Source organism: Hypomesus transpacificus, chromosome 15, assembly GCF_021917145.1.
Source record: "Hypomesus transpacificus isolate Combined female chromosome 15, fHypTra1, whole genome shotgun sequence".
In the NCBI taxonomy this organism is placed as follows: domain Eukaryota; kingdom Metazoa; phylum Chordata; class Actinopteri; order Osmeriformes; family Osmeridae; genus Hypomesus; species Hypomesus transpacificus.
Window position 1 is genome coordinate 3713490 of NC_061074.1, and position 72089 is coordinate 3785578.

Genomic DNA, 72089 nt, shown 5'->3' on the forward strand with positions numbered 1-72089 from the left:
ATATTTACACGTACGCAGCTAGTGTTCAAAATATACATATTTTGGAAAACTGAACTTCAATATTCTAATCATTACATGATAGCATTGACTCGTCACGATGTGGCTAGAGTGGCTAATGCTACACTTATGGGATTCCAGGCGTTAGGAGCTGAAGTTGCTGCAATTAGAGAATTTACTATAAATAATAGAATTGCTTTGGACGCAATCACCGCCGCTCAGGGAGGCGTTTGTGCTATTGTAGGTGACGATTCATGTTGCACATATCTTCCATCAGAATCCGAAGGTCTTGGTAATTTGTCGAAAGCTATTGACAACATTAGAGACATACAGGAGAATATTGTTAGGACCAATCGGGATGCCAGAATGTTAGGAGGATATCATAATAATCAGATCTTGGACGTCGTAGCTAACATGTTCAAGGGCAATGCTCTAGTGACATGGATTGTAGGCATCTTGGCACCAGTGTTTCTGGTAATCATGATTGCTGTAGTGATCATGGGTTGCTGCTTTCCAATATTTCGAGCACTTATGGTGAGATCTCTGGACTCCATCACTAACATGCCGGTCATAACCACAGGAAATATAGCGGTTAACATCAAATCTATTAGAGGACGTTCTGATACTTCTTCTGAAGACTCATTCTCATCAATTGACCCCATCGACAATGTTGATTAGGAAAGATAGTGTTGCATGCCATGCAATGTCTAATTATGGGTAAACTGAGTTGAACAGATGGAGAAGGAGAGGCCATACCTAAAGAGGAATTCGAGTTCGGCTGAATCTCGGATGAAGACATCTTCTTTCTTGAAACTTTTTTGTGTGTGATGTTGAATTAGATTCATAAGTTCAGAACCTTCCTCCGTTAGGAATGTAATAAGGAATCATATTAAAAATTGTATTGAGTGTTATGTATATTTAGCATGTGAATGTTGTAAACTTAGAATTGTCACACGGAGATGACGCTTGGGATTTTACTTATGATAAGAGGGGTTTTGACCAAGTGAGTGTCTGTGTGGAGTGTAGTGTAGATTAGCCGCATGATCTTTTACTCATTCTTTGCCAAGTGTGGAGTGGGGTTTTGGTTGTGCGAGTATAGAGTACAGGTGACTGATAACTTATGCATCATTGGTAATAGTGATGGGAATTCAAGTTGATTCCAGATTGATTAAAGGGGTGCAGGCTTATCAGACATTTGTTCAGTGATTTAGTGTGTTGAAAATGGTAAAACCATTTCCAAAGACAGAAGAGGGGGGGACTGATAGGCAGATTTTCTGTGCACAGAGAAGCTTGAGTCTCTTGCTGTGGTTAAGAGGTCACGCAGCAGGTCTCGGACAATACACATATAGATAGGAGAATGTTCACATTAACCTTTGGACAGAGGACATGAGTGATTGCTGCACCACCTGTGCGTTGTTCTTCCTATGCCTTAAGTTGTTGAATGTCTACCGTTTAAGGATATGTTGTGGTGGTTACTATATTTGTATGGTCCAGCTCATATATAATGTCTATCTGAGATACATGTTTGTCTGTCATGCCAACCACTTTGCCTGTCGTGGTGACCTGATCCGAGCAGCTCGATTAATAAACAAAGTCAACTCTTTTTCATTGTGGTGCGTTCCTTGGCCCATCCTCCGACAGTATATCATCATAACAATGCCATTTGCAAATTTGGATTGTAGTTGTTCACCCAGCAGTCCTTGATATCACGCTTCATTAAAATGACACTTGCGGAGGTCAACGACTCAACATACGTGTCGTACTCATCAAATGTCATATTACACTGCGTCAATAGCTGTGACATGTCTTCAACCTGTGCTTTTGGGTCGTTTAGCAAGTCCCAGACCAGTTTCAGTTTGTTCTTGGCTGCTTCTGGTGCCATTGCATGTTCTTGGGGTGGTCCTTCCTCTTATTGTGGCATAGGGTAAGTTACGCACGTTTTTTTTATAGGTGGTTTTGGAAATCCAAATCTGCATACTTTGTTTCCTTTCCTGCATGAGTTCGAATGACTTCTGCTGTGCATTTGAACGTCCGTGACATATCTGTGAAGCAAGGGTTATTTGTCTTCATCAGGCAGCTGGCATGAAATGTAGCGATCCACAAAGTCACATACCTCGTCATCCCGGTCTTCTCCGACGATAGGAGCTCCTGCTACCCAACAGAGACAATGTATGTGAGGGCTCCCTCCCGCCTCAAATTCTACCCGGTAAAAGTAATTGATAACTTCACCGATTGGCTGCGCAGGACCCAACAGCAACTGTCTCATCAGAGCATCAACCCTCTTGTCAAACATGCGCATAGTGGTTACAGGGTTACTTCTGAGAATGTCACATTTCTCAGCCCAGTCTAGCTCAGAAAAATCCACCCGTTGACCTTGTTGTGCTTTTATGGCTGTGATGTGTTATGATGTGTGATGTGATGTGTTATGGCTCTGGCCATCTGAATTCTGCAGCAGAGAAGGTCAGGAAGAAAGTTGGCTTTCCTTATTGTCTGACCATGGCGAGCAAATCTTTCAGAGTTCTATAAGTAAGCTGGAGTCCCTCTCAGTCGTTGCATGAATCTTGTAGCATCTCTGTTTCTCACCAACCTCACGTTTGTCCTGTAGCAACTTGTTGGATATTTTCCGTCCATCCTTGGTCTTGGATTTTCCTTAACTGAGTTGACATGCTGCTTTTTGCCAGGTGAGTCTCTGTGACAAACTGCGCAAAAAAACTGGTAAAAATCTGGTCTCTTGCAAAACGAGTGTCAACACAGAAAAGTTTTGCATTGAAGTACATGCTCGGGGATAGTTTGACTTGTCTTGTCTCGTCTAATGTATTCCTTCCAGTAGGGAACTGAACAGGGAAAGCCATTGCCTCAAGCCTTGGGACTTGGGTAAAGCTAACAGGCGCGTTTCCTTGTGCTGGGGCGATGCTGAAAATCCCATCCCCGTAGGTCAGTGTTTCTTCTCCAAGGTCAGGTGGCTGTAAACAACTGTCCGAGCCAACTCCAGGTCTTAGTGCAACTTTCTCAGTCTCTGCATTGGGAGGCTGTTGGTCATGGTCTTCCTGTTGCTCATAAGCAGGCTGTAAAGCTGCAGACTTTACCTCTGATAGATCAGCACTTTCTATGCGATTAAGTACCTCCATCATTTCAGTTTCATCATCGCTATCAAGGTCCATCCGATAATCATCTTCATCCGTTTTCTCATCAGCTCTGATTGTAATGTTTCTGTGGTCAGTGTGTGTGTCAATGAGCTTTGAGAGTCCCACTACTACATTTCTCATGTTTAAAGTGTGAAACAGCTGGTGGCCTTTGTAAACCAGACGTCTTTTTAGCTTCACTCTGTATAACTGGGATGAGCTGCATGGTCTTGGTAAAGTATTTACCGTTGTTTCCACCTCGGATGGCACACACACCACAGCGCCATGTATAGCTGCTTGTCCACCTTTAGGAAGTGTGACAATCTTGGCAAATGGCAGTATTTTGGCCAAAAGTTGTCTTTCCAGCACATTCAAATCACAGAGCTCTGGGGGAATGGGCTCCAGCTCCAGGTTGTTAGCCACAGCGATAGGTGATTTGTTTCCTGCCTTCAAATGGGAATGACAGCTATGACAAATCCACTCTTTTTTCCTTTCTTCTGGTACAGTGCATCGTTCAGGACCTTGACATTGATCCCTGTCAAACAGACAGCAACAACGTGTGGATTGTTCTTGTAATTGCTGCGATTGTAACACTTTACTTGGTTGGGAAAAAGGGTGCGATGGCACATTGTGCACACAAACGTTGGGCCAGCTGTAATGCATTCCTTGAAAGTGGATATAGCGGTCTGCATTAGGCTGTTGTCCACTGGTTGACTGTATTCAAGTGTAGAATGAGTCCATTGTCTGTATTTCCTACTTACTTTCAAGGCACAGCGCATCTTGTGGGCCATCTTAAAAAGTGCCTCATTGTGACACTTGCTTTTCATGTAACTGATGCATTGTTGCAAATGACGTTTTCTGAAAGCAGGATCATTGTGATACTTGTGGCGCAAAGCTTCTTTTTGCTTATTCAAGTGATGTTTTCTGAAAGCAAGATCATTGTGATACTTGTGGTGCAAATCTTCTTTTTGTTTTCTCCTGAAAGCAGAATTGTTGTGGTCCTTGTGGCGCAAAGCTTCTTTTTTGTTTTTTCCTGAAAGCATGATTGTTGTGGTACTTGTGGCGCAAAGCTTCTTTGTGCTTATTTAAGTTATGTTTTCTGAAAGCAGGATCATTGTGGTACTTGTGGCGCAAATCTTCTTTTTGTTTTCTCCTGAAAGCAGGATTGTTGTGGTACTTGTGGCGCAATGCTTCTTTTTCCTTTCTTCTGAAGGCAGGATCCTCATGATACCTGTGGCACTTTGTTTCTTTTTGCTTATCTAAGTGATGTTTTTTGAAGACAGGATCATTGTGGTACTTTAGGCGCAAAGTTTCTTTTTGCTTTTTCTGAAATCTGTTCTGTATCTGCTGGTGTTGTGTGCACCATGCATTATTTGGGTTCTTTGTCTTCTCATTTTTCTTTTTCGCTGTTCTACATTTAACTTGGGAAATGCGTTACTGTCCTTTGACATGCCTTGTGTGGATGTTGCATTGAATGACTGCAGATAATGTTTGTTGGGTAGGAATCCAGTTTGTTACATCTCACTGATGTAGGTCAGTGTCACCTTCTCCACATGCCAGTCACTTTGTGGCTTTTCAGATTGCACTGATAGGTATGGCGAACCACCGGATGTCTTGGACGTTGAAAGATGTCTTGCATGTTGAAATGCGACTGGCATGAAGTCATACTGTAGTCCATCAATAGGGCCTCTGCAATCTGTCAGTAGCAATTCATACAAAGTATGAATCCTTGCAACCAGCTCATTCAAATGTGTGAAAGTAAGCATAACCGCGTTTCTATTTCTGTCAGGTAGTCCATCTGCATTTCGACAATGAGAATCAAACAGTCCATATCTTCCAGACTTGTCTCTGAACACAGCAATGCAATATGTTGATATGATAAGGAGGGCATGAGTAACACCCGCAGAGAGACACTGAAGTCTTGTGGAGAGATCAAGAAACCAAGCCTGGTTGTCAATGTCTGCCTTGGTTCTAACGCGTCCCATCTCTACCGGAGATTTAAGAACATTGTACTCATGTTGGTCAGTGTTGATTCTGTGTGGTAGTTCCTCCATGGTCAAGTTTTGGCTTTTACATTTTTTTCCTCGCTTTAGCTGTTTTATAGTTTTGTCATACAATCTGTTGCCCGTGTGCAGTATCTTGTCAAGATCATCCTTCCTCAGGTCATCAACCTCATGGTGATATGCCAAAAATGTCAGAGCCATGCATGTACACCGCTTGTTCCTTGATTTTACAATACGACCCTGATGAGTTGACGCCTGCACTGATATCTGCCTTTGTAGGATGCATTGTTCTTGAATATTGTCATTTTCAGAAGTGGCAATCACACTTCCATTGTGCTCTTGAACAGTAAACTGAGCTGTGCATGAGGACAACACCACATGTTGACTACACACTTGTTCACAGTAACTGTCGCTTCTGTGTGGCTCTGCACTCTGTAATCGTGGGTCTGAAAGGTCCAATCTAGACCAGTGCAGCTTTACAGCCTGAGATTTCTTTCCCTTACGTGGCATGACTGTGTTGACACTGCTGAAATGGCTGAAATTCAGATTAATGTGTAATAGTAATTACAAACCTGTAAGCTTTGCAGGGATGAAAAAGTGAAGTCGAATCTGAAGATCTTACAGAGTACAGAGTAAATAAGCTAGTTTACATACCTCAAACACTGGCTACTGTAGCCTGTACTTATTACCAACCTTTAACCAGAAGCAGTCCAAACTGTAGAGAAAAGAACCTCGGAGATGTTGGCACATATCTGGAACGCCAGAAAATAAAATTTTTTTTAAACTTTTGTGTTTTGTGTTATTGGAAAGTAATTTATGACTGAATATGTGATATCTTGAAGTATATGGCATGTAAATATACTGCGTCTTATGAGGGTTGATTCAGTGGGACTTAACAGTGTTTCCACACATAACGGTAGACTAATTTGTGGCGGTGCGCCACAGAATCAACACTGGCTGCCACATATTCAATTTTTTTTGTTTTTTACAATATTTAGATTAAAGCGTATTCGTTCGACCAGAAGCACCAAGACCGCAAATCGTTTCTTTGACAACCACTTGAAATATTTACAATATAAATTCTGTGCAATCAATATTAGAATGTATGGCCGAAATAGGTCTCTGTGATATTTGATTTCCCTTTAATGTCATTTATATACACTATGTCATTGAAAATACACTTATGAGAAAAGTCAGTTAGCAGTTTATTGCACATTTCAAAACGGCCATTCTGGTGATAAACCAAGTTCAAGTTCAAGTCTTTTATTTGTCAGGTACACAGAACAACACAAGGTTAGATTGGGCACTGAAATTCTTAAGACAAGACAACGCAAGCACCTGGCATAACATAACATATAAGTACACAGAACATAATTAACATCTATGCTGAGCTTAAATAGTAAAACTTCCTAAATACACAGATAGCAATAATAATCGACTATACTAACCCTAATACTAAAACTTCCTAAATTACAGATAACAATAAGTAATACACTATACTAACCCTAAATGCACATAAAACCTGTTTCAACCCTATAACCTATTCTAACCTAACCTAACCTTTTTTCACGGTAAACTATAAATGTAGATATTGTTCTTGCATTTTAACTGTTCCTTTACTAGCTAAATATTTAAAAAGCCCAACTAGCCTGAGGTTAACTGCTGGCTCCAGATATAAGCGAACAATGCAAACTATGGCAAATTAGTTAGCTACAGCTCGCTCGCTCTAACTAGAAAAACGGCTCTGGTCTGGTTTCATTTGGTTTGCACTGTTACCGATCACAATGCTAGCTAGCGCTACCCAGTTACATTTTCCTGTCAGATTTGTTGACGCTAGAATCCATGTATTTTATCGTCTAACCTATGTGACTGAGCACTGATGATTGAAAAGCAAATACTTCGCAAAATAGGTCACTAACTAATAGGGGTGGAACGGTAAATGTATTCATACCGAACCTTACGGTACGGGCGTCACGGTTCGTGAAATTACACGGAGAATACACGGTATAAAAATTTTCTAAAACTCGCGTGCAAATTAATTGATGTAATGCGGAACTACTGTAAGATATTTGTGTTCTTTAAGGACAATCTGTAGCCCCGCTTTAGCTCTGAAACTGATTGGCGCCGCCACCTGTGTAGCCGAGCTGTGCCTGAGTGAGTCAGAGATAGCTAGCAGCAGCACTAAAGACGTAGCCTATGCAACGCTAGTGCTAAATATGAATGTTCGTAGTGTAAGAATAGCGAAAAATATCCTAAACTTTCCTAGACTTTTAGCTGCGGTACTAATGCTGAGGGCTCGCTGATATTGCTGTCTTACTAGAACGTGCATTTAGTCTAGTAGACGCTTTTATCCAGAGCGTAGTATCTATGAGTTGTTGCTAACGTGTGCTGACGTTGTACACACCCAATAAATTCCAAATTTCCAGGCCTCTCTAGTTTCTACTCTGCCACGATCTTCTGTAGCTTCTCAGCTAGGTGAGTGCTTGTGTGCTGCTCATACAGGGGCCGTGTCTGTAGAAATGACGCCTTCATTTCCCACTCAGTCAATAAAATGAACAGTCACCGTGAGGTAGCTTTCGGTAGCACGAGAAGTCCAACCATCAGTCGTTAGTGAAACGGAGGGTGCAGCTGACAACTCGCGCTCCATCAACGTCCGTGTTTTGTTGTATATGTAAAGGACCAGGGCCGGCGTTGCTGTTACTGTATCCCTGCCTGTGTTTGCGCTGTTGCTCAGCTAGTAGCCTATAGTGTCGTGGTGTAGGAGGACTGATCGACAAGCGCATCATACATTTAGCTAAGACTTGCATGTACAGTAGTTAGTCTGGAGCCCTGCCTCTGCATTTTTGTTTGGCTTTTCCCCCCATTGTACCGAACTCGTACCGAACCGTGATGTCTGAACCGCGGTAGGAACTGAACCGTGACTTCAGTGTACCGTTCCACCCCTACTAACTAACTATATCAGTAGCAACAATGCTAGCTAGCATTACTGTACCCAGTTACATTTTCCTGTCAAATCTTTTGACGCTAGAATTAAGGATGGGACGTATGGCACTGACGCATCGATGCTTGTGTCGCAAAACCAATACGCACAGTTTCGAAAAAGTGTTTTGGAGCTTGTATCAAATTACGAAACCACCTGACAGATGACGTTCAATGCTTAAACGTCACGAACTGGTTCGAAGTTCTGCCGCTCTTCTGAACCAGAGCCATGGAAGGAACGAAGCCACCGCTTCTTGTTACAGACAAATCTCACATTGTCAGAGAAGCAGCACCAGGCATCGCTAGAGTTTTTTCCAACAGTCATTATTATTTAGCCAAATCCGTATAGTAATAATTATAAATCCGTGCATTTGTGTTGTGTTATTTTATTGAAATGAAACGTAACATGATAGGACTAGGTAGGTCTATACAGTGCCCAGAAAACAAATGTTGATGATTCGTCAACATTGTCAACAGTAATAATAATTTGTAAAAATAAAGTTCCCCCAGTTCACAATAGACCTACATATCACAAATGTTAAGAAAAAATCGGTGTTATCTAGTTTAATTGATATAAAGACCATATCGTATAAAGTCCGTCCACCCGCATTAACATGTAACGATTTTTTCGGTGGTGTAGTTGATTAAAGCGTTGTACGACAACATATTGTTAATGCGAATCTGGGATCCCGAGTTCGCGCCCCAGTGCAGGGACCCTCGTACGATATTCTTTAACTTTTACTGTGAGAAAATGACATAATTCTAAAGGCCTACGGATGTATCACAACATTTTAATGTGTGAGCACTAATATCAGATCAAAATGAACACATGTAGCCTTAATTAAATATTGAATAACGTAGGGTAGTCTACCGTCTGAGACAACCACTACGCCTCATTCAGCCAGTTTAAACGGCTGCTAGATGACGCTGTTCATTTTCAATGCGCCGATAGTTCGGCTCTTTGGGCCGGCACAATCTAGCCTGACGTTGTCATACTCATAATTCTAGTCAGAATATGAGTCTGAGAACTCTCCGTTGGGCTTTGACTACAGGGCGTGTTTCAAACGAGCCTGGAAAACAAATGCCTCTTCGCTCAATTGGATAGATCTACAACCAATCAGAGCAACAGAGTATGTGACGTATGTTAAGCACCACATAGTTGTTGTCAACAGAACTAAACTACAAGCAGACTTGAAGTATGCTTGAAGAATGAATACAAAAGATTTTTGCCGGTGTTGTAAAATTAATTTAAGGGTAGGGAGAGTACTTGTTCACACGGTCAACCTTTTTGAGCGAAACAATAAAGGGCAATGCATATACGAAGTTCTCCGTTTAGGATTACAACTCCATCGGGGCCAGCTGATAAATTAAACTTTTACCGAATCCCGTAGGAAGGACGGCAAAAACATATTTTCCATCGACAAATGCCTTGATTGCGTCTCTCTGTTCCTCTTTCAAAATCAATGCGCTGTCGATGTCTTCTAAAACAGACTCGATGGCAGAATCACAACATCCCAGATCTCCAGCGGTAGCCATGTTTGTTCAAAACGAATTCAACTTAAGCGCTCTTTTGTGACGTGGGTGATTACTTTACTGTTGATCATCTGTCCATCATCGTATAAAGCCCGCCCTGGCAATTTCATTGGTTCGCCCAGATTCTGGTTTTCTGTAGTTGGTCCCCAATACGAGACCCTCCAGACCCAATTTCCCGAACAAATTTCTTTTGGGCGGGGAGAAGTTGGGCTGGCAGCCAGGCTAGGCACAATCCGGAAGAAACCACCAAAGCTTCACGAGGCATCGTTCGCCCATCCCTAGCTAGAATATATAGAGCTATATTTTTATGTCTTACCTCTGTGAGTGACGATTGAAAAGCAAATAGTTGGCAAAATATCAGTAGCACTGAAGATCAGGAACGTGAAGATAAAAGCGTTGGGGAAATCTCAATTGACCAGCTGTTTGATTTCGTCAAGGTTTGCAATGCAGGTAGCGTAGCTCGAAGCCAAGTGACCGGATTGCTTGTAATACCTCAGTATATACCATGGTCATGGTGAATACTCGATTCTTATTGGCTGCAGGGGTGTCCGTATAATCAGGTGATAATGAACACCGACTAAGTAGTTCCAGTCATAGACATAATAAAGTATTTATTATGCCTATGGTTCCAGTAACACTGTCTGTTCACCGTTCTAAATTATCTACTGGACAAGCTCGCAATGTAGCCTACAATGTACATGATGCTGCTTTTAATTACACAATGTAAAGATGGTACAACATGGAAGGTGAAAGAAATACGCTGCTCCATCTCTATAATTTAGTTCAGTTTAAGTACACTGAGAGCAATTAAACCCAGAAAAAAATCATTGTATGTGGAAATGTAATTGGCCAATAAAGATGATTCTGATTCTGATTATTTACTAGTTTAGTTAGTGTACTTCAGGTACAAGTATTATCACTTAAAAGGCAGAGTGACGGTTTACCAAACATAGAGCGGCGATTCTGGGTGAGACCTGAGGGCTATTGCACAAAACCAGCATAAGGGATTAAGTTGGGATATTCAAGTTATCCTGGATGAATTTAGCTTTGAGTTGGTTGCACGAAAGCAGGTTGAATTAAACCCAGCCAAGTAACCATGGAGATTTATTCTTTGTAGCTAGCCTGCTCCCGAGCAGGCTAACAGCCAGGCTAAGATTAATTCTGGAGTCTCGTGTTATATCAGCTGCCGCTCTGATCCGAAATACTTTTTTTTAACAGGTATTCCGCTGTCGTCTGAATGTGTTCTTATGTATTTTTTATTAACATGCATTACTTGTCACTATTGCTGTCACGAGTTTAATTTAAACCCTACTATTGCAGTTGTTTAGAAATGGTTGATGTAGTTGCAACTGTGATTTCAATGAAGTAAGTAATGACGGCGATATAGCCTACACTGCTCAAAAAAATAAAGGGAAGACTAAATAAACACATCCTAGATCTGAATGAATAAAATCTCATTGAATACTTTTTCTTTGATTCCATTGATAATTTTTGTGTGATTTTGTTGTCAGCACATTCAATTATGCAAAGAAAAAAGTAGCCTTTTTAATGAGATTATTTCATTCATTCAGATTTAGGATGTGTTAGTGTTCCCTTTATTTTTTTGAGCAGTGTATAAAGTCCCATTCACCTGTGTTTCTTACTGCACCATGGCATGCCCATTTCTGAACTAAGTTTTGGATGACGAAGCATTGATATTGAGACGTGCTTTCAGACGTGAGAGGTTAATACATTGTTTTACAGATATGCTTAAGTGTGGATTGAAGTCACATATTTTTCTAGTTTCTTTATCTCCAGATATAGTTTCCTCAGTGTTTTCTTCTTGATTTCAATACCAAGGTCTAGTTCCTGGAGACTTTTACTGACAGCAATCTGTGCATCTGCCAGCTCAATTTGCTTTTTCAGATGTTGAGTAGAGACATCTGACAGTTTGTGAATTCTGTAAACCACCCATTGATTAGCGCAGAAGGAATTGTGCATGATTTAGATTTCCTTTAGCCCATACTTACTATGTTGCCAGGCTGGCTGTCAGGCTGTAGCCTACTGCGTCTGGATCCTGTTACAAATATATATTATCAGTGCTATATAACTGACTTTTATTGTGTTAATTGTTGTGTGGTTTGAGTTGTATATTCTCATGTGATGCCTTCTTGCTGCATAAAAATTGCCCTTCTGGAGCAAAGAATTAACTGATCTGAAATGACTTCTCATCCAATATGGGCAAAATATGCATTTCCATACGATTTACATGATACCTCAGGCCTTCTGGAGTCAGCTGCAGAAGCCCCTTCCCATACTGCAGAAGTTCCTTCCCCCTGCCATATTGAATATAATTTTTGTTGACAGGATGTGCCAAGCCATGTGCTTTTAATGAATAATACTCAGTGGATCTTTGTCTGGTGGCAGGAGAGTAACTGTGTCGCTGTTTTAAACCAAGGAAGTGATGGAAGGGATTCAGGGTGGGACAGCTACTGACCACCAGCCAAAACTGCCCTTTTCATTCAAGGTACTTGCAGGCCTTGTGTGTCCAGCGACACAGTTAATCTCCTGCCACCAGACTGTTGCAGAATATGTAGCAGGCATCTTGTAAGTAATTTCTATATACCATTTACAAACTGTTAAGGCACTTACCAGCCTGCAAAATGTTTTTATATTTTTATCTTGACTTGTTGCCAGGATATTTTTTGTCCAGTCATGTTTGTTCTGTATGAACATTAATTGTAGAAATATATTTAGAATCAGGCACCGCTTATAGAGATTTGTGCATATGGTTGTAAAACATATTCTACATTGTGAATAAGGGTTTGAAATTAGGCCTAGTTTTTTTGGGTAAATTTCCCAAGGAAAATTAATTCCTTCTGTTCACTTTTAAGGCAAAGTAGGATAAATAATAATAAATGTAATTTACATAGTGCTTTACATGGTAGGCTACTAAAGACACTTGTAAAACCAGCACATTTAGCACACAAACACAGATACAGCAATACAACCAATAGGGCATACTTAAAACAAGCATATTAAAAGCAATTACAGTGTACAACTTTCTTAGTAAGTAGATATTTTTCAAACATTACGCTTTCAGTTGGTCCGCGATTGTCTGCCAGGCTTTTCTCTCTGTTTAATAACAACAGCCGTAGCCTATTTCCTTTTTTACATTTTATATGCTTCACTATGCTTCAATTTCCGTAATTAGTTGCTGCTTAGCGGGTGAAAAATATGCTGCACGCGTCTTCTCCATTTCTGCATCAGTCAATCTGTGATCGATACTATGGTCTATTTAAGAAAGCCGTGAAGCTGCACTTATCCCAACTATGTACATCTGGATTGACATAGCTTCACCTTCTCATCCTGGTTTGGCAAACGTGCAACCGAATAAGCCGCGAATCACAGTAAGTCCAGCTGCGCTTTTTCAGTTATCCTGGATTTCTTTATTCTACTTTTGTGCAATAGCCCCCTGGCTGAACTCAGCTAGCTGGTAGGACAATTTTACAACACCAAATAGTATTGTCCGACGAGTATGTAAGCTAAACAGAGCAGCGTGGAGGGAGGGCAGGAGTAAGTAAGTAAGACTTTATTTATATAGCACTTTTCATACAAGACATGCAGTTCAAAGTGCTTTACATAAAATCAACAAAAACAATAATACAAGTGTTGATCTAACTAGCCGCACTATCTGCGGTCTCTCGGATCCGTCTTAGATCCGAGCTGCCACTTGCAGTTTCTAATACACAAACATGACAAGGGGGTAGACAGGACGGGAAGAAATGTCAGCATAACATGAGAAGAGACAGGAGAAAAAAAGGCAACCCCCAGACTATGCTCCTAGAGGAGTACAGTGTGGAAACAGGCAAAAAACACCTCAGCACATTATCACATACATTGTACAACATTACAGAACCACATGACTTGCAACGGGGAGGGGGGGAGGGGTATGGACAAGCAGCATCTGGACCTGCAGCCATACTAGGCGCTGGTCACAGACCCGCCAGCCACACCGGGGGAACAAGCAGGCGAAGGCGTTGGATGGGGGAAGGGGCGTGTATGAGTGTGCCTGGGTTGGCGCCTTCGCCTAGGCCACAATCAGTCAGATTCTCAGTTCGCAGATAGTATTGCCATGGAGACATCCTTGGTCATGACCCAAGACAGAGACGCAATCCACAAGTGAAAGTTAGTGTATGAGTAGGCCTGGGTTGTCACCATCTCCTAAACCACAATTAGACAGTTCTCAGTTCGTATTGCCATGGAGACAGCCTTAATCAGGTCCCAGACAGAGACAACAATCCTCAGGTGTCTGTTGGAAGGGGGTAGGGAATGCAAGAGAAGTCTCGCTGCAGCGCTCCTCAGTGGAGTTGTTGTTCCAGCAACGGCCTTGGCCAAGACCTGTGCTGGTTAGGGTGCCGAAAGCAGATAAGATTGGGGTTGTTTGGGTGAGTAGCCGCATTCCAATTTGCACGTCTACTCCATTTTCCACCGGTCTCCGTCGGTCCAATCATGTCGGCCAGCCTTAGGGGGCTTTTTTACAGCTGTAGCCATTTCCTTAATTTTTCGATATGCCAGGGCAGCGCCTAATCCAATCAGCAAAAGCCTGTAATCGTGGTTCCAAATAGGTAGATGTACGGAAAGCGCCGCTGGACACCCGACGCGTCCATCGAGTAGCCAGCTGCGAACGTCCCGTCAGGACAGTCAGGTTCCCCCGAACCCAAGATGGTGTCAATTGCATTAAGAGACCATCTGATCAAATCCATGATTTTTAGTTCGGAGAGCGGTGCGGAGAGAGTCTCTCAGTATAAGACACAAGACACAGGACTAGACAATATGATAGAAGCCAAGCAGGGACGGTCAGGGGAGGAGAGGGAGAAAATGCGACCGCCTTCGTCGAGAGCCAAGAGAAAGGAGTGGCGTAACCATGACAATGATTGTCATGTACCCGTGTTAGTGTGGACGAAAAAAATTTGGAAAACGATATGAAAACGCTAGAGTGGACGGAGATCGTTTTCAATTCGAAAACGCCTATTTGTATTAACCCCGGGCTACTGTGGACAGGGCCTAAGCGGTGGAACGCAAAACTGACATTTGGTCTGTCCACCCTACCGAAAGTAGATCTAATATCAGCGTACACATTTCACAATTGTGTTTCATGTTTACTTGTTATGTAATGTCAAAATAAATCGAAAAACAAACATTTATTTGTGAGGAATGTTTATTTAATAGACTGTTGTAGTAGCTATGTGTTACCCGAGCAACAGAGGCTAATGTCATGATGCTAATGCTTCAGTGAAATAGTAGACTACCGTTTCCGAAAGTATATGTGGTCCTACTTTCTTAATAATTGCTAATATTGTACATTACATTTCACAATGTGTTTCACATCACAAAGTAAAATTAGTAAATAGTTATCACCCAGGAGTCTTTGCTTGTGGCGTTTCTGCAGCTCCCTTGCAGTAAAGCAGTTAGCCTAGCTATCTCCCAGAAGTTAACGAGCTGCTAAACTAATGTTCTGCTAGAGGCAGTCACGCGATATTTCGTGACGTTAGTGACGTCAGTAGCGTCAGTGTCAGTGACTGTGGCTAGCAAGATAGTCACCGTTAGCTTCACTTTTGCCACAAAAACGTAATTAAAACCTAAACCGTGCAACGGAACATAAATCCCAATAGAACCAACGCAATCATGACCAAGACGAACCTTTTGACATCGACGTTGTCTATGTAGTCCAAATATTGACTGAGCCTTAGGGGCGCGAAAATAAACAATAATAAATAATAATAAATATACATGTGAGATAACAATGGTTTGTGCTCTTGCCGAAGGCAAGCACACCCTAACTATGAGATGAACTAATTATATTTAGAATTCAGACAGTACTTTTCTTTTTGATGTAGATACAAAGGGAGACAGACGAGGAAGAAAGGAGAGATCTTCTGAGGGCTCCCCTGGATCCTTTTTTAAAAAACTCATCATTTCCTTATGTTAAGGTCCTCTGTCTTTGAGGAACACATGAATGGGAAAATACTTTTAGATGCTTGAGAAAACCAGTAGAATCTTGTTCTCTTGCTCAACACACAACTTTTTAATCCCTGTCTCTTCCAAGCTCAGTCGAGGGATTCCTGGAGCTGTTTGGTTGTGGTTGTATTGTGTATCCATCCATGTGTCAGGTTATCTGTTTTATAGACCATAGCCATATCCTTTGGTCTACCAGGCCTTGAGAGATTAATTCACATTCTTATCCTGGTATAGTTCACACTGGCAAACTGTGCATGTGTGGGGAAGAGATTTGTTCCTTATGCTCACAGGCTTACAATATAATTTGTTTCACTTCGCATAAGCACCAAGATAATGAAACCCTCACCTTCCTCTCTCCATCCATATCCCACTCCAACCAGAACTTGGCCACATCACAAATCCTGTGCTGGCCTTTTGTTTCCCTCTCGCAACGGGGTTGGAATTCTATCAAAAGCTTAGTTTGTCCCTGAAACATGATAAACACAGCAACATAAACCAGATCTAGTCCTACTATGCTTGGCCCTAGGCATACCTTTCAGATCATAAACCTGGACAGGCTCGGTTCTAGCCCACTTTAGTTTGGGGGGCAATGAGACATTTTGGGGGGTTCCCCTGGATCATTAAAAAAAAAAACATTTTTGCAGTTTAAAGCTTCAATTTGGTGCTTGCAATCTGAGATAAACTTTGATTCGCTAAAACCAGTGAGGTGAAGCTAGCAAACCTGACACGAGTGCTGCTATGCTGCAGCTGTGTGCTTTAGCCAGATTTGATACGCAAGCAAATTGCTCCTCACATGTAACAGCCTACAATCCAACAACACTAACGCCCCTCTCCAAAAAAGCAAAGCAAAAAAAAAAAAATGTGGGAATACAAATGGATATTAAACCTACGTACCTAAATCTATTTTCTCTTTGTTTTTCTCAAAGATTAAAAACACAATTTAGCTAGCTAACCAACAGATGTGATAAGAGGCTGTCAACTGTCCAGAAACTTCACAGTGCACCTCTCTCACTGCTGTCCTCGACTTTTATACCACCCAATTAACCAATCAGCATTTGGTAAAAGGTTTTATGACATGTATGACGTAATATGAGTCAGATGGCTGAGCGGTGAGGGAGTCGGGCTAGTAATCGGAAGGTTGCCGGATCGATTCCCCGCCCCGCCAAATGACGTTGTGTCCTTGGGCAAGGCACTTCACCCTACTTGCCTCGGGGGGAATGTCCCTGTACTTACTGTAAGTCGCTCTGGATAAGAGCGTCTGCTAAATGACTAAATGTAAATATGATTTTATGATTGGCTGAGCAGAAATAGACAAAATACAGTGGGGAAAAAAAACAAACTAAGGAAACAAAATCGTCTTTTTTCCTTTATTTTGGTAGGGGGGGCACAGGGAACATCTCCCCCGTAGCCACCCCCCCCCTCCCCCTTTTAGGAGCAGAACTAGCATGATGAGAACTGATTGTTTCCCTCTGAAGAACTATGATTGAAAAAGTGTGCGGGTATGTATCCGTGCAGGATTGATAACTTTCTCTCGAATAAGAAAGAATATAATTCCACCTGTTATTAGTCCACCCAAACGTGGATTGCTTTTACATCCAAGAAAAGAGTTATCACACTCGGGTTCATGTGCAGGTGTTTTTGTGTGTATTTTACAATGACAAACATTGTTGACAATTCTTACATGTCCATCTATAGCCTGGCTGCCAGCCCAACTTCTCCCCGCCCACCAAAAAATTTGGTCGGGGGGTCTCGTATTGGGGACAACTACAGAAAACCAGAATCGGGACGGACCAATGAAATTGCCAGGGCGGGCTTTATACGATGATGGACAGATGATCAACAGTAACGTAATCAACAACGTCACGAAAGAGCGCTTGGGTTGAATTCGTTTTCAACAAACAACATATTACTTTGCTCTGATTGGTTGTAGGTCTATCCAATGGAGCGAAGAGGCATTTGTTTTACGAGTTCGGTTGAAACACGCACCGTAGTCAGAGCCCAACGGAGAGTTTTCAGACTCATATTCTGACTAGAATTATGAGTATGACAACGTCAGGCTTGTCCATCTATAACCTCTGGAAACTTTTTCATAATACTGGAATTTGAACAAAAACCCACATGGAGATGGAAACACGTGAAATTGACCATTTAAAAACCTAAACATTCACTCAAATCAACCTCTTTTTAATTGTTGATATTTTTTGGGAGGTTTTGGTGATAAATCTTCACCATTCTCATGAACCAGCTGACTTGTGATAAGCTGTGTCTGCTGCTGTGTAGAATAGTGGTACTCCATTCCCTCTGTCCAGACAGCAGGGAAAGTTCATCAAACCTCACACACCATTTGCTCCGTGTCCTTGGCTGGGCGTATTATGGGATGTGAGGATGTGTCTAAGCAGCCATAGAAGCTTTGCGATGTCACCGTTTCTCTGTGACCAGAAGGGCAGCCTGGCAGTTTAAGGAGGAGGTCAGAGACATTAGAATACTTGTGTTTTGCTTGGTGAATTTGCTTCTTTGTGATTTGAATGGAATTCAGTTCACCTTCTGAATGGACTGGACTCCAATGAGATTTGGAGAGAGAGGTAGAAAGAAAGAGATGGAAATGGATGACGAGAGAAAGACGTGGAGAGCGATAGAGAGAGATGGGTAGAGAGATATATGTAGTTTCCCAGGCTCAGGTCCCAGCTGTTTGTTTCTCAACCTGACGTCCTCCTCCTCCTCCAGAGAGCAGCACACTTGCCTACACTGTTTATTTGCATCATACCTCCTTCTCCCTCTTTCCTATCTCTCCCTATCCCCTTCTATCTTCTCTTTCTTTTCTCCCTGGCCCACCTACATAGCTGACTCACAAGGATGTTAGTTGGGAGTTAGTTGTGCCTTAGCAGTATTCCTTGGACCATCCAAAGTGTGCTGCACACTATTATGCTGCTGTCGGCTATAAATCGACAGCAGCCCAGTGTTGCCAGCTATGGCTCAACCTAGTGGCTCTGCATCCATCCATGTCACATCTGTTAACTGTAAAAAGCTGTCCACTCAAACATCTAGTCCAGAACATTGACTAGCCCTTCTACCATGAGGCTGACATCAACCTTTTAACTGCCACTTTGGTGTGATGTTTGAAATAAACGTCTGGTCGGATCACGGTCAAGGGCTCTAAAAGAAGCCGTATCAACAGTTACTGCCTCATCACCCTCTGGCCTCCAGGCCCTGACTGCCTGTGTGTGTGGGTGTGTCGTTCTTCGAAATGGAACTCATCTCCAGGCAGCTGTGTAAACATGGGGCGTTGGACTTGTGTTATGTGGTGTTGGTGCACCCAACCCCTCCTCCATCTCACTGACACCTACCAACGTCTCTCTGCAATGGGAGGTGCCTCACTCAGTTTTTATCTCTCTTACCCTTCATCGTTCTCTTAGATACTTCCAGCACTACATCTCTCCCTCTCCTTTCTGGTGCAAATTTTTAAATTTAATTTAATTTTTTTATCTGGGGGATGGTTTCACAGTCTCTAAAGCTGTTAGATTGGAGGACACCATTGAAAATGACCAATGACCAAACTCTTGGAACTTTCTCTACTGTGAATGTGTTATCTAGGGGAGCATGTTGCACCAAGAAAAATCACATTCTTCGTTGAAGTATTAAGGCATTTTTTGTTAAACTTTCTGTGTGCGGGTAGAGCAGATTGAAGTTATGTAATATTTTCTAATGCTAGATTGACTTATTAACCATTCATTTGCTTTAGAGTTTTTTATATATTTGTTAGGAATATAAGTCTAAACAAATCTCAATATCCTAATCATTTGGATGCAATCATAGATTACACACATGTATGTAATGTCCTTGCTTCTATGGTACAGACTAGGGAATGCAGAAATACTGTACTTTCTTCTGAATTATATAATGCTTATATATCATATCTGTATGCGTATCATGTATGCACTAATTAGACTGACAACAACTTCAATTACAGTTTCAAAGGACTAAGAATACATTTTATGAGTGCAAAATGGATTTAATATGAATTGTAATCTCATCCAACCACATCAGTTGAACACAGTCGTTTTTCACACCCTCCAGTATGCTTATCACATCACCAAATGGCCATATAAAAAGACAATAGAGTGGGGTACTTTGCTAATCTGCATGTGACTCTACATTTACATATAGTCATTTAGCAGACGCTCTTATCCAGAGCGACTTACAGTAAGTACAGGGACATTCCCCCCGAGGCAAGTAGGGTGAAGTGCCTTGCCCAAGGACACAACGTAATTTGGCACGGCGGGGGGTCGATCCAGCAACCTTCTGATTACTAGCCCGACTCCCTCACCGCTCAGCCATCTGACTAATCTCTCTGAAGGAGCTTCAAAGGGCTTGCTCTGGACAAACTATCTCCAGTTGTTCTCTCAGTTTGTGGTGTGAATTCAAACAAAGAAACATACCTTGCCAGGACTATAAGACTTAAATAACCTAAGACTTCACCTTTACCATAAGGGTAGAAGGTGGATAATTATGACAGGATGTGATTTTTGCCACTTAATTTTCATGTTGTGTTTACTTGAATGGTGATTTAAGTAACTACTCCTGAAAGATAACCAAGTCATCCATGGTATTTCGAGGAACCGAGTTCATCGGGCCAATAAAAAACGATTGACATGATCGCTGATCGCTGACTGATTGGAACACCTGGGGGTGAAGGAGCTGGGGACGAGCTGGGGACGAGCTGGGGACGAGCTGGGGACGAGCAGTGAACGGCGGAGAGGACTGCATCTCTGGGGACTACGCTGGATTTTAGTATGTACTCCAATTGAGACACTGCTCCAGACTCACACTTCACTTCTCTGTCTCCCGCTCACCACTTAAGTGGTCACCACATTCCTCCTCCTCCTAACTCTGATGCTTGGGGTTGGTTTTATGGAAGAAGGGGTGCTTTGTTTGGCTGGATGGTTTAATATGGGCAGCAACTATCTTTTGTAAGTTAATAAAGCCATATTTTGGGAATTTGGAGTCTGCCTTGTTCAATAGGTGCCAAGGAAAGGAGGGGGAGATGGGACAACCCAGCTTCCCTTTTGAACAATCACCTTCTGACCTCAGAGACAGACTACTCCTGCACTCTGAACTCTATAAAAACTTCAAGATTACAATCAATCTTTGAATCCAGTGATAGCCACAACGTAAAAGCAGAGTCCAGAAACACCAACGATGGTGTGGTAAATGCCGTAAACGAACACACCCCACTCCAGAATAGTGTGTCTTACAATTTGAAAGAACCAGAGCAATCATAAAACTTGCAATGTTAATGCATTATCACTATTAATCTTTGTGAATAGACCTTGCATTAAAAGTTTAATCACTTGAATTTACTGTTTGCCATGTTACCAAAAGCCATAGCTATTTATTGCCATGAGCTGGACCCGTCTGTTCTCCTGGTTCACCAGCTATTGTTTGTGTGACGGGGAATTTCACTGGTAGACAAAAGGATTCCCATGTCCCCAAGTCAAAAAACACTCTAGTGTTAAATGCCAGGGAGATCACGTTATTTGTGATGAACCTATGAATTCCCTGATAATTCTGGCAAATAAATCTAATCTATGGGTACGTCAGACTAGCCAGTCCGACTGGCTCATGTACAGTGAAATAAAAAAACTGTTGAATGAGTCTTCACCCAGGCCTTGTTGCAGATGATGGATTCCTTAGTCATGGATGTGATTTGTGTAATGACGGTCTAACAGCAGGACTGGCAGAGTGGGTACAGGATGTAAAACACACAGCTCTTAACCACACATACCCCCTTTCCACCAAAGTGAACCGGGAGCTAGTTCGGAGCTGGTGCTAGAGCCAGTTCGGAGCTGGTTCAAGAACGGAGCTTACTAAGAAGCGGTTTGCTTTTCCACGGGCGAGAGCCACCACAGAGCCACGTCATTACGTCACTGTATACGTCTCATATTTTTCAGCAACGCTAACGCGGTAGCGCCAAACACAACATCAACAATGGAGGACGTTTCGTTGCTTTTGTTTCTCATGGTTTTGCGAACCTACATCGGCATCCAAACACGGCGCATCCGACGTGTTTGTTCAACTCGCCATTTGTATAGACCAATTATCACCCTACGTCACACAACTGTTAAGCAGTCTCAACTGCGCATTTCGGTTGTAAAAGACGAACTTCTCCCCGGTCTATTACACTTGGAGCGTCGACCAAGTGATCAGCCAAAACTAGCCTGGCTAACGGAGGTCGCTTTCTCAGGCAAATGACGAATTAAACAGGCTTGGTTAAAGAAATCCGAGATGCTATGGAGTTAGATTAGTTTCATAATTCAAACAAACAAACGCAACACGATTCAAACAAATTTAACACGATCCAAACAAACGTAACACGATTCATACAAACATAACACGATTCAAACAAACAAACGTAACACGATTCAAACAAACGTAACACGATTCACAAATGTATTTCGTGATTCACAATTGTAACGCGATTCACAAATAAATGACCCTATTACATTCGTTTGCAACCTGACAAACACAAGTTACAAATCCCTGCATTCGTTGGTGTGAATCCTTGCATTCGTTCGTGTGGATTTTTGGAACTTTCCTGACGCGCTTTGATCCACAAATGCATTTTTTCTAAAAGATATCCTCAGCAGCCTATCAGATCGTCTCTTCCAATTTTAGCCAATCATATTAACGTGTCTATGTGGACTTCAACAACCTGCCATAATGACGGACATCGTCTCCTTCAGATAATGAGCAATGTCGTCTGGTAGCATGTAGGTGAAATATTGCTTGTTAATCTTATTAAACCGATGATCATACCTGATTAAATATTGTTGAGAATGGCAGGATTCATGTTTAGTCATTTTCCGTGTTTCCTAGGCTAACGCAGAGCCCGTCTACCCATATTAGACATTCTCCGGTGATTGGCTAAAATTGGAAGAGACGATCTGATAGGCTGCTGAGGATATCTTTTAGAAAAAATGCATTTGTGGATCAAAGCGCGTCAGGAAAGTTCCAAAAATCCACACGAACGAATGCAAGGATTCACACCAACGAATGCAGGGATTTGTAACTTGTGTTTGTCAGGTTGCAAACAAATGTAATAGGGTCATTTATTTGTGAATCGCGTTACAATTGTGAATCACGAAATACATTTGTGAATCGTGTTACGTTTGTTTGAATCGTGTTACGTTTGTTTGTTTGAATCGTGTTATGTTTGTATGAATCGTGTTACGTTTGTTTGGATCGTGTTAAATTTGTTTGAATCGTGTTGAGTTTGTTTGTTTGAATTATGAAACTAATCTAACTCCATAAGATGCTGGCTATCTTCATCAGGCTCGTATCTACTTTAGGCAGTCCTCCCTGACGTTTCTGGTGTAAAATTGAGTGAATCACAACATTGTGCACACTACCAGTGAGCGAGTCTGACTGAGGCTAACGTCAAAACAGTGTAACGGGGACGCAGTCTTACTCATGGCCAGTTTGAACAAATCAGAAAAACTATCGGACCAGCTGGCTAAAAGTAGAATTCCCACATCTCTTGAAAGCTGTCCATCTCGACTTTTAAAATGTTAAATTGACTGTTAAACTGTAAAATTATGAACTGTTAAATTATGAACTTAGTGACATGACGAAGACATGGTTGCCACTCGACTATGCGGTCTGTACCGGGCAACATCCTCACTCAAATTTCAAGACTTTCGTGACCCAAATCAAAATTCTGATGCGACAGATCAATGGGTAATCGCTTTCTCTTTTAAAGGCTGTCCTCCTCAACCTTTTTGGTATTTTTAAATTTAACTATTTGTATTATCCGTGTGGTCCTTTTGCCATTAAAAATTCTATCCTTTCCCGGTTTTCTGCAGACACATTGCGCGCGCATCCCGAATGTTTACATTACAATCGAGAATAATAAAAGTCGGAGCAAATTTACAAATTAGCAGTTTCATCAATAAAATAAGCACATTTTCAGCAACTACACTGCCCACTTCTCGATACATTTTCATTCAGATTCTGATTTACAAGTACCGCTTAGCTGAAATATGAATTGTAAAAACTTTGCAATGGCGGCCAAAGCGTTTTGTTGGTCACGGTAACCCCGCCCCAAGCGGTTCTTTGTTGGTTCGTAAACTAGACCAGCTCCGAAGTGGTGCTCGTTGCGAACCACGTACGAACCACTTTTCCGGTTCCCAGTCTGTCGAAAGAGGAAGAACTGGTTCGCGATAAGGCACCGGCTCCGAACCGGCTCCCAAAATGCGTTGGTGGAAAAGGGGTAACTGGAAAGTATGTCCAAGTCATGTTTAAACCTAAGATGAAACTTACCCACAGTCATAGATTACACACACACACACACACACACACACACACACACACACACACACACACACACACACACACACACACACACACACACACACACACACACACACACACACACACACACACACACACACACACACACACACAGGGGCTTGTGAATGCAAGCTCACTGATAGGAGCACCCCTTATCCCCTGCTGAGGGCAGTGTAACGGCAAGAACACACTGGCTGCAAAGGTGCCGACAAATCCGGATGACATTGCGTCGCCTTAAAACAATTGTTTTCATGTGGGCTTGTTTACTGGAATATGTCAATCAACTTGGTGATACCAGAGTGAAAATATTCACATTTTAATGTTTGTGTTACTCAGGTTTTGCTACTTCACCTCATTTCTAAATAGTGTTCGAAATAAGAGCTTGAACTTGCAATAGGACATGCAGTGACGTGCAGTCAGGGTAGGCAAGGTAGGCACTGCCTACCCTGCCAAAATTCAAACGTAAAAATGTTTTTTAAATAATTGTATTTAATAAACTTGTATTTTTACTGATTATTCTTGTGATTTATGTATGCAATATGTGTGTTATTCCAATTGTTTAGACGTTACGATGACAAATGTAGCAGTTACGCATAATCAAATGCAACAAAATGGTAGAATAAGCAGTGCTTTTACTGTCCATTCATTGCGGACGACAACGAAAAACTCATGTTGCGCATGCGCACTTCGATCCTGTATTCTTTAACATGTACGTCGAAAAGCACAACTCTGCTGTGCCTTTGCACGTAAATATGTTATGCCAGTAATCAACGCTACGTTACGTATCAAACATGGACCAATTAAAATCGAGATATTACTGGAAATTTGCGCAGCTAACGTCATTACACTGGCTACGTTGTAAGCGTAATCCCCGCAAAATTCAAGTCAAAATGACAGCAGCGGTGTCTGCCGATATTGCCGAGTTGAGGAATTTCTCCAAGCTCGATTCTATTAAAAAAATGAGTTAATAGCAAGAGGGAGGTCTACGCCAGACTTAGATGGACTACTGCAGCAAAAGGGACAACATGTTTTCAATCTTTTCAAACAGACTGGTATGAAAAGATTGGCTATGTGGCTGTGCTAACATTCAGCGGCTGTAAACTACTGCCTACTGTTTACTGCATTTACTGTTTTGACATATTAGCCTAACATTAAATGAGGTAATCTGGCTTTCATAACTCAGTGCCTACCCTCTTACTGACATCACCGCACGTCACTGGGGACATGTGAATTCTTAATGGCATATTGAAAGTCCATAAAAAAAAGTTGCCTTCTACAGACTGGGTTGGACAAGAAGGGCATGATTGAAGATTGGTATTAGGTAATCTGTCATAGGTGGATTCAATAATAATACTTTAGCAATATTTTTCTCGCTTACTTGTTATAGTAAATTAAAAACCATTTGGAAACAAAAAGGGAAAAGCAGCGTGGGATACTAAACATTTTATTCATCACATAAATGGTGTATGCACGATCTCATTGATAGGTGCCCAGTGACAGATTGTTGCTAACAATGTGTTTAGATTACATTTTGTTATCTGCATTGTTGATAAATGTATTTCCTTTACAACTGGTATTACAACCAAATTGGTGATGAAGCAGTGTGTTTTTGTTCCCTGCCGATGCTGCTGCTGCTGCCAGTTTGGTCCTATTCTGATGTCATTAACAGAGTTGACTAAACAGGAAACTGACATAGGGGTGCATGGTAAAGATATGGGTGCATGGTGAAGATATGGGTGCTGACCAATTAGTACAAATAAGTGACCAGACTGATTCTTCTCAAATTTTTTCAGTTCTGTCTACACAGCAAATACATCAGACCATCGCAACCTATGTTGACTAATTTGCATAACTAATCAGTCATAAAACATTTCTATAACATAGAGCTGCAAATATTGATTGAACAGTCAATCGTTTGACAGTTCCATAAAAAGGTTGAACAAACAACGTTTTGGGATTATACCAACTACACAATTACATTAACATTTCACAGAGAGATGTGTATGAGTATTTTCACTAATTGCACTTAAGGAGAGAAAATCACTTTGCCAGTCAGTTTTTTTTACAGGTTTTTGGCATAGATATTCGGGATATTTCTGGGACGGTTTTACCCTACACATAATTACCATGACTGTACAAATAAAATTAAAATTTCTCTTGTCATCAACATATAAATAAGGAATTGTGGATACAACTTTATAATACATTATAACACTAAAACGAGATTTATATATTTAACTCATTGATAAAAAGGTGATAAATGGCATTTGGTCTTTCTAAAACAATTTCCACTTTTCCCCTGAAAGGATATTTTTCATGATAAAAATTCTGTGTTTTTCTCCATTCATTTGCAAAAATCCAGTCACTAGTTAATTCTACCTCTTACTGTTAGTTACATGGTGTAAGTACCATAATTACCTCTTAAAGAAAATGTTGACATTCCTTAATCTTCAGTCTGAGGCAATGCCTTTTTGCCTCGGCTTCCATTAAAGGCCTTCTAAGGTGACAAAGGGCATAAAGAGTGGGATGGGGTGGTCAGGGGATAACAAAATCAGCAGACTGCACACACTGCTAAATGCTGTTTGGCCAGTGTGGGAAATATAAAACCAAGTAGGCTTATTAATTCAAAGAGAAGGTGCGGTAAGGACAATATTAAGAAACTCAGAAGAATTTGTCATCAATGCGAAAGTGAGGCCGGGTGACATCATCAGGATTAATGAAGACAGAGATGGATTTCCCAGGGTTTTCTGTTACCAGCTGTTGCAACTTCTTAGCTAGCCGATCATCTGGCTGGTGTTCCCCACCTGCGTCCGATTGGGGAGAGGGAAGGTTTGAGGCACTACTGCGCCACTGCAAGTCCAGGGTCAGACAGTTGGCAGCTTTGGCATGCTCAATGGTGGTACGCAGGTGTTCTGCAGGGTCAGAGCGCACAGAAGAGATCTTACGGGCATGCAGCGTCGCTGTCTCATCCGACAAGTGCTCCAACATATTACACTGTGGGATAAAGTAATTGGGGCACATCTTGTTAACCAAGCAGTGCTGTAGGTCATCAATAAGGCCAAGCAGGAAGTGAGCTGAGAAGTCATCCTGGGCAAGGTAGTTGGCTGGGAGTCGGTCACAGGCCCATAGCATTATGCTGCGCAGGTGGTAGGGATTAATGGCCTTTGGCCTGGACAGGAGCTTAATGATGATGGCCTTGCAGGCCTGGTAGGCTTGCATCAGACTGGCAGAGATGCATTTCTTCAATTGCACCTCACTGCGGGCAAAAGAGAGGCGCCACTCATTTTCCTTACGGCCTTTGAAGGAGCAGGCAGGCACTAGGTAGAAGCCACTAATGACCTCCTCCTCTGTGATCTTTCCATCCCAGAAATGGTTCTCCATCAGCCAGCTCTGTGCCACGGCTGGCCAGCCCTTAAAAGACACCACGGGCACAATGTCATACAGCATGCGACTGCTGCCCACACCAAGAATGACTGATATGATGGTGCCATTCCTCTCCACCTTCTCCACTTTTGGCATACCACGCTGGGGCTTCTTCTGGATCTCCACCAGAACCATACTGATGGACTCATAGAACCAGTCTGCTACCAGCGTAGGTGAAAAGAAGTAATTTGTGGCTCCATTGATGTGGTCCACAATGGTGCAACACTCCTTCCACTTGTTGATGGTTCCCTCATCAAAGAGGCGCAGACTGAGCCAGGAATGGCATAGTGCAGAATGGCGCATATCCAGAGTAACAGGCTGATTGCGGTCATGAAGTTTGAGTGCAGGTACCAGCAGGGTGAAGTCCATGTCGTAGTCTGTTCCACGGGCATAGACACTCAAGTCATCGAGGTCCATGTCTACCACTCCCTCCCGTACCCCACCAGACAACAGAAGGTACTCGTTAGCAACAGGGAGCTTCTGGTCCAGTTTTTGCACCATACCTGATTGAAAGGGGCAAATGATTAGCATACTAATAGATACCACAGTATTGTCACATTTCTGCCGAACAAGTATTTTGTTATCACAAAAAAAACACATACAAATACAAATAACAAACAATTTACAAATATTATATATATCAGTGTGATCAATGTTGCAAAAGTAACAGACACCATAAATATGAATACATTCTCATATTTTTTTAATCCATAGTTTTTTCATTAAAATGTGATTATGCAGACACATACTGTCTTTCTCATTTTGGAAAAAACAATTCACCATGAGTGGCTTCTTGATGAGGAAAGTGTGTGTCTAAGAGAGATAGTGTGTGTAAAAGGTTGAGTTTGTCAGAGAGTGAGTGTGAAAATATATCACTGCAGAAACAATATTTCCATAGTCCATGGCCTGTTGTTAATGCTATTTGATGTAGCAAAGCCTGTTTACTTGTATTTCACGTCTGTATTTATTTTGCACATGCTGTAATAGCATACATTTAAGCAGGGGTCGACATAAGCGATGGCCCGGGGCCAGTAAAAAGTAACGTTGGGACTGTTAAATAGCAACTGGCCCGATTGGGCCACTACAAATTATTGATTGAAAAAAAAAAATCAGCTTCGTAAAAGTTAACATCCTTCATATTTTGCTATCTGCTAAATGCATAAATAACATTGCAGCTCGTGGGGCGCACATTTGGCAAATCAAGAGTTGAGTGAGTGACGAGAGGTTGTCAAATTGTAATTCTCTAATCTCGATACATTTTTTAACAACTGGCGCGAGACAAAAGTGAAGATGAAAGCAAAGTAGCGCTTTGAGTTCAAACGGAAGCAACTTTTTTTATGGAGCTAAAATGCACTGTGTCGTCTGTCGTATGTTCCCGTCTAAAGCAGACAAAAGTGGATCTTTTTTACACAGGCACCGACAATTTTCGAAAACAATCCCTGACCAGCCATGCTAGCAGACAGCACCTGGTTTGCATGACAGTTAAGCGGATGGTTGACAATCCATCTTCCAGGCCGTTGACCATGCTGGTTAGGAATTTAAATGCAGATGCCCATCATGTTATTGCACGACTTATAACAACGGCATGTCACGCCATTAAGACGGACAGACGTTCGCCTTGATCCCCCGGGCTACTGAACTGCCGCAGAAGAATGGTGTCGACTTGGGTACTTAGTATCATACTGATGAAATGCAATGGAAGCTTTTATAAATTAGCATTGAGGGACCAGAGGTTTCAGTTTCAGCCAGACAGTCATGCAGAGATGGCTGTCAGCAGGGAAGAGAGCAAGTTTTTTAGGTTAAAATTCAATTGTTTTGCTGACTATTACCTTATTATTTTTTATTTCATTTTTGTTCTTTTTATATCCTGGATGTGTTTAATAAATGGTTAAACATGTTATGTTTATATTGTATTTTATATTGTAATTTGTCAACTTATATTTTATGCCCACTTTTATTCTATTTTAGTGTATTCCACTTATTACTGCTAGTTTTAGTATAGTTAGACCACATATTTAAATTTAAGATTCCTATATGTAAGGAATTGTGCATTATTGTGCATACAATAATGTATGCACCTTCCTGCCAAAGCAAATTCCTTGTCAGTGCAAACTTTCATGGCGAATGAATCCCATTCTGATTCTGATTAACAGAATAACATAACTTATAAGTCTTTGGTTTTGTTGTAACAATGATAAATTACAACTGTTAGAGGGGGGGGGGCAGTAAAAATGGCCCTGGGGCCAGTAAGTTTCAAACCCACTGGCTCGTGGGGCCAGTCGTTTTTTTCCTCTAGATTTATCAATAAATCTGAGAAATTGTTTACAGATGCTTAGACAGTGTTAATTTCGTCGACGAAAACTATGACGAAAAATGTTTGTTAACGACCTTTTTCCCATGACTAAAACGAGACTAAGACGTGACGAAAACGGATCTTTGAAAATAAAAACTATGACTAAATATATTATAACTTTCGTTAACGAGACGAGACGACACGAAAATGTTGGTGGTTGACGAAATCACAATACTTTTTTTTCCCAATAATTTTATATTTAGATAGATTCCTCCTCTCTGTTTACTAAGCGCGCTCTCATCTCTACTGCTTTAAGTGGCCGATTCTCGTCAAGTCTCTAGGCCAAGTTTCGCACGAGTTAGAGGCGTGTTCGGGCGAGTGTTATCAACCCATGCAATTGGCAAGATATGTCGTGCTGGTGCTGCTATAACGTACACAGGCAGCACGGCTAATTTAGGTTGTCATCTGAAGAGGCTACATGGTATTTGTGTGGAGACGTCTGCCTCCCCCTCGGATTCAGCTATGGCTAGTCAGTGGCTAGCTCCACCGGTACCTCTAGCAAGAATAGGAATTCTATATTCTCAGAGAAACAAATCCCTGTTGTGTACGACAAAGTAAGACGGGAGATAGCTGAGTCATTGAGAAAAACCTTAAAGTAGGACATGAGTTCAATTTAGTGTGTGGTGTTAAATGAGTGTTTACAGCAACTTGTGACTGCCAGTAGCCTAATATAGTTTACCATTTTTTACTTTCAGAGAACACATAGCCTACAACAGGAAAAAAGGACTAGTTTAAGGCAAGGTTCAGGCCTGATGTTATGTCTTCAGAGACTTTGTTTAATATGTGAAGTAAAACTTTCACTTATTAATTGATTATTTGCTGTCTGACAGAGAAATACATCATTATGTAGGCTACCATATTAAATTGCATCGCATCATCATATTCTTTTGCATCGCATCTGATTGAATCACATCTTGTCAAATCGCACTGCATCGCAATAGGGGTGAATCGTATCGCATTAGTAGTTGCTTTTATGTATCTTTAATGTATCGGATCGTTGGCAGTGCATCGAGATGTGCATTTCATCGTCCTCAGTGATGGAGATGCACATCTCTACTGAGAAGGGAAAAAAGGAGTCTAATATGGCTATTAAATGTGACTAAAACTAGACTAAAACTAGACTAAAAATGTAATTAGTTTTCGTCGACTAAAACTAGACTAAAACTAAGAAGGATTAAAATGACTAAATGTGACTAAAACTAATAAGCATTTTTGTCTAAAGACTAAGACTAAATCAAAAATAGCTGCCAAAATTAACACTGCGCTTAGATGAAAGTAGTTAGTTGCAGCCCTGAATTATAGGTAGCTACATATGATAGCTTGGAACGTCAGACAAAATAAAAGACGGGTGGAGACACAGAAACATAGATGCCATTGGTTGTGACGATGGCATGAAATTGCATTGAATATAATTTGCTTCTATTTATTGGTTTTCCCATTGAAAATTAAAATGGTGTGGAGGAACATATAACCTATGTTTGTGTTGAAGGAAAATATAATCAATGCTTCAGATATATCAAAATGCCTAATGATAATGTTGAACATGTGTTCCAAATACAATCAATGTTTCAGATCAAAATGTGAAATGATAATGATGAATATATATTCCAAACATATCATTATGATTAAGCACCAGGACGTCAAATGTCATTGTCTAAGACAGTGATTTTCAACCACTGTGCACACTAGTGTGATGTGAAAGATCGTCAGGTGTGCCATGATAAATTATCCAATTTCACTTAGTCTTACAAAATAAACATTTATTAATTATTATCTGCAAATAATGTGCCATTGTCAGGTGTCTGTAATATAGTGACTGGCAGAGTAATGTAATATTCGTCCAGGAAGCAGCAGGTAGCTAATTGATAGAGAAGTTTTAAAAAAGGAAGAAAGTAAACACACAGCAGAAGTCTAGTTAGTTAACGTCACTGTGTCCAATCCCAACGGTTTTTAGCTAACATTCTGATAAAACGCCACTTCAAATATTGAGAAAAATGATTGTATCACGTTTTCAGCTCATTTACTGAATTTACGTTAAGCTTTAACTTCTTACCTTTCGAGCTAAATATTGTAAACAAAATTAGAGTTGGCTTATCCTTTACTAGAGCCGGTAAAAAGACCCTGGCGCCGGTAAATTAGCCGTGCGCTACCCTTGTCCAAACCCGACCGCACTTATACTCGTAGTAAACACTCGCTGCTGCTGTTTTTTGGGGATATTAACTTGATCCAGGGTCACCAAACTGACCATAATGCTGTCAATATATACGGGGACAATAAGGTATCACGCTTCAACATCTCCAAACTATGCGATACAATCTGAATTTGACTGTTTACCACCACCTGCTGGATGTTTTGTTGAACTCTTCTCGTCAGAGTAAAAAGCGTTGCCCGAGTGTCACCCGAGTGGTCTTTCGGCTTTCTCTCATCAATGTAACTTTCCTAAATTCATTTAGACATGTAAACGTCCATATATGTTTATGAAATTTGACACGTAGATTGTTTGGTATGCCTAAAATAATATTACTTACACTTTGCTAGCGATTGCAAAATAAAATGGTGGCAAAAAGACCGGAAACTGGGTGTCCACCGTTCGGGTTTGGACAATAGTAGTTTACAGCGGTCGGGTTTGGACACAGTGACGCTAGCTCTTCATTTTACCGGGGCTCGGTCTGAATCTAGGAGCTAAATGGAACCTACCAGCTGTAGGTATATGCAGGTAACAACGCTAGTGCTAAATAAGTATTTAGTTGGATGGCTCGATGACGGCGGGGGAGTAGGGCTTGTGAGACTGCTCACCAAAAGAACAAAGGGGAACCAAGTAGCCTCAACTTTCCTAGACTTTTAGCTACGGTACTAATGCTGAGGGCTCGCTGATATCGGTCTGTCTTACTAGGACGTCGTATCTATGAGTCGTTGCTAACGTGTTGTGACGTTAGTAGTATGGTGTTCATTTTAGGAAATCCTCAGATCTCTGACTCAAGTGTCAGACTCAAACGAAAAGGCGTCAAGTCCAGACCAAAAGTCGTCAGACTCAGGCGAAACGGCTTCAGTCTCAGAAAAACCTCTGTCATTCTCAAACCAAACGTTCTCAAACCAAACGCCATCATTCTCAGACAAAACGCTCTCAAACTAAACGGCGTCATTCTCAGACAAAACGCTCTCAAACTAAACAGCGTCATTCTCAGACAAAACGCTCTCAAACCAAACGCCATCATTCTCAGAAAAAACGCTCTCAAACTAAACTGCGTCATTCTCAGACAAAACCCCCTCAAACTAAACTTTTTCAATTTTTTTTTGTCAAAGCTAGCTAGATGAGGAAGCTGTTGACTAGCTTTCAACCAACAACCAACTGACCAATTGAACATATGACCAACTACCTCCACCTGATATAAAAACAACCAAAAGTGCTCTTTCTGCCCTCCTTACAGGAGACAAACTGTTCAGCAATCTTTTTTTCTGTTTACCCAGTCCAGCTTGTCTTTATGTACATTGCACACAGCAACACTGTTGAGGCAGCTTTGGGTCATGGTGCTGCGAAGCCATGTTTTCAGCCTCTGGAGGCTGCTGAAACTCCTTTCTGACTCTGCTAATGACACAGGCACAACTAGGAGGAGTCGGGTCACTGTTTCGACTTGGTCAAAGAGACCACGGACCTCTGGGGTCATCCCTTGAAGAACAGCAACAATTTCAGTACTAGACTGGAAGCTGTACTTCATTCTGAAGAATGCAAGCTGAACTTTGAGGATGTCTGGGTTGATTTCTGGGTACTGTTGGACAACACCATGTTTCTTTCCAGTTATGAGAACTTGTTCCAGGTGCCATAACATTTGCATTCCATCCTGCTCAAATCTTTCTCCAAACTGCATGTCAGCAACATCCAGAACTTTGTAGAATTCAGTCCTGTAGTTGTCAGAAAGGGACACGTACATGTGCAGGAGCATTGCCTGTGAAGCGCTGAGGTGGGATACGGACACGAGGATAGGTAATAGAACACCAAAAAAGAACAACAGAGGATGTACTTCCTACGGCAGCTGAAGAAATTCAACCTGCTAAAGACAATGATGGTGCACTTCTACACAGCCATCATTGAGTCCATCCTCACTTCTTCTATCACCATCTGGTACGCTGCTGCCACTGCCAAGGACAAGAGCAGACTGCAGCGGACCATCCGCACTGCTGAGAAGGTGATTGGCTGCAATCTGCCTTCCCTCGAGGATCTGCACACCTCGAGGTCCCTGACGCGAGCGAGGAAGATTGTGGCCGACCCCTCCCACCCTGGACACTCCCTGTTCCAGCGACTCCCCTCCGGCAGAAGGCTGCGGTCCATCAAGACCAAAACCTCACGCCACAAGAACAGTTTTTTCCCATCTGCTGTTGGCCTCTTTAACAAGGCCAAGGACTCACACTGACTTTAAATCACAATCTGCACAAAGACACCCTGCACATTGCAATTTGCACTATTGTATCGTTTGCACTATCTGTATTTTTAGGTGAGATTGTAAATTAGGGCTACTTATGTTATATTTTGTATTCCCCTTAGTATAAGCTAGACCCCCCTTAGTGTTAGGTAGACTTTGCACCTTTTGTATAGTTAGTCCACATATTTAAGTTTCAATATTCCTATATGTTTAATGTATGCACCTCCCTGCCAAAGTAAATTCCTTGTTTGTGCAAACATTCATGGCGAATAAAATCCCTTCTGATTCTGAGATGGAGTGTCTCACACATCCTTGTTGCTTTTGTGTAAAGAACCTGAAAACTCTCTGTGTTTCTCTTTTTTCTGAAACTTTCCTTAACACAACAGCTGAAAGCATACCATCTGTTCTGTTCTGGAGGGACATATTTAAAACCTCCAACTCCCCTGTGATCTCCAAAGGACATACAAGACCAAGGACAACCTTTCCCTGCTGAAATGTATCAAACAGCCACTGTGCCTTACTAGCCGCATTAGACTCACTCACTGCCATCTCAGCTAAAGTCTTCATTAAGCACTGGTTTAGCACAGTGCGGCTGGCACTAGTGCAGACTGTCCACCTTGTTGGACACAGAGGTCTTAAAGGTCACATGACATGAAAACTTCACTTTAGGAGGTTATTTAACATTAATATGAGTTCCCCTAGCCTGCCTTTGGTCCCCCAGTGGCTAGAATTTTCGATAGGTGTAAACCAAGCTGGTTACCTAGCTTGCTACCCTTAGAATGTGGCGGTAACATTAGCTCTGCAGCTAACAGCTGAGTTACTGTTGCTAATGTCCAAGTAGATGGCATCAAGTGTGTGTGTGAATACAAACGCTGTAACGCAAGTGTTGTACACTTCTTTGTTGTTTGGATAACCGTTATGCTGTTGGTGTTATGGCGCGCACAATATCATTGAAATGACTATGAGTGTGCACCTCTGCAAACCAGGGTGATTGGGAGAATGGGCATCAGATGAGAACGAGCCATTGCGATACATCCACTGTAACCATGGTGTCGCCTCTCTCCTCCTCATTAGCATTTAAAGCAACAGACACAGAAACAGCACGTCCTGAGGAAAGCTCATTGTGGCTGTGATTCTGCACCAAGCCTGAATTTCGGGAAATAGACTTAAGATACAGTATTAGGGGACCACTAAGGCCTATATAAAAGCCTCCAAAAACAGCATGTCATGGGACCTTTAATGCGGTTCCGTTATGTAATTAGCCTGACATGACGCAAAGCATACAGTAAACACATGAACTACCACACATTTTGGCAATAATTACACAATTATGACTGTTAAGCAGTGTTGGGGGAAGTTACTCAAAAAAGTAATATATTAGTTATTACAAATTATTGTTCAGTAAGAGTAGTGCGTCAGTAAGTAAGAGTAGTACATGATTACTTTCTGTACAAAGTAATATTATTACTTATTATATTACTTTTACTATTATTTTTAAAGGGGTCATTGTCTGTTTTTTGGGAATATTTCACACTGTTCCTTAAGGTCTCCGAATAGGGTATGTAACTCCCGAATAGGGTATGTAACTCCCGAATAAGGGAGTCAGATGGCTGAGCGGTGAGGGAGTCGGGATAGTAATCAGAAGGGTTGCCGGATCGATTCCCCGCCGTGCCAAATTATGTTGTGTCCTTGGGCAAGGCACTTCACCCTACTTTCCTCAGGGGGAATGTCCCTGTACTTAATGTAAGTCCCTCTGGATAAGAGCGTCTGCTAAATGACTAAATGTAAATGTAACATTGGTTGGGCTGAAAATGGCCCGGGTGCTGTTCTTTGAGCCCTGATGCATCCTGTGAAATAGCCCTGGGAAAAATTTAGGTTTTCTCCTTTTATGGTATGCTCATGAATATATAGGTGAGCTGCACGCTGATTGGTTGGTTTACAACAAGTGGAACTGCGGAGCAAAGACACAACACAGCCGACAGCACTCACTTAAACATTGAAGGTGGAGACTTGAAATAAAAACGTACAACAAAATCTATTGTGTCTACACAACACTGTTTTCAATTGACAAGATAGACTGTTGACGATTGACTAGATATAATTTGAAATGATAACGTTAGTTGTTTCCACTTCTGTTGTTGAAGCAAACGGGATCGACTTAGGTGGGTAACGTTAGCACTACAGCTTAGCAAAACAAACTATTGTGATTCAACTCAGCTTCAGTTAGCTCTAGCTTTCTTGCTGAAAAATAGATCTGGGCAAACATGCATTGAATTGTAGATTTACATGACAACACAGGTTATTTATTTGAATGAAACAGTCAGGAACATGAAATAACGTTAGCCCCATTGTCACTAAACTAAATCATCACACACTACCAATGCTAGATACAGGCAGAATACGTTAGCATTGCTAATAACTGCTAGCAACAACATCATACTACAGCTTGCGGTTGTGATGAATTTAAGGTCGGAATGCCACCTCTTTTCAGAAACAGCTTCATAACAAATCCTGGTTTACTAGTCCCAGGTTTTCAAAACTGTCCTCGGTGAAATGGTTTGAGCAAATGTGTAATTGAGGGTCGAACTGCACAGGGATCTTCTCATAGACAAACATCACAGCCAGGGCCGGACTTTCCATTGGGCTTGACTGGGCTACAGCCCATGGGCCCCGCCCGTATATGTGCAGCGGAGGACTGAGCTATTAGTAGGGCTGTCCCCAGTCGACTAGTCAATTTTTTGGTCGATATGCTCTTGGTCGACTTAGATTTTTTTAGTCAAGCTGCCATATGGCAGTGTGAGATCTGATTCCCGCTTGTGAATTAACTAAATGTTCAACAGAAATTGTAGATTATATTATTTGAGACAAATAAATCAACTAAAAAAATATATAATTTAAAAGAAAAGGTGTTACTGTTTTCCCTTTCATTAATCTGCGCTTTGTTTTGGTTCGGTATTTTGCACACGACACAAGCACAATTGGCTGCAGAACTACAAACTCTGCCATAGCCTACTTTGTCGGTGTTATTAGTCAAAATGGCAAAGAAATGTGTGGAATGGCAGCATTTCATTAAAGTACATTTACAAAGTACCGGGTGACTCGAAAAACTTTGAATGCAAACTCTGCCAACAACGCTTTATTTTTCATAGTTCGACGTTGAATATGATGTAGCCTACCACCTGAAAAACGTAAGTTGGTCTAGCCGTACTTCGTTCATGCTAACGCGCTGGGTTGAAAAAATCTATATGCCTATTATAAGAATCACATCCAAATCGAATGACATTATCTTCTCCGGCAAAGACAACATCTTTCTCTGTTGCAAAGTTCCCCACTCAGCTTCTACGCAAGTTTGCATGCTGCAAGTTTTCAGGCAGTGATAAGCTCTAATGATTTGCATGTTAAACAAACAATATTTTACATTTGTAGTACATTGTAAGAGATACTAAATACCATCGTCATTCGGTTACAACAAGACTGGTGATACGAGTTTTATTATTAGTAGGCTATTAGCGGCTGAATCTGCTATGTCCAGCAGCCATTGAGTGAGATCGCGAAAATGTTTGTACGTTTTTTTTGGCGTTTGAAAGTTCGATTAGTCGTTTTTTAGACGTTTTAGTAGAGTCTTGGTCCACCAAAGAAAATCTTAGTCGGGGACAGCCCTGGCTATTAGCCAGAAAGCTAAGTTATGCTAGCAAGATTCATAGACAAAAACAGTGTGTACGGTTGACTAACAGTAAATATAATTTGACAATATGTTTGACAAGAAGACTGGCTAGCTAACAAGCCATGTCATTGTCCCCAAATCAATATCAAGATTTTCACTAACAAGGTATCGGCCATATACTACGGTACGGCCGCAGCATGTGTAGCGAGTTGAATAGCAAATGGATGTGAGATGATCGCATCAAAGTTGACATATTTTCCGAACAGTAATTATAATTTGACAGTATGTTTAACATCAAGACTAGCCAGCTATCTAGCCATATCATTGTCCCTCAATAATTTTGAATGGTTAACAGTTTTGCTGGAACTACTTGGAATCGAGTATTCACCCAGACCATGGTATAATTCAGATTAATTAAACGTTTTAAATAGACTTCAGCAATTAACAAAAATTATATTATTGTTTGTTCAAAATCGTTATCTCTATTTTATTCTTAATTTATCCAGAATCGTGCAGCTCTAAATACTAGGGCTGTCTCAACTTCGTCGACTAGTCGATTTTCTGGTCGATATGCTCTTGGTCGACCAAGATTTTTTTTAGTCGAGCTGCCGTATGGCAGTGTGAGATCTGATTCCCGCTTGTGTCAACATTGCTGAATTTACGAAATGTTCAACAGAAATTGAAGATTCCGTCCGTCCGTCATCTGCCGCTTGTCCGGGGATCGGGTCGCGGGGGCAGCGACCTAAGCAGGGAGGCCCAGACTTCCCTCCCCCCGGCCACTTCCACCAGCTCTTCCTGGGGGACCCCAAGGCGTTCCCAGGCCAGCCGAGAGACATAGTCCCTCCAGCGTGTCCTGGGTCTTCCCCGGGGCCTCTTCCCAGTGGGACGTGCCCGGAACACCTCACCAGGGAGGCGTCCAGGAGGCATCCTAATCAGATGCCCGAGCCACCTCAGCTGGCCCCTCTCGACACGGAGGAGCAGCGGTTCTACTCTGAGCCCCTCCCGGATGACCGAGCTTCTCACCCTATCTCTAAGGGAGAGCCCGGACACCCTGCGGAGAAAGCTCATTTCGGCCGCTTGTATTCGCGATCTCGTTCTTTCGGTCACTACCCATAGTTTGTGACCATAGGTGAGGGTAGGAACGTAGATCGACTGGTAAATAGAGAGCTTCGCCTTTCGACTCAGCTCCTTCTTCACCACGACGGACCGATGCAGAGCCCGCATCACTGCGGACGCCGCACCGATCCGCCTGTCGACCTCACGCTCCATTCTTCCCTCACTCGTGAACAAGACCCCGAGATACTTGAACTCCTCCGCTTGGTTCAGGATCTCCTCCCCGACCCGGAAATGGCACTCCACCCTTTACCGGTCGATTACCATGGCCTCAGATTTGGAGGTGCCTCGCATCCCAGCCGCTTCACATTCGGTTGCGAACCGCTACAGTGAGAGCTGAAGGTCACGGCCCGATGAAGCCAACAGGACCACATCATCCGCAAAAAGCAGCGACCCGATCCTGTGGTCACCAAACCGGACCCCCTCAACACCCTGGCTGCGCCTAGAAATTCTGTCCATATAGGTAATGAACAGAATCGGTGACATAGGGCAGAGTCCAACCCTCACCGGAAACAAGTTCGACTTACTACCGGCAATGCGGACCAAACTCTGGCACCGGTCGTACAGGGACCGGACAGCCCCGATCAGGAAATCAGGTACCCTGTACTCTCGGAGCACCCCCCACATGAGCCCCTGAGGGACACGTTCGAACGCCTTTTCCAAATCCACAAAACATGTGTAGACTGGTTGGGCGAACTCCCATGTACCCTCCAGGACTCCGCGGAGGGTATAAAGCTGGTCCACTGTTCCACGGCCAGGACGAAAACCACATTGCTCCTCCTGAATCCGAGTTTCGACAATCCGACGGACCCTCCTCTCCAGGACCCCTGAATAGACTTTCCCAGGGAGGCTGAGGAGTGTGATCCCCCTAAAGTTATCCCCCCTTTTTAAAGAGGGGAATCACCACCCCGGTCTGCCAGTCCAGAGGCACTGTCCCCGATGTCCACGCGATGTTGCAGAGCAAATTGTAGATTATATTATTTAAGACAAATAAACCAACTCAAAAAATATATAATTTAAAAGAAAAGGTGTTACTGTTTTCCCTTTCGTTAATCTGCGCTTTTTTTTTGTTTTGGTATTTTGCACACGGCACGAGCACAATTGGCTGCAGAACTACAAACTCTGCCATAGCCTACTTTGTCGGTGTTATTAGTCAAAATGGCAAATAAATCTGTGTTATGGCAGTATTTCCTTAAAGTACATTTACAAAGTACTTGGTGACTCGAAAAACGTTGAATGCAAACTCTGCCATCAACGGTTTATTTTTCATAGTTCGACGTAGGGCTGCACGATTAATCGAATTTTAATCACGATCACGATTTCGGCTTCCCACGATCAAATTCCTGTGATCGAGCGATATTTAAAATGCGTCATTCCGTTAATAGAACGCTCCGTATCAAAGTTATTTTTCCAAAGCCAATCTAGCGCTCTGTAAACCAATAGGTGCGTTCGACATCAGCTGCATGAAACGACCAGCGAGAGTTGCCACTTGCAATCGGGGAGGAGTTATAAACGGCTCTGTAGAGTCGGAAATGTTTTCATTTTATGGCTATGGTTATGATAAACTCTTTTTCCAGTCTGCAAACTCTTTTTCCAGTCTGCAGGAATACACGTACCTAATGTCTGATCACGAGATGTTCCCTGCACCACGCAGCTTAGTTTCTAGATGTAGACGGTTAAGGCCGATTTATACTTCTGCGTTTTTACGCACACGCACAACGCCCTCTCCGTCAAGAAACGCCCTCTGCAGAGCTCTGCGTGCGCCTCCTGACTTTCCTGACTATCCGTCTGTCCGTGCGTCTTTTTACGGATACCCCTTGGCTGTGATTGGTCCGTATTAAGAACCGCTTGCGTCAGGGGTGGGGGCGGGGTTGCCGTGACCAACAAGAGAATAGAATCCTTTGACCGCCATTGTTTTAAGTTTTTACAATTCATATTTCAGCTAAACAGCACATGTAAATCAGCATCTGAATTCAAATGTAACGAGAAATGGGCAGTGTAGTTGCTGAAAATGTGCTTATTTTATTGATGAAACGGCTCATTTGTAAATTTGCTCCGACTTTTTGATAACCTAGCTAGCATTGCAGTGCAGCGCCATCTACTGTTCTGGCAGTGAATTGCTTTCAGCACGCAGAGCCGTCGGAGTAGTAAAAATTCAACCAGTCCGTCCGACTCCGTCCGACTCCGTGCGTGCGTCTGTACGTTAACGGAGACGCAGAAGTATAAATCGGCCTTTACAGAGGACAGAGGCCCCGTCCACACCAGCCCGAGTAAATTTAAAAACGCATACATATGTACTCTGAGCTTTTCGAATACGCTCCCCTAGCCAGAGACATTTTAAAACGCCGGGTTCGCGTAGTAGTGTGGACGGGGTCCGGAGCTTTTCAGATACGATGACGTTCAGTAGCCATGGCATTGGGGGTAGCTTTCGCTCGCTATAATGTCAAGATGAACATGGAAGGTGAAAGAAATATGCTGCTCCATCTCTATAATTTATTTACCAGTTTAGTTAGTGTACTTCAGGTACAAGTATTATCACTTAATAGGCTAGATACGCATTACTCCTACGCAGAAGGCGAGCGTTGTACTCTTTGTGCCTGAACGATATGGGGACAAGGCAGAGAAGATGGTTTAAACCAAACAGAGCGGCGATTTTGGGTGAGACCTAGCTGGACAGCTAGCTGGTGAAAACATTTTTAAACACCAAATAGTATTGCCAGAGGAGTATGTAAACAAGGCACCGTGGCGGAAGGGAGGGGCAGGAGTGAAGTGACCATGACAACGATTGTCATGTACCCGTGTTAGTGTGGACCATAGATATATATATAAACACAACATTTGTTTATATATATCTATGGTGTGGACGGTGTTTTGGAAGTTTTTGAGAGAATCGATTGTTCAAGCTGAAGTCGGGTGAAGTATAGAGTTAATGTTTATTTGAAGTAGGTCTAAACATAATAACGTTACCAACATAACATCATCAGCACACAAACATAAGACAATAACACAAAGACAATTCCATACAGCATTCCGGGAATGCATTCCGGGAATGCTAGATGGAACCAGCTTCCTGGAACCGGGAGAATCCAGCCCACCAGCATTACTCAGCTGATGGCCCTGAACCCCCCAGAACCTTGAATGGTCATTACCCAGCTTCCACAGAGCTTGATAACGACCCATTCATTTGAAACAGGTGTGCTGGAGCAAGGAAACATCTAAAACATGCAGGACAGTGGCCCTCGAGGACCAGGATTGGACACCCCTGGCTTAGGCAGAGCAGTGTGAGAGAAATGTTTGCGGCCAGGGTGCACGTACCTGGGGTCAAGTAACTTAAGCTTTTTAAAACCTTGCTTTTTATCAATAGCCTACTTATCAATACTTTGGCGCAAACTCACACTTTCTGTATGTTCCAACGAGTGATTTAGCTTCAGGTGGTAGAAACAGGTTTAATATATATTAGTATCATAATTGGACCAAAACGCTGTTCTTATATGTCCAGAGACGTTATAAGAAATCCGCAAAACCGTTTGCAGACCTCTGGAGAGGTCTACTAGATTTACGGACCTAGCAAGCGGTTGCCTTGGAGATGTTGACAACATGGCGTCCACTCCAGATTCGTTGTGTTTGATTTGGGATTTTCCTACGTGTTGTTATATTATATAAACAAACGAATATGGACTTTCGACAGATCTAACAACACCTTTGTAAGCAGAGATTTGTTAAAACGTTTGTTAACCGAGACCGTAGGTCGAGGTCAACAAGAAGTCCACATTTGCAGTTTGTCGTATTACCAGACTTGGTAACCACCTGTTTGTTTACAACACCAATTTGCACCGAACATTGCCCTCTTTCAAAAAGCCAAACAACTTCCAAATAACTGAAGAAGACTAACCCTTTTTATCAATAATTTCTTCATTGAAAGTTGCTCCCTCGCCATGGCTATCGCTGCCACTGTTTTTGGCAATAAGACTAATTTTCCGCGGTTAACGATAGCTACTCCACTCGACGTGCTCAGTATATTTTAGTGAGCGTAGGCTACCATTTCTCCGCAACTTCCTGCTGCATCACAGAAATTAAATGGACTGCTGTTCCTAATTATTCTCTATCGACATTATCGATATTATTGGAAATAAATTAATGTTAGGATATCTTTATCGAGGGAAGTCATTACTTCGATAGTTATTTTTATCGATTTATCACCCAGCCCTGATACAAAACATCAAAAATCAAAATTTTGAAACAAAACGATTTTCGATCTTTTATGGCCTAGGCTATAGCCAACAATGAGCGGCTGCGACATCCACGGGTTTCCGCAGGCCGCCACACATATTTAAACAATAAAAGTTTATAGCCTGTTGTCCTATTCTAAAATGGCCGCGGGGCTGTTAGGCTACATGACAGTAAACAAAAGCTGCAAGACACCCAATGCAACTGCCACGAGACACTTACGTACCACTATCAACAGAATAGTAACTGTCATGAACCAGTGGAGGTGCTGTCACGTACCACTAGTTACTGTCATTTAGCAGCGGAGACACTGGCATGTACCACTAGCTACTGTCACATGCCACTAGCTCAACTGGCATGTACCACTAGGTGCCAGTAGTAGAGACACTGGGACGTACCACTAGCCACAGTCACGTGCCAGTGGAGGCACTGGCATGTACCACTAGCCACTGTCACGTACCACTCGCTCCACTGGCACATACCACTAGCTACAGTACAGTACAATTTCGGTTCTAACTGCCTCTCGAAGAACGTTTATTCCGAACAATCTTAAACTTCAAAAAGGCTTATAAATTCAAAAATAATAATATATTTGTGTGAGTTTTTCTGTGATTTTTTGCTAGCTTCCAGCTTTGTTTCTCTGTGGACACTTTTGAGGTGTTTTTTTAAGTTTGAGGTGCTGTAGATAGTATTTTGGGGGGCGCAGTTTGCAGATCACTTTAATGTTTTTTCCTATATCTTCAATGAAAGTGAAATAGTGTGAATATTTCCACCCTGAAAACGTAACACGTTCTGCGGCCATGATTGTCTTTGATTCAGGCTGCAGGCAAACAGCAAACAGTAGGCTACTGCGCCCAGGAAGTGTCGTGTAGGCAACAATCTGTATTTAGAAGGCTATTTTAGTCTTTTGTTGAATTAATGCAATAACCTGGACAATTAACGCAAGATACTTAAATAAGTAACTTTAATCATATTACTCAATGTCAAAAACTAACGTGTTATATTATTTTGTTACTCACTAATAATATTATGTAACAACACTGCTGTAAGCTATTTGATTAAATAAGGGTTAAATAAAGAAAACAAATGAAAGAAATGTATTAACATGATAAAAAGACAATGAACTTGAAAAAAATACATTGGACGAAATTAAACACATTTGTTTATCCTTGATAAAAACGACACACATGGAGAAATATTGCATATTAACTTGGATATTAACTTGGAACCGGAATCCTATAGGATACGGTGCGCCACCACACAATACAAAAATAAATATCTGATTAAGCTACATGGCTACTGGTTAAAACAATTATAAGCCACAGCTGCATTAGCCCCTAGCATTTTTATTCAGGAAAATTAACATATAAACATTCTCAGGGGAGAGGCGAATACGGAGTCAATTTACTAGCAGGCCGGCGTAGAAAAGACTCTCTGCAGGAACTGAGGTTGCTGCGAGGTACTGCTTAGCCAGGACACTATGCTTCTTGTAGCGCCAAATGAAATGAAAGGAACTCGCAGCAGAACGCAAGGTCACGTAGCCTACCTTTTTTGATGATGCTTTCATCATTTCTAACGTCAAATCTATTAGAATTTACAACACAACGGTTTTTCATTAAAACATTTGATTTGATTAAACTACGCTCATAAGTATTCGAAAAAAGTGAATACTAACTTACTTTAGAATATCCGGTAGCCTGGCTGCCAGCCCAACTTAGCCCCGCCCACAAAAAAAACGGTCGGGAAGTTGGGTCTGGAGTAGCTCGGTTGCGGAAAAACTATACCCGAACAGGAGCTGTTCGGACCAATTAAATTGTCGGGGCGGGCTTTATACGATGATGGACAGATGATCAACAGTAACGTAATCAACCACGTCACCAAAGAGCGCTTGGGTTGAATTTGTTTCCAACAAACAACATATTACGTTGCTCTGATTGGTTGTAGGTCTATCCATTTGAGCGAATAGGCATTTGTTTTACGAGTTCGGTTGAAACACGCCCCACACTCACAGCCCAACGGAAAGTTATCAGACTCATATTCTGACTAGAATTATAAGTATGACAACGTCAGGCTAGATATCCGGATATTCTATTAACCATGCCCAATTTAACCTTGCATTCTTCTCCACCCAATTAGAACCTGACAATGGACCTTGCGTCCGAAATTGCAAGTAAATACTGTCTTTCAATGCAGAGGTGTGCACAGTTGTGCAGACAGTAGGAACAATGTCAAGAAACATCCCCACGGATAATTATCGCCAGAGCAGGGGTAATGTTAGCATATACAGCATGGTAATGCTTTAAATGTTTGTCCCACCAATGTTTAAACCAAACCTACGCCCTTGACTTCAAAAGTGAGGCAAAAAAGTGCATTGACAAACACTGGGACACTGCCCACCTCTCTCTCCCATGGATGACTGTATTGCTGCCATACTAGCAGTGTTGGAACAAAGTAACGCATTACTGTAATTCCACTACTTTTAGCGGTAACAACCATTTAACAAAGTATTTTTTTAAATCAATTAACGCAGTTACAATTACTGAAATTTAAATGAGTTTCTTACTCAAGTTACTCTCTTTTGTGAAAAATGAACACTTGGAGACAAGAAGACAAGTTAGGCCTACATCGCAGGACCTTGGTGGCGTAATTATACACCAATCGAATCAATCAATGAGCATTAAACCACATCATGGCCGACAGTGCGGATAGAATGAGCTTTTCCTCCTGGAAGTATGGACATTACTTTTCGCTCGTCGAAATTAAAGACAAAAATGTAGTGGTGAGTTGTAAATTATGTGCAGGTGCAAAGAAACTATCCACATCTAGGAGTAGCAATTCCAATCTTCTGAAGCACCTGTTGAAACAACACGCTTCGACAAAGCTGGTAGCGAAAGACCCCAGCCCTACGGATGCTGAAGGCGCCACTCCATGCAAACAACCAAGGCTAGACTTTACACGGACTGCAGTGCAGCCGATAAGCCAGGCAGAGCTGAATAAATTGATTGCTAGGTATATTGTTGATGACATGCACCCCCTCTCAACTGTCGAGTCAGTTGCCTTCAGGCAACTAATAAGCAAAATTCCAGTGATAAATGGAGGCTCGGGGCAAATGTGCAGGAAGACGTTTTCCAGCTATTTAGACAGAGAATATGCGAAAATGCAGGTCGAGCTAAAAAAAACATTTGAGAGTTTACAACATGTCTCTACCACAGCAGACATCTGGACAACTTACAATAAAAGATTTCTAGGTGTAACTGCACACTGGATTAATCCGAACAACATGCTACGTCGGAAATCAGCCCTGGCATGCCAGAGATTCAAGGGCCGATATACCTATGACATTATTGCAACCGAAAAAGACAACATCCACTCATCCTATGACCTATCTTTCAAAGTGACAGCAACTGTTACTGACTACGCCTCTTATTTTGTCAAGTTAAATATTAAAAGGAACTTTTTTGAGGTCAAACAATCAAACGACGCGCATGCCCAATTCAGTCCTTCCCCCAAAAGCATTCAACGCGGCGAGAGGGAGTTCAATCTTTAACATGCATGTGGCATCAGGAAGTATATGCCATTGGCAGGAGGCGGGACATGCCAGTGAGAGCCGCCAATCAGCAGCATCGACCGTTGACAGCCAATTGCACAAACGAAGACAGAGCAAGTTCGTTGTTAAAATGTAATTTATCTACAAGCTAATAAAAGTTGTAGTAGACCTACCGTGTGGAACAGACGCGTTATTAATATAATATGAAGATATCAAGTGTTTAAAGACCTTGTGACAGACTTACCATGTGTTGAATATTAAAGTTTCAGTAACGTTACAGTTTGATGGTCAATTCATTCGTCAGTATGCGTTTGTGATTTAGCTGTCAACGGTTGATGCTGCTGATTGGCGGCTCACTGGCATGTCCCGCCTCCTGCCAGTGGCAGGTACTTCATCCTCATGCCACATGTCAATTAAAGATCAAACACCTACTGAACGCGGCCCAGGGAGGATGAGCCCAGGGAGGAGGCATCCGTAATTTCCCCAAACTGCGTTTTGGCCCCAATCATGTGAAACGTGGATGAAGACATTCATCAGAACCTGGTGAGCGAATCTTCTCCTCCCTCTTGTCCTGCTGGATTGCTTTATGTTCCTTCAGGGATAAGGGACCGACTACTGGCCTGGGCGCATACTACACCGATGTCCGGACACCCTGGAATCGCAGGAACGTTACATGCTCCTCAACCCAAGTACTGGTGGCAGATAATGGCGGAGGACGTTCGTACGTATGTCCTCCTGTTCGATCTGCGCACAAAGCAAGAGTCCTCGCCATCTGCCATACGGTAAGCTACACCCTTTACCTGTGCCGCAACGATCCTGGACACACATAGGAGTAGACTTTGTTACAGACTTACCGCTCTCACATGGCTGTACCACCATAATGGTCATAGTTGACCGGTTTTTGAAGGCTTGTAAATTCCTGTCTCTACCTTAACGAATCGGGAGTTGGGATGATTCCTGAGAAGCTACTGCGTGGACCGGCCAGAAGAGTGGGCAGACGTCATCCCCTCGGCAGAGTATGCCCAGAATTCCTTACGTCATGCCTCTACGGGATTGACGTCTTTTCAAAGTGTCCTAGACTACCAACCTACTTTGGCTCCCTGGCATCCTAGCCAGACCAGTATACCAGCAGTAGACGATTGGTTTAGACGGGCGGATACTGTCTGGAATGCTGGGCATGTTCGCATACAACGAGCGGTCCATCGTTCCCGAGTACAGGCAGATCGAAGACGCAGTGAGGCTCCGATACTGCATACGGGTGACCGAGTATGGTTGGCCACTAAGAATACCCCACAACGGGGTGCCTGCCGCAAGCTGACATCACGGTTCACAGGACCATGAGATTCAGCGACAAATAACCGATGTAACGTACAGGCTTGTCATGCCCATTCAGTACCGTGGGTCTCTCTTCTCAGGTCGGTGGTAGCGGGTACTCTTGTTGAGGGTGTGCCTGGCAACGCTCCGCCCCCTCTGCCTCTAGATCTCGATGGGGACCTGGCTTACGCAGTGAGCTCGTTGCTGGATTCGAAACGAAGTGGGGGTCGACTGCTGTACCTCGTGGATTGGGAGGGGTACGGTCCAGAAGAGAGGTCCTGGGTGCCATACGGCGACATCTTGGTTCCCTCTCTCCTCCTGAATTTCCATCGTCGGTACCCACAGAAGCCCGCGCCACGAGGTAGGGGTCGTCCTTCATCTTGCAGTGTCGGATCTTCGGGAGCCGCCCCTGAGGGAGGGGGTACTGTTATGCCTACTCGGAGATCCGGGCCTCGACGCTCCCTCTCTCCTGAATATTAGGGATGCGTAATGACGCGCACCTGTGTACCCGTTTGTCCTCGGCTGTAGCCAATTATGTTTATGTATTTAAGGAGTGAGTTTGTGTTTGTCATTTGTCGGTTATTGTCACGTTTTATGTTCAGAGAGCATGTTAGACATCTCTTGAGAGCTCTGCTGGATAAGCTTTGTTTTTGTTGTTCTGTACGACAAATAGGCTACCTAAGTTGAGTGCTGTTTTGTTTAGCCGATGGACATTCCATTAAACTACAACCTCCTGTTTGTTTCGTTCGACTCAACTACACGGTGACCAAGGGCGTAGGTTTGGTCTCAGCTTTGGTAGGGACACTGCCTGGCGGCACCCCACCCCCAATAATAAAAAACAAAAAACCACCTACAAGTATAAGTGTGAATGATAACATTCATGAGTAACATTGTCTAAACATCCCTTAAAAAACTGCAATATAATGCAATCTTTACCAAAATGGACAATTCGACTTCTCACCTGAACCCCTGACGCTGATTCATCACCAACCTGCTCTACATCTGTAGCTTCAGAGTGCTGTTTTTCCTGCACAGTAATTCATCAATTTACAGACACTAACCATGCTTAGCTGACTGCTGACATTGGTTGAGATTACAGGGATAGCCATATTACTATCCAAGGGATCATATAGGCCTACTTATTACCAGTTAATTTCACTTTTGAGTTGCTAAACTGCTGGTTCTAGGCTACACTAGCACGTTCCATGTGGGTAGGTTAGCTTTATCCTTCTGGCTTCAACAAGACCAGCTGCTGCTAACACACTGGTCGAAAGATTGGAGACGCTAGGGATAGATTTAATACAAGCAAAAGTTACATGCTCTACTATAACAACTTTCAAAACATGTTTCCTTTGTAGAATGGGTGGCAATGCAAGGCTAGAAGGTTTGCACTGTGTGGGTAGTTTTCCTACTAGCTAACTAACGACCTTCTTGATAGCTACTTATACTCTCTGGGTGGTGAACAAACTTCTGATACATCTCTTCTTTTTGGGTGACATTTTCCTATCTACAAAGCACAAAAGGGTAAAAATATCAATGCTGAGACCAAACAAAATACTAATATGAGGCTTTATTATTTCCTGGCGTATTTAGTAGTTTACAGTGTCAGACTACTGACAGCTCTCTCTCCAAGTCAAGATTCACAAAGTGTTTCTGACTCTGCCACTTCAGCCTATTCAATGACATCAATCTTGTCTCGCAGGCTCGAGGGCACATTGGTTAACTTGGAAATGTATTTTCACTTTTCTGGTTGACAAATAATAATACAAATTAGTTTTTCAAACATATTGTGCAAAATATTTTTTTCGAATCGATCCAAATTGCAGCACAAGGAAGCAGCAAGGAGTTCGCTGACAAATTTGTGGGGACAATTTTGTCATCTTAAAATATTGGTGGGGTATCTTAAAGTACTAGTGTACCTAGCGTCCCCCCCTAAACCTACACCCATGACGGTGACAGTTGGCAGGCAATTCAATTGAATTCAGTAATTTTAAAATGGTTAGCCAGTTTTGGGAAACATTTGGGCCATGATGATTTTCTGTAATATTCTCCTCTGCATTGTGATTAGAGAGATACAGATTTTTAATTCACTGTGAGGAAACATAAGGCATAAGGAAAGACATAAGCCCCCGCCCCCCCCAATCGTTTAAGGACATCTATATTACATTTATTATAGTTTTTCAGTTTGTTTTCAAGTTAAAGTATTTTATGTGTCACATAGAACACATGTAGTGAAATGTGAGAGTCTACACTCCACCCTGTGCAAAAATTGAATTTAAATTACATTTAAATAAATTATTATTTTTTAAGTTGCTGAATAAAAAAATTGGAGATCAAGTGTCTCACTGTCTGTGGGTAAAACTCCTCCTTAGTTTCTCAGTCCTTGAATTCAGACTGCTACCCGACGGCAACAGGGTGAAGAGGCTGGCATTGGGGTGTGTGTCATCCCTTATGATGTTTCTTGCCCTAGACTCCACCCTCTTGTGGTAAATATCATTCACGTTGATATTTGTCAACGTAAAAGTGATAGTCCGCTTGGCTGAGTACACTACCCTCTGAAGGTTGGCCTGATCTTGGCCGGTACGCAGAGTTTCACCACATTCTGCACTTTTAAAATATATAGCTAGGCCTTTGTAAAGTTATCCTCACCTCCACCCTTAAACAAAGGTTTTTTTTGTCGTATTTCAACCATAACTTTGATTCATTCTTTGCTTTCGTGTCCAATCCACCCCCAGCTCCCTCACATTTGATCCCAATTACATTTGATTCCCAGAGGTGTCAAGTAACGTAGTACAAATACTTTGTTACCTTACTTAAGTAGACATTTTGGGTATCTATACTTTACTGAAGTAATTATTTTTCAGCCAACTTTCTACGTCTACTCCTTAAATTTTCATCTGTACTTTCTACTCCTTACATTTTAAAAATAGCCTTGTTACTCCAATTTCACTTCGGCTTGTTTTCATTCCGGCTTGTCATCTTTCAAAAACACACATAAAGAAAAACTATCCAGAAAAATTGCGCCATCCGGATAGTTAATTTGATTGTGGTTGGATGAGAAGTATGAACGTATACCATTCCGACACCCTATTGGTTTATACGTGATCCATCACCTGCACATGACACAAATCACGTCAAACTCCAGCAAGGACATAGAAGATGTATGTAGCGTATGAAGATAACTAAAGAAGCGGCAGAGACTCAAGATAACTCAAGCAAAATGTCCAAACCAAGCACCAGCGAGGAGGTTGGTAGCTAGGAAGATTAGCCAACCCTTCTACATCCCTGGCCGTACCTAGAATAATTTTTCGACATGTTGGATGCAAAAACAACTCCTTTCGAATGCGTTGCAAGCTCTGCGCACCAAAGTAGGCTACCACGGGCTAATGGCTTTCACAAGCTCGCCGTCTAATTTGAATAAAGTCTATTGCTAACATGCCTCTGAAGTTTGACTTTTTGCACCATTACAATACTTATAGGCAACTAGTTAGTCATCATATCTTCCACTCCATGAAACACGTGTTAATGCTAAGTAGTAGGCTACACATATGGTATAGGCTACTAAAATGCGTTCATTTTCAATGGGCATAAACAGGTGCAGCCCACATTTTTCAACATTAACATTTCAATAAAACAAGTCATTATGGCCTTTGGAAAAATGTTTTTTGGGGGGGAGGTGGGGTCGTGCATTATACACCCCTGTGCCAAAGCTTTTGTCCTTAATGGCATTTTTTCCCCTTACATTACTACTTTTACTTTTATACTTTAAGTAGTTTTGAGACCAGTACTTTTATAATTTTACTTGGGTAAAAAGCTTGAATTGATACTTCAACTTCTACATAAGTATTTTTAAACCCTAGTATCTATACTTCTATTTGAGTAATACATTTGAATACTTTTGACACCTCTGTTGATTCCCCTACCGATTGCAGCATCAATGTTCTATTTTTGGGGGCAAAAACTCAAACAAACTCATCCATGTCCAAAACATTTTTTATCATCTTCTCGAGAGCCAAAATAATCTAATGATGTTTTCTGACATGTAGTGCGGCGAAATGATGTCAAGACACGGGAGAGAGTAGAGAAGGAACTTTCACAAGATGCTGATGATACACCAATAATCTGTGCTGTGATGTATAGTGTAAGCAGCTCAGAAAATGCTTCTTTGTAGTCACTGAGCACATATTAACGAGGTCCACCTGTGCACCACCTGTGAATTTCTTGCCTAACATAGACCTGGCCACAAGAATTTAATTCCTTCAGCATCACATTTTGCACCTGCAAGCTGCTCCAGAGGGCTCAGAACTGTCAAATCGGCGCTGAAAAAAAGAATGCAGTGCTCCTGACAACTCAAAAAAGGTATTAGCACGTGACTCGGCTTGCATTGCATGCACCACAGCCAGGTGCAGCTGATGATTGTAACAGTGAATGTAGGGTACATCCTTGCTAATCTTTTTTTGCAACAAAGCTTGCACTCCCCCTCTCACACCAGTCATTACAGGGGCACTGTCATAGCACTGACTAATTATGTGGTCAGTACTATAACCACAATCAGAAAGGTGTTTCAACATCTGGGTTGTGAGTCAGGTCCATCAAACCAATTAGATGTTAGATCATTTCAAGTGAGTGGCAAGAGTTTCGAGGTTGATTTCAATTTTACTGGTAAACGTAGAGGCGGAGCTCTAACCTACGTTGCCCATTATCAACCAGCCAATCACTGGGGAATCATAAAAAAAATGCATATCACTGAAAGCCTTAACAGACTTTTTCATACCTTCAACGTGTATTTTTTTGGCTGAAGTCAGAAGGTGCTGGGGGGGCGCGGTAGAGCACCCCCCTGGATCCGGCCCCGTTGTGCCTCGCCATTTAGCAAGCACACCCAATAATAATAAATATATATGAGACACAATGTATAGGCTGCGCCTTGACAGAGGCAAGCACACCCAATTACAAAAAAAGTATAGAGCACCGTACGTCACACAAGAAGAGCAATAATTAACTCTAAACAAATACGAAGAGTTTCACAGCATAATTCAAGCGAAAAGCCACACTGTTGCTGCTTTCAATAAAAGAAAGGAATGTTGGGAGAAAATTGCAGACTACATAAGTTAATGGCCTTCTCAATATCACTTATAATGGCAGTAGTAGATTTGACTCTAAATACAATCGTTTTTTCATCCAATTAGATCCACAAGATCTTTGACAAATACTAATGCCATTTTCCAAGCCAATTTTGGTTGGTCAGTAGGCGGTGCTTTTATACATGTTGATACGTTATCTCGAACAAACTGCTGTTAAGTGTGCAGCATGATTTACAATGGTGAGACGTGAACCACCGTCATGGGGGGGGGGGGGGTAGTTTGTGCGATAGACTAATGTGTCCTGCAGAGAAGGGAGACTGACGTTGGAGAAAACAGGACAACGGCGGCTATCGCTATAAAAAATTTGAATATGTTGGGTTTTTTACGACGTCGTTAAGGCGGCAGGCGTGTGTTGCTTAGGTGGCCACCATAACTAAAAAGTGCTGCGGGAAACCCTGACATGATATAAGGTGTGTTCTAGGGCTGCAACAACGAATCAATTAAAATCGATTATTAAAAGCGTTGGCAACGAATTACATTATCGATTTGTTGTGTCACGACTATTACGCCACTTAATAAGTTGCAGAGATGTTTGAGTAAAAAAATTAAGTTTAGTTGAGCGCGGAGCAAAGCGGAGGTAGAGGAAGGACCATCAGAGAGACGTTGTGTAACGTTGTTCTGAAACACACGGCGGAGGCAGAGAAATCGGTACGACCATCCAGTCATCCAAGGTGTGGGAGAATTTCACACTAAATACATCGAAAAAGTGTGTTAATTGACCAACGTGAAGTTAGTTTCATATTCGACATTAGTCTCACATTCGGAAGACGCTACTTTGCAGCGTCGCGTTAGGGACCAGGTGAAAACTCCCCATACCATTTGGAAAAATGTTGACTTATCATATTTTTATGAATATTAAACAAACAGGTACCAGAGTATCTTAACAATGTCTGGTATACTTCCCCATCCTTTAAATTTTCAATAAAGTTTCAAATAAAATGATAGAAAATCACTGATCTTTGAAAATAGCTTAATCCTCGTGAATCTTAACTTTTTTCAAAATGATGTCCAAAAATCTTAAATATACACCAGATTATTCTAATAAACTATGGCCTACTTCCACAACCTTTACATTTTCAGTAAAGTTTTAAACAAAACTCTAATAAATTGCTCATCACTGAAAATATAATTAAATCCACGCTAATATTAATAGCTTTTTCAAAATTGTTTGCCTGTTTGTTAGGGTCAGATTTTTTGCACTGTGAATTTGCACCGTCAGTTGTGTTCTTGAATAAAGGGTTGGAAATTAAAGCTTTTAAAAAAATATATATATAAAAAAATCTGATTAATCGAATAATCAAAAAAAGAATAGACAGATTAATCGATTATTAAAATAATCGTTAGTTGCAACCCTAGTGTGTTCGACTTCATGCAGTGCCGGCATGAGTTTCCGCTTGCAGTCGGGGAGGAGTTAAAAACAGCTCCGTAAAGTCGGACATTCCAGCTTCTCGTGGTTTGCTGCGTTGACGTCAATCGGCTGCAGGCGGCTGACTTGAAACAGTGAATTCTGGTTAGACTTTTTGTCCGACTTGAGACGGCGCCAAGGATACGTCATTGTGACGTCGCCATCAAAGTACCGTGAGATCGATTCGAGAACGGCCGGATGTGTAGCAAGCCCCCACCCCTCGCCCCTCGGCTTGAAGCAACGGCCCCGGTGGATGTAGGTGGTATTGCATGTACGGTTAGGTTTCCGACTCTTCCGGTCGTTTTTATTCTATTAACTCCATTCAACATTTACAAAACTATCTCCTCCAATAATTTTTGTTTGATTCTCGAACATGGCTCATACTACTAGCGTTTTCATAGAATAATTTTTCCCGATTTTTTCTAAGTTTGAAACCAATCCGAAATGGGTAAACTAGCAACCCATTTATTTGCTTAGTCAATGAAAGTTGCCTGCAAATGTGCTGGCGGATACTAACAGGGCACGAGCACAAAAGTTCACATTGGCCGATAGCCAATTAACATGAGCTCTCGGAGCTAGGGGAAAAAAAGAGCCACTGTTTAAAGCTAGACAGGAAGACACGGAAGTGGAAAGATGGCCGCGTCCAGTCTCGCGCTCTCGCTTGCCTCACTGCGCCACTGAGCACTTTTCATGGAAATGAATGGGGACGCCATCTTGGAAGACAAAAGTAGCTTACTCTAGTTATATTAACTCTATGATGTGTAGCCGAGCGCATTTTCACAAGAGCAACTGCAGTTTATTAACTGCAGTTTTTATTAAATTCAACAGTTGAATTTAATTAAAAAATTATGGAAGAAAGGGTTTTACTCCGCCTCTTCACTAACGGAGAGACTATGTTTAATTATAAATAGAGTAAAGTGAGCAAACCGCGCTTAATCAGCCATGACTGACGTCAACGCAGCAAACCACGAGAAGCTGAAATGTCCGTCTTCACAGAGCCGTTTTCAACTCCTCCCCGACTGCAAGCGGCCACTCTCGCCGGTCGTTTCATGCAGCCGCAGTCGATGTCGAACGCACCTACTATCACGGTTCACGTGATCTAGGCACAAACTAAACTAAAACGTCAGTCTTCTGACGCATGTTGATGTAAAGTGGACCTATTGTCTAAACTCCAAAGTAGCCTAAAAATGTCTGCATGGTCAGTTGAACAACTGATAACACTGTAATCGAATATAAAGAGGAATGTTGCACTAAGAAACAAACCTAACTTATTGGGCCACAAGCGATTGTAATGCAGCGGTGCCTGCCTATCTGTCCATTCTGGTCATATGTATACATTGTTAGCATAAAAACCCCCACTGGCGTTTCTTTATTTAAATGATCGCTTAGAAGGTTCTTTATTTAAATTATTGCTTAAAAGGTTATTCCTTACCGAGCATGGAAAAAATGAAATCCTTGGCGGTATGGATCTCCAGAGCTCGCTGGTCGTCATATTCACGCTGATCGTGTTTACTAAATTCCTGAATCAATTTGTTTAAATCCTCGATAGTGGCCCCGGATCTAAAATCGAGTTCAGGGTAGGTTGGAGTTGTTTTGTTAGTATTATTGATGGAAGGCGTTGCAGTAGGGCTGCTTCCCAGGCTGTTCACGGATCCCGCCCGGCTGGTCAGAGCAGGCGCCGCCATCATTACAAGAAAAAGACAGCGGTTTAAACGCATGCGCGCTACTATGGGTTTAGACACAGCACCACCACGAAGCACCAAGGCCGATGCTAACAAAAGAAATAAAAAAATTCATTGGTTTTGCATCCGATCATGAAGGATTTAAATTTACTGTGTCTAATCCAATATGTAATGATGGTAATCAATGACACAAATATGTGTTCTAGAAAGAGTGGTCTGGAGTCGCAGAGGTCCGACAATATCAGCTTTATTGCAGCAGTTGGAAATCAACAAGTTCAGAGCTCTGGGGTTGTCTACGTTTCCCTACCCGCAACAGAGTTTGGGCTGGTTCACGAAGTCCAACTGGCTATCTGTCCCTGCCCCAGCATATATTATACAGTGCAATTAAAACAGAAATATCAAAAAATGGTTGAGCTTGTTCTCTCGTGTATCAGGGAGTTTGTTCTTCCCCACGCATCCCACCTGCTCGGGTGCTGTCTCAGCCCGGATTCAAGGTTGCTTCTCAAGTGGAGAGATAACAACACAACATAAAGCCTGTTTCCCACACCCTGTGTGAGACACAATGTTTTAAGCCTGAGCACAGTTCTAAGTTCATAAGACATACATTTAATAAGCACAATACATAACTTTAATACATGCATCCTTTATAAAGTCTTACGAGCATTGTTCCCGTTGCTATATAGTGCAAAGTGCCTGTGATGCATTTGGTGATTAAGTTGCCACAAATATTAATAACTGGAATTATAGATAGTGCCATGCCCGTGATACAGCTAATGATTATAGTTCTAGAATTGTACTGTAATGTATTATAAATTCTTTAATCACTATATCCGATCCGATCACTCAATATTGCAATCGTGTTTTTTGTTGTTGAGTAGCCTACTGGGGCCTACTTTAATAAAAACAACTACAAAAATGTGGGTTTATGGAAATTCTCACAAAAAAGGAAATTCAAGTGACCACACAACCCAAACTCAACTGATGCACAAACAAGGTTTGTCATGATACGATGTTTTGTTTATTATACGATGTTTGAAGTACAGTACACAAACCATAACTCAGTAGATCTCTCTCTCTCTCTCTCTCTCTCTCTCTCTCTCTCTCTCTCTCTCTCTCTCTCTCTCTCTCTCTCTCTCTCTCTCTCTCTCTCTCTCTCTCTCTCTCTCTCTCTCTCTCTCTCTCTCTCTCTCTCTCTCTCTCTCTCTCTCCTGAACAAACACCAAATTCTTTCATGTGATATTGGTAAAGTGGGACAGCATTACTGTCTATTTAAGTATTCAATTAAAGTATTTATAAAATAACACGTAATTTATTTACTCTGAATAAAAAATCAGAGGCTACTTTAATGCACTTTACTTATTCAACATTCTCTTGCTCCCTACCCGTATCTTATTTTTTCTTGTTCCTCATCTTCCTCCCTGTCTGTTTAACCGTTCTATCTATTTTTTACTGTTTTACATTATACTAAAAATAAGTCAATTATAGCCTATCCCAAAGTAGTTACTATTAATAAATGCAATCACTGTGTACATGTAAATTCATAATAAACACAACAAAAGGAGACATAAACCCCCTTTAAATGACTTGAGTGGCTGTATCAGTTTACCAGTAACACCCTGTTCCACTTTACATATAGGTTACTGGTAAACTGAGACAAAGACAAAAGGGCTGTCAATAGGAACATATACAATTATTTTAAATACATTTCAAGATTTCCTGCAAATTTTTACTTCTTACCAAAATATATGTTGTAACTACAAACCCTAAACCAAGTTAAACTTATTTAATAACTTTGCTATTTGCTTCATAATGCAATGTAATTTCACTTGTCATTTATTTTCGAGATCCTGGTGTCGAAAAGAAGCATGCCACTCCCCCAAAACTGACATCACAAACATAGAACCCCACCAGTTTAGCCCTTTACCCTCCAATGAAGATTTCTGAAGGATTCTTTTGATCATTTAAGTATTTACACATGAAGACATAGAAGATCATGCTTTAGTGTCCCACTTTAGCCCTTGTCCCACTTTACCTGTATTCAATATATATATATACTTTATTAGGATTCCTCTGTCAGGAATTATGTTTGTTCGTATTCCTATTATTATTAGGGTTCCTCCGGTAGGTATTATTATGTTTGTTATTATGGCAGTCAATGGCAGCACCAAGACCAGTAATGTAAAAAGTTGTGAAATTTGGAATGTTGAAACTGCAGTGCATTAGTAACTACCATACCAAACATGGCCCATGTGAGACACTGGCGCTACAGGCCACGCCCCAATTTGTTAATTTTCAAAGTGATGCCATTTGCACGCCAAAGTCCAAAAATCCAAAAATTCATTACAAATGCCTTATTTTTTCATGAGGAATAAAAACGCCTCAAGAACCTATAACGGCCGTCATATTGTATTTTTCTGTAGCCTACAAATGAAGATTTATCCAAAACTATAAAAATCTACTCCTCATGAACCATGGCTAATTGACTTGGATGTGTGTGTAGGATACATGTCTTTCAATCTGATATTTACTAGTCAGTAATATCATGTTTACTTCAGTGCCACACATTACATGATAGTGCTTATATTTCAGCCTAAAACAGGTCAAACTGACTCAAATACATTTTATTTCATCCTATCCACATACTTTGAACAGACTGTGACACACCAAAATGGCCGCTACCAAGTTGAGTTACCGTAGCGACCTGACAAACCGACTCACCCAGACAACTTCAGAGTGGCTAAAGGACGGTGTACTCAAGGTACATATGTCATACAGGATTATCTGCAGCAAGGCATCTGTGAGGATATACCTGAGAACGTGTTAGCGGCAGAGCAACCAGAGGCTGTGAAATACTACATACCACATCATGCTGTCCTTCGAGAAGAGAAGTGTAGGGGTACACCCAGAGTGTGGACATCTTTCTGTATACAGCCCCTGCGATTACGTTGGGACGTCAATCATAAGTTCCACACCCTATAGCACCACAGAACTTGGCCATAGGTCCAGTCAATCAGTACCTGGGAAGGTGGTGCACTGGCGAATGGAGAGAACGGAGTGGGCGGGACAAGCGGCAGACAGAGAATGACGAGAGAGAAGATGGCAGCGCCCGGAGAGCTCCCACATTATTGGGAATGAATGACTGAAGGATAAGTCAGTTAATTATAAGTTTAGCTTCAAGTTTATGAAGTTTTTTAGTGTCCGTGTCACGGAAGCATTACGGTTGGAGAGGCCGTGTGGAGGAAGCAAGAGTCTGCATCACCAGCTCTGAAGATCACCCGGTGTCACTGCTAAGAAATAGCCTACAGCATGTTGTAGTGTGAGGCGGAATATCCTTGCTAGTTAGTGAAGTGTGGTTAAACATTGAAAAACTAGCTCGTCGCCGATGTTGGAGATTTCACCACGCCAGCGAACAAGAACAGTCAGCCGTCTCGTCACTACAGCCCTTGATGTTCCCGCAGCTCTCTTGCACTCTCTCCTTCCCTTTCCCACGCCATTGACAGGTGGTGTGGTTCGTGAGTATTAGATACCCTGCCACATGTGACTCCACAACAGTCAATGAACAGCAAAATGTTGGATCGTGATACGACCATTTTGAACGAACGTGCAAAACAGCAAGCATGGACCTGAATGTGTGAAATATGTTTATTGTGCAAAACGATCTTTTGTTATGGGTTTGAATGGTGTAACTGAATGTCTCTACGTTTAATTAGTAGTAAGAGTGTTAAACTTGACTTTGAGTTTATTGCATTTATATACATATGTTACTAGGGTCATTAACACACTGTGGATTCAGTGTATTTTGGTACGGGGTATTGATATTTTGTGTTCTGGTTAATGTGCCCTTACCAGTTAGATAGGTGTCTCAGTTAAGGGTAACACTCATGAGAAGTGAGAAGGGTTTCTATGTGAAGCAATGGTTCCAAATCTTAATTGAATAATACTTTAAACACAACCTTTTCTGAATCAAGTATTATGGTTAGTTCCACCTGTTACAGAAGGTATCAACCAAACTGAGATTAGTTTTATAGTTTTCGTGACTCTTTACGGCCTGCCTGCTGACAGATACATCCATACACAAAACATCAAAACATTAAGAGAGATTTTAACATCAAAAACTTGAAGCCATTCTTGGATGAAAACAACCTTGTCAGTGTAGGAGGCAGGTTACAGCACTCAGATTTTAGTTACAGGGAACAACACTGATATGTGCTACCTACAAATCACAGATACTCTGAGCTACTAGTTCAGCAATGCCATGAGAGAGTGATGCATTCTGGGGTAAGAGATACTCTAGTTCAAATGAGGGAGACATACTGGGTTTTAAAGGGGAGACAGCTAGTCAGCGGGTGGTGTCACATTGTTACATCTGTAGGAAGTTAAAGATGAAACCAGCTCAGCAATTAACCAGAGACAGTCGCAGAATCCTCGCCTTTTGAAGTTGCCGGGATAGATTTTGCAGGTCCCCTGTATGTAAAGTGTAGTGCAGTGGTTCTCAAACTATGGTACGCGCACCACTGGTGCTATCTAACGGCAGACATCCCAACCTGCAGAGACGCATTTCAGGGAGATGGCTTCTCTCCTCCCCCCCCCCCCTGCTGGAGTTGAGTGGCATGCTATGTGTGAGGGAGATGCAACACAAAGTACTCTCAAACGAACCCTAAACAGTCGGCTATATTGGTGACAGCGGTGGGATAGATTACATTTTTTTATTTTTTTATCGTTAGGGCCTGGCATGGTTCTGCTAGCTACGTCGATGGGCTTGTCGGGTGCAGTCTGTTGGTAGCGTCAGCGGTTGCTAACTCCGCGCTGGTTTAGTTGTTTTTCACAGTTATGGTAGAATGTTGATTCCTTCTCATTTTAGTTCAAGTTAGAGAGGAAATAAGGAGAAACGACGCGGTATCCAAATCGAAGGAGAGCCAGAAGCATGTGGAGGAGGGCAAGATAGACGGCCCCACGCGGAGGGTGTCAGCGAGCGCTGCTCCATCAACTCCTTCGCCACGCGGGCTAAGCTCCAACACTTCCAGCGGTCCTGCCGAGCCGAGATGCAGCGCCACTGCCAGCTGCAGTATAGGTTCTTTCCGGAGATCAATGGGAAGCTGGAGGATGCCCTGCGGTTGTGCAACGACGCATGGGAACGCCTCGAGCCTCCACGCGTCGGCCCTGGGTCTGGTGTACCTGCCCCTGTCGGTGGCCGAGCGCCTCCTCCGTTCCTGCCTCTTCAACTGAGGCGTCTGCTTCGCCTACAAGACATCTGCCTCACCTGCGTTCACCAGAATTTGTGTTTACTGTGTCCATTTCATTTTTGTTCTCATGTCCTCTCTGATACATGTGTCAGTCATGTCCGGTATATTTGGGGGAGTATGTGTGTTTTCTGTTTGTGGGTCACTTGCTCTCTGATACATGTATTAGTCTGTGTAGTATATTTGGGGGAGTATGTGTGTTTTCTGTTAGTGGGCCTCTTGCTCTCTGATACAAGTCAGTCAATCTGATATATTTGGGGGAGTATGTGTGTTTTCTGTTTGTGGGCCGCCTACTCTCTGATACATGTGTCAGTCATATCTGGTATATTTGGGGAAGTATGTGTGATTTCTGTTTGTGGGTCACTTGCTCTCTGAATCTTGTATTAGTCTGTATAGTATATTTGGGGGAGCATGGGTTGTCCTTTGTGTGCATTGGGGTGGCATTGGTCTGGTTTGGTTAAAGTCGAAGGTTCTCAGCATGGTGTTGCCTATGTTCCTGGGCTTTGTGCCGTGTATGTCTGTCTTTTCAAAACGAGTATGTTTCTTTTTGGAGGAAGGTAAAGAATTTATAATACATTACAGTATAATTCTAGTGCTATAATTATTAGCTGTATCATGGGCATGGCACTATCTATAATTCCAGTTATTAATATTTGTGGCAACTTAATCACCAAATGCATCACGGGCACTGTGCACTATATAGCAACGGGAACAATGCTCGTAAGACTTTATACAGGATACATGTATTAAAGTTATGTTTTGTGCTTATTAAATGTATATCTTATGAACTTAGAACTGTGCTCAGGCTTAAAACATTGTGTCTCACACAGGGTGTGGGAAAGAGGCTGTATTTTGTGTTGTTATCTCTCCATTTCAGAAGCAACCTTGAATCCAGGCTGAGACAGCACCCGAGCAGAAGGGATGCGTGGGGAAGAACAAACTCCCTGATACACGAGAGAACAAGCTCAACCCTTTTTTGATATTTCTGTTTCAATTGCACTGTATAATATATGCTGGGGCAGGGACAGATAGCCAGTTGGACTTTGTGAACCAGCCCAAACTCTGTTGCGGGTAGGGAAACGTAGACAATCCCAGAGCTCTGTACTTGTTGATTTCCAACTGCTGCATTAAAGCTGATATTATCGGACCTCTGCGACTCCAGACCACTCTTTCTAGAACACATATTTGTGTCATTGATTACCATCATTACATATTGGATTAGACACAAAGATTTTCAGTCCTTCAAGGGGAGGTATGTAAGGTATTTTCTTGTGGGCTTTTATTGTGATAGGGGGGGTTTTGGTTCTGACGTTGGAAGAAAGTGAGTTGAGTGGAATGCTATGTTGAGGGAGATACAGTAAAGATGTACTAGGTGTGCCCGAAGACCGTGTCCGTCTCTAATGATTGATGCAACATAAAGTAAACTCAAACGAACCCAAACAGTCGGCTACATTAGCGATCATTGTCAGTAACAAGGCAAAATGCGATATAGCCCTGTGCGGAGAAGCTGCCCCAGTAAATTGTACTACTACTACTAGACTGTTCGTCTTGGTAGCGATTGCGTTGGTTGAATTCGATTTAACGTTACTTCCGTTGTACGGTCTAGGCTGAAATGAATTATTTTTTTTAGGCTGTGGCAATGGAGTTCAGGTTAGTAGTCACTAGTCAGATAATTTCACCTATTGAAAGACTTTTGATTTAAGTAAGGGTAGTGCCGAACATGTGCCGCCATTTGACATCCTACTAGTACTGTAAACAGCTGTGGAGATGTTTTTCTTAGCCTAGCTACTAGACTAAGCTACAGCGTTGCAGTGAGCTACACTGGTTTGAAACCATAGGTAATGATAATTTCACCCACAAATTGTTTACTTGTAATCTAATGTCATAATAAATCCTACAACTGTGGTAGGGCCGACTTGCAGCGCATTGGACATGCCCTCTTAGGGGTGGGGTGTATATATACGCCGTTTCCCCCCGACTGAGTAAATAGTTTGAATTGTTTTGCGCGTGATGCCCGTGGTTGTCTGTCGCTGGACGAACACAGGTAGGTTTCATTTATCTGTTTTGTTATCAGGGGGATTACCATACAGATCACTTGTATCAATGTGTTAGCTGTGGTGTAACGCTTACAAAAGCGCTGTGTTAACGCAAACATTTAAATAATCTGTCACTGCAGCGACATAGGAAGACCTGATTGCAGACTACGTGTCGTGTTTGTGCTGGTGCATTGGCCGTTCTGTAATTCGTAAGCATAGTTTCTGACCACTGTTTTAACCATGAAAAGTTGTCATTGTGAATATTATGTGCAAGTATTCATGTCTTGTGTTTTATCCAGGAAATAGGGTGACCACTGTTTTCCCTTACCTTTATTTGTTTGTAATTGTAGGTTGTGAGAGCCACCAACACATTTCTTTTGGGTCGTTGTTTCCTTTTGTTTGTATGAATGTGTGTTATTTTTAGTTAACTGCCATCTGGGTGCTACCAACCTTCTGGATGTATTAGGCCTAGTGTAACCTTTGTGATTGCCTCCGACATCTTGCTGTGTGCTCAGATCCCCAAACACATTTGTGTGGAGTGTGTCTAAATTTGTTTTATCACGTTGTTCTGGATTCTGTGTTAGCCTACTTGCATTGACTGATTTGTGATTTGCAGTGTTATAATCCAGATCGTGTTGATTGTGTGGAAGAAATTGCGATCTCCTGTGTGCTTACATTATTCACTAATCAATAAAAGTAGTCATTGGATACTAGTTAGTATGTTCTCAGGTAAGCGTTGCTATTAATAAGAGTAGATTGTGTGGGTTAATAGATGTTCGGGATCAGGAGAAAGTACTGGCTAAATGTTCCTTGTCATGACTACAAGGAGAGTTCCAACTATGAACTCTCTAGTCTGAGTGGTCATGTGTGGGGAGCTGTGAATCTCTTTCTCTGAGACTGTTGTAACATCATTACTGCCTGACTGTCACTATCTATGTTTACGTTCTTGTGCCCTATAAAAGATGGTCCTACGGCCTTCAGAGCCGAGAGACATGATTGAGACCTAAGTCTAGTGTTTTGTTGTCATTTTATTGTTAGAGGTCTGGTTTTCTCTCCCAATCTGCAGATTGATAATACCAGAACTCAACTGAATTTAGTCACTCGGGAGACAGACAAAACACTTTCTTCATCAATTGTTATTGGGGATTGGTTTGGTCAGACTGTGGGGTTACTGGTTACTCGTAGCCTGTTTAACGCAGTGGGGAACTGTTTTGATGGCAGGGTGTGCATCATTGTTTTGAAACCTCATTCATCAGTGACCAGATATTTTATTTAAAAAACGTACTGTATTTTGCAACCCAGTCTCATCCCAACTCGTCAAATATTGACGCTTGGGCAGAGCCCTTTGGCGTCACTATACCGACGCCGGGGGACGCCTTTTTCGTTGTTTTTTGACGCCTAGGGACGCCCATTGACTTCCACGTTAATATATTCGGCTTTTCCCGTAGAAAATTGTGAACTATGGCGTCGTATTTTGACGCATTAGTTCTCCCATAGATTTTGATGAGCGGCTTTCGGATTTTTAAGAAACGTCACCATAATAAGTCGGGTGATTTCGTAAAAATCCGGCCGATGTGCTTTCAACATGATTTTTTTTGTTATATCCAAGACATAAACGTTATAAATGACATAAACCTTATTTAAGGACATAAAAGTTATTATCCATCGGGGGAGGAATATCATTTTATTTTAAGCTCATGGAAGCAATCATGTCAAATGCACTGACAGCAAAACCTATAAATTATCCAACATTATAGTAATTTTATTATTACACACAAGTCGCCTAAAAGTTTGACGCTCAATATCTGGCTGGAACTACTTCTTGTCACCCAAACCTCCGCTCTCTTGTACTGAAAAGGTAAGCTATTATCGATGAGGTAAACATATATTTAAGATACTATCCTACTATACATTTTTTTTGTTTTGTTTTTAGGTTGGTTTAAGGTTATTATGTTTGACGTACATTGCCCGGTGCTTTGCATCACCAATATAAATTAATTGACTTTGTAAACTGCAAAAATAGGCTAATACACTGTGCTAGCTAGTTAGCTAGTCTAACGTTATGTCATGCAAGGTCATGAACCGGTGCACTTTCATTGGACTCAGACCAATGTTTATCTTTGCTGGCGTGGTCCTTTTTACATCTCATAGCTTGCTAGGTATGACATTTATTGTATTGTATTTTTTATCTTTTCTTACTTGCAGCTGAAGTCACGCATTTTCTGGAAACGATATCGATATCCTTATAACCTCACCATATGGGAGTCAGATGGCTGAGCGGTGAGGGAGTCGGTGAGGGAGTCGGACTAGTAATCAGAAGGTTGCCGGATCGATTCCCCGCCAAGCCAAATGACGTTGTGTCCTTGGGCAAGGCACTTCACCCTACTTGCCTCGGGGGGAATGTCCCTGTACTTACTGTAAGTCGCTCTGGATAAGAGCGTCTGCTAAATGACTAATTGTAATTGTAATCATTTGTCAGGACGTACCTGTGTATACCTGTGTCCACCTACCTCTGTCTACCTGTGTTACGCCCTCCACAGGCTCTGCCTGTCTTTCTGTTTGTGTCTTTCTGTTTTTGTCTTTCTGTTTGTCTGTGTTTGTGTGAATCTCCAGGCTCCAGTGATCCAGTCCACCCTACCTGCACAAGATCCACACCTGCGGTCCAGTTTCCCAATAACTTGCGGTGACATACCCTGGTTTGCCCTCCACTCACCGCCAGATCGTTGTTTTTACAACCTGGTACCTACGTTCCTGGCCTCCTAGTACTTCCGAGTCTAGTATCTACTATTTGTATTCAAAGTGTTCTAATATTGCACTTTCTTGTGTCCCAAAGAAACATCCCACTCGCCATCTGCCCATTTGTCTGTCTACTCTTTCAACTCAATGATGAGTGATTTGCAGTTGATGGAATTGGAGGATGAGCTCAAGAGTGTAGATACATTTCTTGAACATCTCAAGACAGAAGAGGTAAAGCAGCTTCTGTTTTGTCTATAGTTAACATTATTCCTTCTTACCAGTTCATATAAGATACATGGAGGCGTATTTAAAAGACATGAATCAGAAGGGTTACACTACTTTAACTGCTTTTTCTGTCAGTAGTCCGAAGGCATTTCCCATATTGGTAAACCTTTCTTAAACCAAGTTGTAATTCTAGACAGAGAAGAACAGACAGAAAACTAAGACCGCATCACCAAAGCCTGTTCATTGGAAGAAGAGGGACCACAATGGGGACATTGTTCACCAGCGCCCACGAGCCCTTAGAAGGCAGTCAACATCACAAAGACCAGACGAAGGAAGACATGTTTCTTCTTCACCGCCATTAGACCATGGCCAACACCTAGACCATGGTGAATAATCTTTTGTTCCAAATGCTGTATTTCAACAGTGTGTTGTGGCGATGTTGGAGTTACAATATTATTATTTTTCTCCTCCCTTTTGAAGATTTGAATATGCGGCAGCTTGAGGACCTTCTACAGGACTCAGAGAACATGGAATCGCAAAATTTTTTTCAGCAGCCACCATTGTCCAGTTGGAGTCAAAGGCAGAAAGAGGTCCAACAATGTTGGCAACAGGCGAGGCCACAGAACCTTGACAATTTACTTTCTGCTGAGAACATCGTACAGATGACATGCAATCACTGTCACATGAAAGAAGCTGTCATCCGTTGTGGGGAATGTATGCCCTCAGAGTGGTTTTGTGCTGAGTGTGATGGCTCGGTACATAAACACCACACTCTACACAACAGGCAAACCATCATGGATGGATTTTTCAAATACATCCCACCAACAGAGTCTGTGACACTGACACTGGAAAATACAGCATTTGTGAACAAGGTTGGCATTTCTTTTACAATTGATTGTCAATTTTCTTAACAGATCATTCTTATCTGAAATTGAAATGTGTTATTTAAGTCATTACTCACAACCCAAACATTATTAATTGTATACCTTATGGTTCTTTGCCTTGTAGATTGTTTTCTGCCAACAGCTCTACCTCAAAGGATATGCTCCTGTGACACCGCTGATGCAGCAGTCTCTGTTGGTAGATCCATCATACTGGTTTGCATAAATGGTAGGATCTTGTTAAACTGTTGAATTTTTTTTATATTACTAACACGTCACTTTGGTTTCATGTTATTGATTTGCCTTTCATGTGCTCTCAGGCCGTTATGATCTTCACGTTCCGGTGCTAACATGCAAACATTGCAACCAGAAATGGGCTCCAGAAGTCAGTGACTTTGTAAAGAGTGGTTACTGGCCTGCTACCATGCAGGCACAGACACTGTTCCACCAAGATCTCTTCCATTCCTTTGAGGCTATGAAGACAGCAGCTCCAGGAATGTCCAGACAAGCCTTTACAGCAATGTTGGACCAGAGAACAAAGCAATATGGAAGAGTAAGTAAAGGGCAGTTCAAGGTCCACAAGTGGCTGTAGTAGGTAGTACATATTTCAGGTTATAGACTGAAGACCTTACCACACAAAATAGTCATTTGCATCCTTATGGATTTGAAAGTTGCATACAAAACACAAAACATACAAAGGCAAAGATGTAGTTTATCGTTTTTGAAAGCTATATTATTTTCTTTAGACTGGCAAAGTGAATGCAGATGCATTTCAGAGAAGTTTTCTGCAATTTGTGTACTGCAACTATGAAGAGAACCAACTTCTTGGAAATGAGCCATTGGTCTGTCCAGCCTGTAGCCCTGAGATGGTGGCTGTTTCTGTGGATGGCAACAGAAAGTTGTACAGGTTCCAGAAAACAAACCAGTGAGTTCTGTGCACATTATGAACAGCCAATGTAGTTAATATACAGTATGTCCAGCTGTTAATGACACTGTTAATGTCAATGTTTTTTTTGATAAGTGCTACATAAATAAAAGGTCCTATTACAAAGGTAGTCCATAATACATTGTCTTAAAGGAGTGAAGAGCCAGGGTTCTTCGATGGAGTGTTTTTAGCCCGAGACTCTGAGGTGTCCAGTTTTGTTGAGGAGGTCCGGGGAACTGTCAAGAGTGTACGTTTTACATTATTCTGAACAACATTTATTGGGATTATTTTGTTCTAATTAAAGTTAAAGTAGAAAACACGATTGCCTTTGGAGAAGGGAGTCTATGATCAGGTGGGGATACAGCACTAGATTCTTATCCAGGGGGCACAGTACATTCATATTGCATATTGCTTTATCCTTCAAATGTAAGATAGGTCAGGCAATGACAAAATCTTGACAGTTAAAGTTTGTGTGTTTGCGTGAACAGTCCTGCAGTCTAGTGTACTTGAATTAACTATTGTCATGTTCAAATGATTTACTTTGGTAGACCGCAGGAAAAGCCATGTCTGGTGACACCCAATGGAATGCAGCAAGAGAGACTTCAAAGCGGGCCAACAAGTTGGATGAAGAAGGTGTGGAAATTGCTGTGTGTAGACATGGATTTTTTCTCAAAGGTTGGTATGGGTCTGATTAAGTAGTAGTAAAAAAATAAAATAATATATATTTATATTATGATCTAAAGCCTCTTTCATGTGCATTGTGCTTTTTTTAAAGGTCTGAATATGTATAGAGGAGAAACCTTTGCATATCCAATGTTTCTCCAGAGTGCTACATTTTTGGCCATGGATGTGACCTGCCGATATGTGCCATACTTGACAAAAGTGTCAGAGGCCCTGACGCATCTTCAACCCCTTCAGGAAATGAGGCATTGCTTGTCTGTGATGCATGCCAAAGCCCACAATACAAAATGCGAGGTAATGCTTTTAGCTACTTGACCGTACATTTTAGAGTATGATGTGGCAAACTGAGTGTAAAATGCCATAATAAATGACAATAGCCATACCACAGTGGTCTGGACTGACCCATACAACAACCTAGGAGTGTGTTTAAAGTTTTTCTGTAGCCCCTAAGTGCTGCCCTCTAAAGTTGGTAATCTCAGGATATGCTTCAATAACGTGTGTCCACACCGCTTTACACATTATCTTCTTCCTGTAGATTCTGTGGACTGCAAGGAACCAGGAGGGCGCCGGCACCACTCTTGGTGAAGAAGTAGAGCAAGTGAATAGTTTTCTCTCCAGATGTGCCCTTACCACCAAGTATATGGCCAAGTCAGGTTTGTAAGCTTATTTCCCCCTGCCAGCCTGCAAATGTACATGTTTTACAAAATTGTATTGTGATTTTGTTTTGTTCTTCACAGTAAGAACTGACATGCTGACTGTCCATGCTATGGGGTGGAATGAACGGAAAGAGAATGGCCTCCATATAGCCTTGTCTTCTAGATTCAAGAAGGTATATTCACATACTGAAGATGATGAACTTTTTAAAGCAGTTACATATGAACATAACTTTTAATTATTATACCCAAAATGCATCAGGTTGTTATAGTACCCCCTAGTAGAAATTGTAGTGGTACAGGACCTCTGGTAGTTTAAAAGACCTTCTGTATTGCTGTTTTCAGACAGTAGAGAAGACTGTGGATGTAGCTGAGAGCCTGAAGACAATGCAGGAGCAGTTGCATTGCTGTGATGACATGCTATAACAATGGGTTGTTGATGTCAAGCAGTGGGCCAGTAGCAGTAAGAAAAATACTTAATTCATAAACACTCTGTCACTTGGTTGTAATATCTGCATATCTGTAGCTTAAATGTTAAAAGTGTATTTATTTTATCTTTAATCAAGGAAGCGCAGCACCTGGTCCTGTTAATGCTCAAAGTTTGCAGATCACAATCGAAGCACTCTTTGTGAGCATTTGTCAGAAAAAGCACTACCTTTACAGACAGAATGGTATGTATAGTGTAAACATAACTAATGCAGATAAATCTTAGGCTATACTGATATCTTCATTACCATGGCAGCTCTTTTTACGTACTATTGTTTTTACTGTATTTGCAGATCGCAACAAAAGGCGACAGAAAATAACTCAAAAGATAGCCCAGGAAAAGAAACGGTTGCTGGAAGACATCCAGAGATACAACCAACAGACTGATGGTGACCTTGTGGACACAGAGTTAGTTGTGCAGAAACTCTCTAACAAAGCTGCAGAGAGCATGATCTGGCCTTGGCAGGAACAGAACACAGGTCTTGCATCAAGATTTAACTTAAGTATGCATATAAAATGTCATCAAATTAGTTTATTAATGTCAAATGTTTTTATTCCTTGACAGACGGTGTGGACATCCTCACAAAGAAGAAGCTCTTTGACCACATAATGCTTGCCTCATGACTAAAAGAGGAAAAGCAGATCCTTGTGAAGGAGATGCTGCAGCACTGCCAGTACCTCAAAGACTCAGTGGCAAAGGTCCAGACACTGATGGGCACTGTTTTAGTGAGCACATAGACAGGAAGTAAGTGTAAATCAAATGATCTGGCTACATGCACTTTCAAATTTATAGGTCAAACTATTTAAGTGGAAACCAATCCTGCTAGTATAGTCTTCGGTAAATTAATTTCAACATAAATTAACAACATTTCCAGGCTTGCCAAATGGATTAACCGAGGAGGGGTCCAAGGGCCTCATCAGTGCACTAAAAAGAAGACTGCAAGACCTGAGACTCCAACAGCAGACCATAGCAGGCACCTACAGATGCACTCTCAAACCAAGTAACAGGCTTGGTGGAAGAGGAGGACAGGGAAATGGAAGAAGACATGGACTGGCAACGTGGCAACAGCTTGGATGATGATGATAGTGATGAGAAGGAGGATGCAGAGAATTGAATTCAAGTCACTTGGATCTGAATCACTCAGTCACAGCTGTAATCGCCTGAGACCTAACTTGATATACTGTAATGTATACTGTGTGTTCTCTCCCTTTGATCTCTACCTGTAATGGCCCAGGCGAGTGAATTGCAACAAAGGCTGCCTCCAGAGCATGACTGCAGCAGAGCACAGAGCATTATTTGTAAATGAGTGGTAGAACATAACACTTAACTTATAACATGGGTGAGTTGGTGACCAAGCTAACGTTTTCGGGTTTTTGTTTTAGATTCACTGTTAGGTAAGGGAGCGCGCTAGCTCCGCCTTCCCATTGCGGGGAGGGCCAGCGGCTCCCAGGTTTTGGTTTTATTTTCACTAACTCAGTCTTGTTTTTCTGTTCAATAAACTTTCGTATTATTTTTTACATACATTGACTCAATTTATGTTGGCTGGCAGATTGGGCAATTGGGAAATGATGGGGATAAATTATTCATTTATTATTCATTATATATTTATTCATCATATATTTCAATTATCCAGATTGTTTTTGAAAAATTCAGATTTAACTCTGTATAACTCGAGACAACTATCATCTAAATATTTAATATTGATTAGTGACCATTAGTGAAAACCAACGAGATTCCAAACAATCGTAAAACGAAGTAATCGGATGGTTTCTAATTATGCGAAATTACACATGATGACAAACCAAAAAGGCAAAATATAGCTACCAACAAATCTTGCCATACACCATGATTTAAGTAGCCCTAGCCTACACAAAAGGTGTGTTCGACTTCATGCAGGGCCGGCGGCGCGGACCAGCCAATGGCATTCACTCCTTCAAGTCAGCGAGGCCGGCTGTTGG

At 41.9% G+C, this 72089-nt stretch overlaps 2 protein-coding genes and 1 long non-coding RNA gene across 9 annotated transcripts; 2 read left to right on the forward strand and 1 right to left on the reverse strand.

Moving 5' to 3' along the window:
- Positions 1 to 24716: 24716 nt before the first annotated feature.
- Positions 24717 to 56286, reverse strand: LOC124477472 (protein MB21D2). Its single transcript, XM_047035277.1, has 2 exons — positions 56018 to 56286; positions 24717 to 27906 (listed from the first exon to the last, which is right to left on the reverse strand). The coding sequence occupies exons 1-2, from the start codon at positions 56271 to 56273 to the stop codon at positions 26642 to 26644; spliced, it is 1521 nt and encodes a 506-aa protein (XP_046891233.1). The 5' UTR covers positions 56274 to 56286; the 3' UTR covers positions 24717 to 26641.
- Positions 56287 to 63119: 6833 nt separating this feature from the next.
- On the forward strand, positions 63120 to 64280 carry LOC124477481. 2 transcript variants are annotated; one of them, XR_006957148.1, is made up of 3 exons: positions 63120 to 63157; positions 63417 to 63551; positions 63684 to 64280. It is a non-coding gene; the product is annotated as an uncharacterized LOC124477481 (long non-coding RNA). The 2 variants fall into 2 exon arrangements; XR_006957149.1 differs by lacking the exon at positions 63120 to 63157 and adding an exon at positions 63209 to 63345.
- A 1906-nt stretch (positions 64281 to 66186) lies between these two features.
- LOC124477479 lies at positions 66187 to 71320 on the forward strand. 6 transcript variants are annotated; one of them, XM_047035287.1, is made up of 16 exons: positions 66419 to 66510; positions 66698 to 66890; positions 66985 to 67376; positions 67513 to 67614; positions 67706 to 67938; positions 68132 to 68310; positions 68464 to 68557; positions 68859 to 68985; positions 69086 to 69285; positions 69527 to 69644; positions 69729 to 69820; positions 69990 to 70107; positions 70211 to 70315; positions 70424 to 70609; positions 70696 to 70875; positions 71006 to 71320. In XM_047035287.1, exons 5-12 carry the CDS (start codon positions 67810 to 67812, stop codon positions 70068 to 70070), a joined length of 1020 nt encoding a protein of 339 aa, XP_046891243.1. In that variant the 5' UTR covers positions 66419 to 66510; positions 66698 to 66890; positions 66985 to 67376; positions 67513 to 67614; positions 67706 to 67809; the 3' UTR covers positions 70071 to 70107; positions 70211 to 70315; positions 70424 to 70609; positions 70696 to 70875; positions 71006 to 71320. The 6 variants fall into 6 exon arrangements, with proteins under 6 accessions (XP_046891240.1, XP_046891242.1, XP_046891241.1 ...); XM_047035288.1 differs by lacking the exon at positions 66419 to 66510 and having other exon boundaries at positions 66686 to 66890; XM_047035284.1 differs by lacking the exons at positions 66698 to 66890; positions 66985 to 67376; positions 67513 to 67614 and adding an exon at positions 66187 to 66282 and having other exon boundaries at positions 66375 to 66510; positions 67816 to 67938.
- Positions 71321 to 72089: the final 769 nt, after the last annotated feature.

Bases quoted from the DNA above. Each gene is read 5' to 3' on its own strand.
- LOC124477479 (XM_047035284.1), top strand. From the start codon at position 66,427: ATGATGAGTGATTTGCAGTTGATGGAATTGGAGGATGAGCTCAAGAGT. The intron at 68,986-69,085 runs GTTGGTATGGGT...CTTTTTTTAAAG, and splicing joins ACATGGATTTTTTCTCAAAG to GTCTGAATATGTATAGAGGA. The intron at 69,286-69,526 runs GTAATGCTTTTA...TTCTTCCTGTAG, and splicing joins CCCACAATACAAAATGCGAG to ATTCTGTGGACTGCAAGGAA.
- LOC124477472 (XM_047035277.1), bottom strand. From the start codon at position 56,273: ATGATGGCGGCGCCTGCTCTGACCAGCCGGGCGGGATCCGTGAACAGC. The intron at 27,907-56,017 runs GTAAGGAATAAC...CCTTTCAATCAG, and splicing joins TTTCATTTTTTCCATGCTCG to GTATGGTGCAAAAACTGGAC.